Source organism: Parasteatoda tepidariorum, chromosome 2 (genome assembly GCF_043381705.1).
Source record: "Parasteatoda tepidariorum isolate YZ-2023 chromosome 2, CAS_Ptep_4.0, whole genome shotgun sequence".
NCBI classification, from domain to species: Eukaryota; Metazoa; Arthropoda; class Arachnida; order Araneae; family Theridiidae; genus Parasteatoda; species Parasteatoda tepidariorum.
In genome coordinates this window covers 95,613,387-95,674,694 of record NC_092205.1, presented here as the reverse complement: position 1 = coordinate 95,674,694, position 61,308 = coordinate 95,613,387, and the positions used below count along the sequence as shown (strand labels likewise).

The following is a 61,308-nucleotide window of genomic DNA, read 5'->3' as shown; positions in this document are numbered from 1 at the left end:
AGAATAGAGCATTTCAGGAAGGGTTGTAGAAATACATGTTATTGAACCGATGTTTATCATGTTTGTTTGATGGCGGAGTTTATCATTAGATTGTAACCGTAACTGCAAACTAAGATTTTTTAAAAAAAAGCAAGATCATCATCATTGTAATGTAGGAGTAGCATTGTCCACCATTGTACCGTATTGATCATATTAAAGATTTAAATATATTTTTGTTACTTACCCCTTGGTAATTATTGAGTAGTTTTCCTGTGCCATCAAGAAAACGAGAAAAAGGTTATATTCACTAAAAATAGTAATAAATCTTCGGTGTATTTACCCTATTAGAATTGCTTTAAGTTGAAAAGCGAAAAGGGTAGCTTCTCTTCACTCTAGCACAATAGACCAGAGAAAAAAATTCCCTTTCTCTCGCCGACCAGAGCCAAAACCTGTCCTAAACAATAACTCCACACCCCTCCTTGAAATGAAATAGTTATACCTCGTTACTATAGTCACCGCCACTGATCCAGACAAATGGCTTGGGGAGTTCTTACTTTCGACAAACTGTACCACTGGTTTGCCAGTACAGTAGTTGGATAGGAATTAACAACGGATTTTGAGTCCTGAGAGGAAGAGAACACTAAATCACTTATACCTGATGTAGAATATTTATTATTTAGGCTGTAAAGTAGCAAAAGAAAATTTATTACGCAGTTTTATAAATTACGTCAAAATGTTAATTTACTACTCAGCGATCAAAGGAGTTGTCCTGCAGCTCTGCTACTCCTATGGTGTCATCTAACAATGTTGGAGCAAACGGTATATATGATAATATTCATAGCAAATACATAAATAAAATTCAACGTAATAGAATAAGTTCTTATTTTTTCAAGTTCTTTCTTCTTTTTTTTTTTTACATTTTCTCGGCAGGAGGCAAAACTCCCTGGACAAGAGAAAATAAAAACTTGTTTTGTCGTTGTTGTAGGTCATTAAGGAAAGGGGTGCGATTGCTCTTGTTTTCCTGTGGCGCCATATATGATCAAGAATTCGACTGTTTCCTCACCCATACGTCACGTTCGTTTATAGGGCAGACCCATTCATTCTCCCACAGATCGTAATTTTGACCTGAACCAGAGAACGATCAATCTCCAATTCAGTACCCCCAGAGGTGTAATTTGTTATGTGAACATGCGGGATTCTGTGACCCGACAGATTTTATTTGCACCAGTCAACATTTACTACACGGGAAGTCTTCGGCCGGCTGGATTCGAACTCCTGTTCTCACGAAGAGTCCATCACCCTGCAACCAGGCTATCCCGGGCCTAACGTGTTGTGTTAATATTGTTGAATTAAATTCCATTTCTTCAACGATAAAAAGTGATATATATTTCCCTATAAGAATATATATCCTTGATAAGAATAAGTACTACAAGTCTATTTTTGTTTTTTAACTCATACACCTGAGCAATTATAATTTAATTTATTAGTATACATAGATAAATATAATCATTACAACAAATCAAAACAACATTCTCCATTTTTCTTCCAAATAATTTAAAAAAAGACTTAGACTTATATTTTTTAAAAAATCAACGTTTTACATAAAGTTTTATTTTAATATTGCATCACATCTTGCAAACAATCGTAAATTTGAATCTGGAGAAAGTGACCATGCATCACTAACTGTGTGAAATCGATGGAGTAGGAATATCCTTATATATGTATCCCCTGATACTACATCAGGGGTGTTGAATAACTTTCAATATGACACAAATAAAAATACTTGAGAGAATTTTCCGAGAAAAAAATGTCGCAACAGGATGTAGATTGTAAAGTGCGACTAGAAGAGAACATCACCCTGCAACCTCGCCTTTATGTTTTAAAATGCAATTTATACTTTTCATATGATAAAAATAAACTAACATTCTTAAGAATAAAATTGTTTTTTCGGAAGTCAGCTCTTCTCGATGATTTTTTAAGTTCGCTGGAAGGAGACAATTGACCCCCTGTTTCGCACCACCCTTGTCAGAACAAGAAGTGTGGAATGCGCAATGCTGGTGGAGTGTTTCTTCACTACCGCACTTACTTAGAAACGACGAATTTCTCAAAAATTCTGCAACAAAGTCTTTGCTGGGAGGTGTTTAATCACCAACTGGATATTTCCGATCTTGCTGCCAGAGTATTTCAGCACCCACCGATGACCACCTGCATCACATCTGAAGAAATTCCTGTTCGGGATCATTTTTCTACTGACGAAGAACATTCAAAGAGTTGTGATAGTTCTAACGTTGAGAAGTAGCTTAACTCAACATTGCGCATTTCTGGATCTTTTGCGATAAATGTTTCAAGGAAAGTATGTTTTATTTTTTTCTAATAAAACTAACTTTTCCAGATGCCAACATTTTTTAAAAATATTTTATTATTCTCTGAATAAATTGCGTTATCAAGAATTCCTAATCCCAATATAGCTTTTATTTGCATAGCAAGAAGACGCTAAATAAATTCATTTCTTAGGAGGTAAGCAAATGTTTGCACTAAATCAATTAATACATTTGTATATGTGTACTGTTCTAATTGTTTTTTATTAAGGTTCAAATAATAACTTTTTAGTATATTCGTATATCAAATTTATTTAAATAGTACGAGGGTTGCTATTGATATTTCTGGCCTAATAATGAAAAAACAAATATGTAGGATCGAAATTGGTTTTATTGTTTTTCAAAATATTCTCCATGATGATCAATACACTTTTGCATGCGTTTGAACCAATTTTCAAAGCACTTTTTCCAGTCCGATTGAGGTAACTCCAAAACATGCGTTTTGAATGCATCAACCGCTTCTTCGGGGGTCGAAAATCGTTGTCCACGTAATTTATTTTTGATGTGTGGGAATAAGAAGAAGTCATTGGGTGCCAAATCAGGGCTGTACGGCGGATGACCCATCAGTTCGATCTTTCGCTCCGTCAGAAATGCCTTTGTTTGAGTCGATGTGTGAGAGCTCGCATTGTCATGATGAAGAATGATTCGCCTGTTCTTCTGCTTTTTTCGAATTTCTCCGATGACTTCTGGCAAACAAATGGTCGTGTACCATTCAGAATTGACCGTCCTGCGTTGCTCTAACGCCACTGTTGCCACATGACCGTTAATGCCGAAGAAACAGGCAATCATTTGTTTCGATGTGCTTCTTCCTCGAACAACTTTTGTTGGTTTTGCCTCGTCTTGGAAGACCCATACAGTTGATTGCTGTTTTGTTTCCGGCTCATATGCATAGATCCATGATTCGTCACCTGTGTAGATGTTATACACAGCCTTTGATGTACCTTGAACGTATTTTTCCAACATTTCCTTGCACCAATCGACACGAGCCTTTTTTTGAGCGTTTGTCAGATTATGCGGGATCCAACGCGAACAAATTTTTTTTACGCTCAAATGTTCATGCAATATTTTATTGATGCTAGTCATACTAATGTCCAAAGACGCCTCTATCTCACGGTATGTCACATGACGATCTTGCTTTATCAGTTCACGCACAGCATCGATCTTTTCTGGCACAACAACGGATTTTGGACGACCTGCACGGGATTCGTCCTGGATCGAACATCGACCACGATTAAATTCGTTATACCAATTTTTTACAGTGCTGTAGGATGGCGCTTTATCGCTGAATAAAGAATTAAGTTCATCGAAGCACTCTTGTCTTGACAATCCACGTCGAAAGTTATAAATATTATTCCTAGTAAAATTTTCGGAATGGAAGTAGTTGTGTTTTTTTTCATATTATACCCACTTTACTGTCAACAACACAAATGAAGCTATAATGGTAAATCGTCTGCTGAATTTATGTTTAAAAATATCAAACTTTCGATTAAAATCGTCTGCGGTCACCTAGCAACACTTACTGTTGCCAAAGAAATATAAATAGCAACCCTCGTACATAGGTTCATGATTTTACTTTTCACTGTTTGTGCATGAAATCATAGATTATCTTTCTTTATATTTATGAAATTAATAAGACTTTTATACTTTTTAAAATTGTAAGTCGAAGTTTCGAATTCTTTAGAATTTCAAACAACTTTATTTTCTTTCAAAAATAAATTACAACCTAATATATTTATTAAAGAAATAATCGTATTTAATAAAATAAATAATGCATTTAATTTCGAGAAAAAATGGTAGGAATTCTGAAAATAACCTTAGATCAAAATACGCCATCATTTAGGGTATGTTTATTCAAATGAATAATTTGAAATGGCATATAATCTTATATAAAGGTATGAAAAAACATGTAATCCATATTAAACGAATTATAAAAATATTATTAAACAATCTTTTTTTATATCCTGCGAAGAATAAGGAAAAATCTGAAATGTAAATTTTTTTTCTTTCAAATTAAATACTTTTGATAGTTTTTCAAACAAGATGACGATCCCCGTCGGCCGAAGACTCTGCATGTACAAAATGGTGACTGATGCACGCTAAAACTTCTGTGGTTACAAAGTCCTCCAAGTTCCCATAGCAAATCAAAACCTCTGGGGGTACTGGATCGGAGATTGAATGTGCTATGGTTCAACGTTAAAATTACGTTAAGCGGATGGATGGATGGTGGGTCAATGTGTCCATCCTGTAAATAAACGAGATGTGACGTATGTATGCCTCCGAATCATCCTCTGATGTTTCTCAAACCATCGCCAGGTACCCATTATGCAGCTCTAGGGTGGCGTAATTAAAAGTACCGCATAGAGAATACAAAAAAAGCATGCTGAAGGATAAGAATGCGATACTCGTCTTATAATTATTTGAACAAAAATAAACAAATTTCAATAATCATGTACTCGTTCATTTAACATGATTTCAAATGCAGAGTATTACATGAAACTTTAAAACTGCTCAGTAATGAAATCAAGTTTAATGATAATGGTTTTGCGCCAGACACGGAAATATCTCAAGAGTTAGGGGGGGGGAGCTCCCTCTCTAACAGCATATATAGACACACATATATATGTACGTATATATAGCATAATAAAGGCAAAAGGATCAAAAGAAACTATGGAAAAACGAAAAAAATTAAGAAAAACAATAGATTTTATTTACTGCGCCTAAGCTGCAAAATTATATACTTGCAGCTTATTTTATGAGTTCTATAGAACTCATGAAATAAGTTAAAAATATAGAAAATACATGGAAAGTAATGTAATAAGGATTAATGAAAAGAGAAGAAAAAAAATTATTAAAACACTATATTTTTGAATATATAAAATTTTTTTTATGGTGTTTAAAAAAAATGTTAAAAAGCCAGAAAACAAAAAACTGAGAGAATATAATTTAATCATCAACTCATACTATTATATCTACAAAAAAAGGAGTGCTTTCTAATATTATTTTAATATAGTCAAAGCAAAATATATCAATATAATAGTTAGAGGAGCACCCAAAAAAACTGAAACGAAAATAGAACATATCAAGAAAAAGTATACGAAATAAAACATATCAAGCAGAAAATAGTAAATAAAATGCAAGAAAAATACAGAATATACATTTTATCATTATTATTTACCATTATTTTTATCATTATTATTTTATAATTCTTATTTATAGGTTACGTTTTGTATTTTTTTACTGTATTTTTCTTGCATTTCATTTTCTGTACATTATGTCATTATTATTTATCATTAATATTTTATCATTCGTATTTATTGATTAAATTTTGTATTTTATTCTGTATTTTTTAAGAATTTTTTATTTTTATTTTTCGCTTAATATGTTTTATTTCGTATATTTTTTACTTAATATATTCTGTTTTCGTTTCAGTCTTTTTGGCTGCTCCCAACACTATTGATAGATTTTGCTTTGGATAATATTAATATAATATTAGAAAGCACTCCTTTTTTGTGGATATAATCGCGTGAGCTGATGACGAAATTATATCTTTTCCTTATTTTGTTTTCCGGCTTTTAATAATTTTTTTTAAATAAAATATCTTTTTAAATATTTTTAAAAATATTTTATTTCAAAATTTTTTTCCTTCTTTTCTTTATTAATCTTTATTACATTATTTTCATGCTTTCTCTGTATTTTTGAGAATAAAGAATATATTTTAGAAATCAAAAATTGGTGATCAAAATGCGCAACAACTGGCGTGGAGCAGAGTTTTGCATGTTTTCACTATTAGCGTGTGGACAGTCACAGAAGAAGAAAGTACGTTGGTTTCTTTCTTGATTTTCAAATCGATTAAAACTTTTAAGTTAGGAAACTATATGGAACTGAAGATTACATTGAACATAGTTCTAAAGGAAAGCATCATGGGAATTTAAAAAAAATATTTTTGACAGTTAAATAAGAAAAATATTAAGAAGGGGGAAAATAACGTAATACATTCCTATACAACTGAGAAGTGGAGGAGAGAGAAAGGTCAAGACGGAGCTCAAACCTCGCAGACTTCGAACGAGCTAGGAAGAGAAAAATGACGTCACTTTGACGTCACGTTTCTACTCCTAGGGAAAACCTGAAACCTCGCGCTTTCGAACGGATTTTGCTAACGGGCTGCGATCTTCATTTTTCCTCCNCTACGGGGGTGAGGGGAGGGATGTATAATTGTTGCAGTTTTAACCTAAAGATCTTTTGTTTAAAATTCCGAAACAAATAAATGTTCTATTTTTTAATTGCAAATTCAATGACACAAATATTGAGTAAGAAATTGTAATTTTAGAAGGTTCTGAGTGCCTTTATTTATTAAATGCAACCCGGCTTAATAAGCCCCTAGACCCCCACCAGTTCCGAGGTTTTTGGCTATCAATCTAAAAAAAGTCTTTGTTGCACAATAAATTAATTTATATTTATTATAAATATATCGTTGTCTTCCACTCCGCTGTATACCAGACGTTTCACATGGTTTGTCCTTAAATAGCTTCTGACGATTAAGCATGTGCAGGCAAATCAAAGTTGAACTTGTTTGCTTATAGCTTTCTTATTCTGTTATCTAATTGATCAAGCCTCCTTGTACTTTCTTCAGTTTGGCAGGTCTACTTTTTTGACAACTAAACTTCTCTGCAAGCAAATTATCCGTTCTTTCTTTCGAAATTATTAATTTAACAATATTATTCTCACTCGATGAGGTTATGATTTGCGCTCCGTGTATTAAATAAGTGAAAATAAATAAGATGTCCACCAAGTAAACTGCTGGTTTTAATAGTATTGTAGATGCTGTTTAGATTTATGTTATTTTACAAAAGTTCACTTTTTGTGTACTATTGATTTTATTGAATCGTTACCTGTTCTCATATTTTAAAATGAAGTTATTGAAACCTAACTGGATCTCTCACGATGGTAATTGGGAATCTTCAGTTGCTTACAATTGTTCCGATAGTTTTTAATATTTTTTATTGTTGTCATTTGTACCTTCAATTAGATAGCCTGACATTTAGTATTATGGGAATTGCTTTGTTTACATTGCCTATCACGAATAATGTTGTCAGTATGCCGTCCCGGCTTTTTTTGTTCTGGTGGTTGTATCTGTAATATTAGCTCTTCTCTTATGCTCTATTTATAAAATCTTTTGCTTTATTTGTATTTTTGTTACTTATGATTTTTAAAAACAAACATTTGAGGTATGTTTATTAAATGGATCATTTCTTTACACTTTAGCTTGTTAGTTTTAATAATGGAATACATTATGTTATCAAAAAAATACAGAATGGAAATTCTCCGTAGATATAAATTTAATTTTCCTTGCAGAGGGATAGAAATGTCTTATACTTATAAAAAACGTTATTTTTATCTATATGCTCATCTATGATGATAACAATGGAAAACTGTTAGAAGATCAATATGTTTATATGCTGTACAGTGATTAGTTTTAAACTGAAAAAAAAGGAAAATTCGTTCAATAGTATATTTTTAAAGTGTATTTATGAAGTAGTTAATAATATATTTATAAAGTAATTATGAATTCAGCTTAACATAAATTATATTTTATGATTAAAAGATACACTTATCTTCTTTTCTTGCCATTAGGAATAAATTTTAAGTTTTTTAGAGCTGTGACGGTTTTAAAGTAATTTAAAGTAGAGTAGAGGGTTGACCTGTCATGTCAAAAACTTTTCTTTTAGTTAGCTCTTATAATAGCTGACAGTAATTAATTACACCTCTCCCAAATTTTTCCTTTTAAGCATGCTTTTAGTGTCTTGTACTAATTTAGAACCTTAAATGCATAGTGGTTGTATTTGTGGTTAATATCCATTGGTCTGTCCAGGCCGAACTTGCTACCGTTTAGCGGAACCTTCACAATTTCAACTTAAAGAAAAACGGTAGTTTACAAAATACTTTTTCTGAAAATTTTATTTTTGTATCTCATAAGAAACGATAAATCCATATTTTTACCGCATTTTTGTGTTGATTTTTTAATATAATTTTTAATTTTCACAAATTATGTCTAAATTTTCACAAAATAGATACCTATCAGAAAAACCTAGACAGACCCCTGATATCTTGTCCAGAGCCACCCATAAAAATTTTTTCAGAGGGGGGGATATAACAAGGGAAAATATTCATTAAAATAAGTTAAAATTTTATGAAAAAATTTTAAAGGTAGGTATCAGATATTTTCTCAGTAATTTAAATAAAATCTTACTTAACAAGCACAAATTTTGACAAGAAAAAAAAGTACATTTTCAACAGCTTTTAAATTTTATAACAAGAAAATCTTGCTATATTTATATATGTTATGTTAATTAAATCTATACATAAGCACAAAAGCAGAAACTGTGAGCATTAGTGTTTTTTAATTAACACATTATGTATATTTTTTATATCTTCTAATTAACAAAAAAATATTAATTATAGCATAGAATTGAAAAATACAACTTTTGCATCTTTTTTATGAGAATCAGAATAGATTCAATGGATGGTTAGCTGTATAAAGAAAAAAATTTAAAAAGTGATCTTTATATGATTAACTATATTGGTTAAAATTTGTTTGTAACAAAACTTTTGCTGGTAACTAATTTTTATTTATTTTGATATCTTAGCTTAAAAAGTTTGTTATCCTATATTGTAATTGTACTATTTGTAATAGGACTTGTGCTATGGGCCGTTCAATTTGTAAGTCTTTTTAATTTTATGTTAAATATAAAAAAACAAAAAAGCTCTGAAAATATAGCAACCACTACACTTTATTAATGTTATTTCTTTTAATCAATTAATGGCTCACTACCTCTTAGAATTTAAAAAAATACAGAAGAATCTTATAAATGATAAAATTACAACTTAATTTAAATACAATCTCAATCTTAAAACTTCCTAAAATATAAAGCTTGTTCACACAACAACATATTACAACATTAAGGGATTCACCGGAAGTTTTCAATATTCCTTTTTATGGCTCTAGTATAATTTTATTGTTTATATTTAGTTAATCATAATTATTTACTCTTGATTAAGACATTAAAAATGTGATTTATAATTATTTAAAATGAAAGAAAAATTAATAACTGTTATAGCCAACTAAGATTTTTTATCAAATTGATTTCCAGAGGATACAAATGATCCCCTTGTTTCATATCCCTTTGTGTTGACAATACATAAATAGTACTTTAATATGTGATATTTTTCAGGTCATCCAATTTTTTCTGTAGATATACATCCAGATGGGTCACGGTTTGCTACAGGTGGACAAGGTATTTTGTTTTGTTTAAATTATTTTAAATCTACTTGATTTGTGTAATGAAGTGAAAAATTTTAACTTGCATAAAAATATTAATGATATTTCAATTCAATAAATGTAAAGTTTTCAGTGTTATTTAAGAATAGAATTAAAAAATATTTTATTAATTTTAAAGAATCTTATATGAATGTTAATATACATGACCAACAGCCGAAAAGCAATAGGAAAACCGTGTGAATTTGCTACTAAAGGGGTGTGAATCGAATATCCGTGTAAAAAAGTTATTCAGATGTGTAATTCAAAGTACATCAGTGACTTAATAATGTCCAATTCAGGATTTTGGGGATTTCAAAAAACCATGTAATAATCTGTAGTTGTTGAGAAACTACAAGAATTTCTGATGACACCTGCGCAAATTCTAACAAACATGATAAAAAGTCGATTGGTGATAGCTTGCATCAGCTTTTCTAGATTCATGAATCATAATTTTGTACTAAATTAAATTTAAATATGTAAAAATTTATTCCTATAAATACAGAAAAGATGATCGATAAACCATGTGAATTTACTACAAAAGCAGCACAAATCGAACATTATGTGTGAAAGTGTCATTAATCAAATGTGCGATTCATAATTCACCTGCTGTAATAATAATCTATGTAAAAAAAAAAAAAAAGCTATGCAATCAGCAAAAAACCATGTGAAAGTTTGTAATTGTTACAATAACTATTTAGAAAATTAACAACAATTTAGATGATTTAACAATAACTATTTAGAAAATGAAAAACAATTTAGATTTATAACAAAATCTATGCAAAATTGAGCCCTTCATAAGGCGATAGTTTCAAGGTGCCATGCAAAACTTACGAGACAAAATAATAATTTCTTATTTCCCAAAAATAGAAAATTATTTCAAAAATTTTATCTCAGCAAAATAATAATAAAATTTGTTCTTATCCATTGCAATCCCTGTAAATATTGAGTGAAATTGTGTACATTTTGGAATTTTACTTCAAAATTTTTCAGGTGGCGCGGATTCAAAGTTTTGCCAAAGGTGCAATCCAGTTAATAAATTTTTGAGTAATAAAATAGACTATAGCACATTTTCCCAATTATTAGAACTCTGACAATAGCCTATGTTTTATAATTTTTCTAAAGGTACAAGGCTCTCTTGAATAAGCATAAACAATATCAGGATAATTAGAAAATATTCAAATTTTATCCGATTGCCCTGGTAAAATGCTTGATGCTAACTTGGCAATTAGCATCATGCCAGACTTTTTCAATTAGCATTTTACTATTTTATCAGTTTATAAATTTGTTCCGAATAAAATGCAGTTTCTAATTCTATTACACAACATTCATAGACAGCTGCCCACACCTCAGCTAATCATGAATCCTTTCATCACTTAGACAAGGCTTTCTCTGTATTTATAAATTATATTGTTTGCTCTAAATCACTTGATTTTTATTTAAAAAAGGAATCACCAGTATTTATCACCCTTTTTTTAAAAAAATAATCTTATATTTAAATCTAAAATAATTATTTTGGAATGTATTTAAATTCTTAAGGGTATGATTTTCATTAGTCAAATTTCATTGATATTGAAGGTGTAATGCAGAAATGTTATTAGAAAGGGATGTATGTAAATTAGTATTTAAAGTAGACTGTATGAAGTTTCTTCAAAGTAGAGTGATAGATGAAATAAATCAGAAACTAAATGTGGATAAAATTGATATGAAACTTTTAAGTTATAATTTTTCATTAGTAGCACACAAAATAATTTTCTGTTTAATAAGTATATTAAAATTAAGCCTGTTTAGTTTCACATTTATTTAAAAACTAGTATATTTAAAAGTGATTAAATATGTAGTTTACGTATAGACATAATGAAGGAAGCCTTGTTCCGCCATGAGTTATTTAGAGTAATTTTTTTTGGTGTTTCCTGATTTGAATTAACTTATTTTTTATCTGATATCTGACTGACTAATTAGGACTCCATATTCAAAAATTTATTTGGATGTTAAGCTTGAGTATAGACAACTAACATGTTCTCTAGAAAAAAATTATTATTTTTTTTTTTTTTAAATTCTATTTTGAAGAAACTGTTTACCATGTTTAATATTACATAATAATTACTTTCTTTTAGTTTTGTAATATTAAACACATTGCCTCTTTTAAACTTGCAAACTTACTCAGTGCAACATTTAAATTCCTGAGATATGTTACTTTGAGCTCTGAAGATGAAAATTAGAATTTTTCCATTGTGTTACTGATTGATACAAAAGTTTCTATTGAATTTATTATTTATTTTCATAATTTTTTTTCTAATTTTTTTTTTTCATTCATGCTAAAATTTCCACAGAAATAAGAAAATATGTTTTCATTATAATTTCTAAACTGTCTTTGAAAATTGTAGGTATGGACACTGGTCGAATTGTTATATGGAACATGTCTCCTGTGGTCGAAGAAGCAGATGAAAAAGATGAAAACGTTCCAAAGGTTTTGTGTCAAATGGATAATCATTTAGGTAATTATGATTTATATATACCAGTATAGTATAGCACAAAATTAACAATCTCCACTTGCCACAGAGTGGTGACTAACTGTAAAAAATGGGCAATAAAAATTTGTTAATTGCTAACTGATTGTATCTTTTTGCTAAATCATGTGCTACAATACACATGTTTTCAAATCCTCGCGTTATTTATTCAGGGAAACTGTAATCCTAGGCATGTTCAGACAAAATTTCCGAGGAACTCAATTATCAAAGGTTTATCAACTATTTCAGAATAACAAATAAATTTCTACTTCAAGAAAGTAGGAAATTTTTCTTCATTTTAGAAATAATTTGAATTAATTAGTCTTTTAATGGTTTGCAATTTTCAGTTCTTGAAAAAGTGGTGACTGTTAAAAATGCTGTTTTAATTGAATAGTATGTGTTTTTTAATTTTTTTTCTGTTTAAAATAGAAATGGTAAAATACATACATACTTTTATACTAAAATATTTTTGTTGAATTCAAAGTTTTTAAATTAAATCCTTTTATTGAAAATTGTGTCCTGTGGTCTGGTAGTGAAAAATATTTAGATTTTTGTGACAATGACAAGGTTCAAATGATATTGGTTCTAATGATATTATTGATTCTAATGATATTATTGATTCTAATGATGTTATTGATTCTAATGATATAATGGATGAGGTTCTAATAGTATAATTGAATTAATTACAATTTTCTTTTAATGGTTTACAATTTTCAGTTTTTGAAAAAGTGGTGACTGTTAAAAATGCTGTTATAACTGAATAGTATGTGTTTTTTAATTTTTTTTTCTGTTAAAAATAGAAATAGTAAAATTCATGCACACTTTTATACTAAAATGTTTTTGTTGAATTTAAAGTTTTTAAATTAAATCCTTTTATTGAAGCTTGTGTAAATTGTGTCCTGTGATCTGGTAGTGATAAATATTTAGATTCTTGTGACGATGACAAGGTTCAAATGATATTGGTTCTAATGATATTATTGATTCTAATGATGTTAGTGATTCTAATGATATAATGTATGAGGTTTTAATAGTATAATTGAATTAATTACAATCTTCTTTTAATGGTTTACAATTTTCAGTTTTTGAAAAAGTGGTGACTGCTAAAAATGCTGTTATAACTGAATAGTATGTGTTTTTAAAATTTTTTTTCTGCATAAAAGAGAAATAGTAAAATACTTGCACACTTTTATACTAAAATGTTTTTGTTGAATTTAACGTTTTTAAATTAAATCCTTTTATTGAAGCTTGTGTAAATTGTGTCCTGTGGTCTGGTAGTGAAAAATATTTAGATTCTTGTGACGATGACAAGGTTCAAATGATATTATTGGTTCTAATGATATTATTGGTTCAAATGATATTATTGATTCTAATGATGTTATTGATTCGAATGATATAATGGATGAGGTTCTAATAGTATAATTGAATTAATTACAATCTTCTTTTAATGGTTTACAATTTTCAGTTTTTGAAAAAGTGGTGACTGCTAAAAATGCTGTTATAACTGATTAGTATGTGTTTTTAAAATATTTTTTCTGCATAAAAGAGAAATAGTAAAATACTTGCACACTTTTATACTAAAATGTTTTTGTTGAATTTAACGTTTTTAAATTAAATCCTTTTATTGAAGCTTGTGTAAATTGTGTCCTGTGGTCTGGTAGTGAAAAATATTTAGATTCTTGTGACGATGACAAGGTTCAAATGATATTATTGGTTCTAATGATATTATTGGTTCAAATGATATTATTGATTCTAATGATGTTATTGATTCGAATGATATAATGGATGAGGTTCTAATTTTATAATTGAATTAATTACAATCTTCTTTTAATGGTTTACAATTTTCAGTTTTTGAAAAAGTGGTGACTGCTAAAAATGCTGTTATGACTGAATAGTATGTGTTTTTAAAAATTTTTTTCTGCATAAAAGAGAAATAGTAAAATACTTGCACACTTTTATACTAAAATGTTTTTGTTGAATTTAACGTTTTTAAATTAAATCCTTTTATTGAAGCTTGTGTAAATTGTGTCCTGGTAGTGAAAAATTGTTAGATTCCTGTGATGATGACAAGGTTCAAATGATATTGGTTCCATGATATTATTGATTCTAATGATATTATTGATTCTAATGATGTTATTGATTCTAATGATATAATGGATGAGGTTCTAATAGTATAATTGAATTAATTACAATTTTCTTTTTATGGTTTACAATTTTCAGTTTTTGAAATAGTGGTGACTGTTAAAAATGCTGTTATAACTGAATAGTAAGTGTTTTTTAATTTTTTTTTCTGTTTAAAGTTGAAATAGTAAAATACATGCACACTTTTATACCAAAATGTTTTTGTTGAATTTAAAGTTTTTAAATTAAATCCTTTTATTGAAGCTTGTGTAAATTGTGTCCTGTGGTCTGGTAGTGAAAAATATTTAGATTCTTGTGACGATGACAAGGTTCAAATGATATTATTGGTTCTAATGATATTATTGGTTCTAATGATATTATTGGTTCTAATGATATTATTGATTCTAATGATATAATGGATGAGATTCTGATGGTATAATTGAATTAATTAAAATTTTTTTTTAATGGTTTACAATTTTCCATTTTTGAAAAACTGGTGACTGTTAAAAATGCTGTTATAACTGAATAGTATGTGTTTTTAAATTTTTTTTTCTGCTTAAAATAGAAGTATTAAATTTACATTCACGCTTTGATACTAAAATATTTTTGTTGAAATTAAAGTTGTGAATCTTTTTATTTAAGCTTGTGTAAATTGTGTCCGGTGGTCTGGTAGTGGAAAATATTTAGCTTCTTGTGGCGATGACAAGGTTCTAATGATATGGCAAATCGGAAGGTAAGTTGATATTTATTTATTTTTATTGTATTTTGGTTTTTGAATTAAACTTATCAAAGTTTTCTTTTGCCTTGTTGGTCAGTGGTACGATTTTTGTTTTAATAGTTTCAAAACTATTATAACACCGACTGTTTTGCTATGAATTGTTCTACATGTGCTTTTTTTCTAAATAATTTGGCTCCAAATCGTTCTTAAAGTAGGTTAAACTTTTTAGAAAGCAGTAATTTTATGAGTTTGGATTATTGATAAATTTATGTGCAACATCGATAAATTTATCTGAATGAAATAAGAAACTTGACCTTTAATTATATGTGCAGCTTAATCAAAGTTATTGCTTGAAATAGCTCTAAAAATATCTTTTTCCAAAGTGTGGAATTTCTACTCTGTAATTTAAAGGATTGTGCTCTAAACAGTTTCTAAACTTCTACCACACCATTGATGTTTTTCTTAATATATTGTGTTAGCAAAATTTTTTTTCTTATCTAAAATACTAACCCAAAAAATAGGCTTCTTCCTGTTTGGAAGTAATCAACTATTCTCAATATGAAAAATGACATATTTTATTAAATGAGACTATAGAAAGTTTGTATTTGAATTATTAATTTTAAATATTACATCCAGGGTTCTTTCTAGGCAGGGCTTTTGCAGGGCGGGCCTCTCTGTTTGCCTTTTTGAATGAAAGATGAATTTCAATTTTGAGCTATCACTTTTTGAAGTGTTGTTTGATAATTTGATGATTCCTGAAATTATTATTTTGCAACCCTTTTCACACAGTTTTTTTGTTTCAAATTCTGATGTATTTAATGCTATGATGTATTTTTTACTATATGCTATTATTACTATATACTATAATTATATATAATATTATAATTAATTTTATGATAACATTCAAAGTTTGAATTTGAGTTTTCACTATTAAATGTGTTTGAAATATTAAATGTGTTTATGACGATTCTGTCACAATTTCTCATTGTTGACTGATATTTTTTTTTGGAAGTTATTGCTTGGGAAGTTACCTTTTATACTCCGTTTTTCAAATTCCGATATTTTTAATACAGTGTTATTATGTCATGCAAATTACGAATTTTTCTTAGCATTATGACATGTTCGATTTGTGACAATTCTATCACAGTTTTAATGGTGTTTATCATTTTACTATCACCATTTCACAAGGTTTTTCGAATTATGATATTTTTAATGCATTGTTCTTATGATGTGCAAATTTCAAGTTTGCATTATCATTTTTTTACATATTTAACTCGTTGCGATTCCATAGATAAGATGACTGAAATAATAGATAAGATAATAGAAAGCTAAGGAATGTAATTCATTTATAACTGACAGTTGTTAACTAACTGCCACTTGCTTAATTGTGAGATTATGAAATGATAATACATTATCTTGAATTCTGAAGATTTCACAATGTTTTTGTTCATAGTTTGAAAAGTTATAGTACATATAAAATTTTACTATTTAATGTTTCTTCCTTCTTTTTTTTTTGAAAAATAATTTTTAAAATTTCTTAAATGTGGAAAGGCTTATGTAAACAAAATATTTACTGTTTTATAATTAACTCTATTGTGGGAGACTGAAAAAGTTTTATTGTTTAAAAATGCCTTATTTAAAATAGAAATTGAATTTAAAATTTAAGAGTATTGTAAAAGTTGTATTAAATTTTTTAGCTCTTTCGGATTATCCTGTCGACCTGACAACCCTCTCGAAACTGCGCAAATGATTTGGCGCCATCATAATGAAAAGCAATTTCTGAAATAAACATTCTAAACACATCAAATTTACCAAATAATAATAATATTAAAAAATTGTAACTGTAAAAATATGTAATAAAGTGTAATGAAAAGAATCAAAACAAAGTAAAAACCTCTATTTTTTTTTAATAATTACACATTGAATTATTCTTAAATCTTAACTATATATAATATTATAAATCATTTCGCCAACCAAAATTCCTTGATAACTACAAAAGCGCAAACAACTGCTCTTCAGTGCTAGGCAAACCCCAAATTTGAATGATTTTGCAGCGAAGTAAAAAATATAGTATATTGCAATACGCTTAAGAAAACTAACTTACTCAAGGATTACAGAGTAAATATTATAAAACTTGCAGTTATTGGGGCAGAAGCTACCTATTAGCGATAATATCTGGTTTGATAATAATGGTCGACAGAATAATCCCAAATTACAAAAATAGTTGATGCGATAATCCCAAAGTACCCTTTTTTTAAAAATACAACTGGGGTTCAGGCTGATTCCTCTTGCCCTCTTACCAGAAAAATGAGGTATGTAGGATCATTTTCCTCTTATCTAATTGTAGGTGAGTGGTTGTTTTGGTGCAAAAAATTCTGAGACTTTTTCTAAGTCCAGGATAGTTTTTAAGGAACTAAAGAAAAAGGTTTTTATGCGTTCCCATTTAGGGAGATAGTAAAAATTACAACCTTTTAAGCGCAAAATATCCTGTGGGTTCCATTTACGGTATTTATAACCAGTGTTATTTATTTATTTATTTATTTTTTTTTTTGCATAAAGAATACAACTATATTTTGAGATTGACTATATTTACAATTATATTTTGATTAGTTCTATGTCATCCATTTTGTCAATTTTTTGTTGTTGCATTTCCCCCCTCTGTCTTAGACAAAGTAGGTTTCTTTTAAAATAATGTCTATTCCTATCATTGATCCAATTTTGTGATATTGTAATTTTAGTTACTTTTAGTTTTAATTTATTAAACTTTTAATGAAAATGAAGTAAACCACTTTTTGTATGCAATAGATATGGTCTTGGCTCTACAGCATTTGGAAGTAATGGGAAAATGGGAAACGTGGAACATTGGAGATGTGTTAGTACATTAAGGGGACACTCTGGAGGTATGTATTTTTTAAATGTTTTTATTTTATATTTTTACTAGAGAATATTTTTTTCCTTTTAGAATGCTTGTTATTTCAGTTAGTGTGTATTTCTATATCTTTTGTAATGATTTTTTTTATGAGGGCTATGTCTATTAAATAACTCTAAATAATAATTAGTCTTTTTAAATAAATAAAGGATTCAAATATTTTAAAATTTTAGTCCATTTACTTAAACAGAGCGCTATAATTAAATTTTTTTTTTTTTAAAGTATTTTTAATCATATGCAATTTTATGTTAAGAGAAATACTAAAGAATCAGCTGGTGATGTTTCAGGAAAACTTCAGACTTACTGTTTAATTCTATTTAATACTCTAATGCACAATTTTATCAGCATGTTTGGTTTTAGTTCTGTCTTGAATGACACACTTGAATTAAGTTCACAGTTCGAGTACCGTTCTCTCATGTCATCAAATTCTACTGTTTACTCAATTTGTCAGAAATAAAGCATTGTTACAAGTTTGCTACAGCACTCATATTTGTTTATTTGTAACATATTCAATTTAATTATTTTTGTTTGATATGTTGTAGGCTAATTAAAAAAAACTACGAACTTTGGACTTAATTGATTTAATGTTTATTATCCATTTTAGTAATAACATGCCAATCAAGAATATTTTATTAAAATATTGTTCGTCTTTATTTAGATGTCCTTGATTTATCTTGGTCTCCCAGAGATACTTGGCTGGCATCTTGTAGTGTTGATAATACTATAGTCATATGGAACACATTAAAATGGCAAGGTATTGTTTCTTATTTTTATTCTGTTAAAGGCACATTTGTTTCTTTTCGTTAATCAATAATGATTAACATAATATCTTTGCTCATGATGTTAATTGATTGAAATCCAAAATAATGCTCTATATTCTATTGATATTTACACTTTTGATATTAATCAACATAAATAAAATGTGTGGTAGTTGTTTCTTATTAGGTAATAGAATGTTAATACATTTTTATCTATTTAGGTGCTCCTGTTATTAATTATTAGTACGTATCTTTTATTAAGTTGTTTCAAAACTTAATTAAAACTTTGTGATAAGCCTTTGAAAAGGCTATTACAATAAGCTTTCATTAATCAGGGCTTATTGCAAACAGCCGGAAATTAATCAAGCTCATTGTTTAATGAATGATATGTTTCTAAGTAATCTAAACGTATGTGTAAAATGTTAAGTATGGTTTCTTGAATGAGCTTAAAAAATTGTCAGGCTGATTAGGTTGAATGTTGCTTTTCATATTAGCTTTTAAGTTTTCTTTATTTCAGAATAAAACAGGCATAATATTTTTGTTATTTAAACCAAAAAATTTTTGAAAAGAAATAATTACAGTGGCATCTTTATAGAAGCAGTTTTACAGAATGGAAATATGTTGTGGCATTTTAAATTATTATTTTTTTTTTGGTATTCAAATTATACTTATTTATTAGTTACATAGTATATCATGGTGCATAGTGTTTTTAGAAAGTGCTTAAAGGTGCTTATTTTCGATATTCGTTTTTTAAAAGCCCTTAAAGGTACTTTTTTTCTTTAGGTATTTTTAAATAGTGCTTAATTTTCCTTTTTCCAAAGTGAGATTTTTTTCTTTACCATGTTGATTTTCGTAACGTATTATGCAAAAGCGTTTCACATTGTTCTATTCAACGTTTTCACAATTCATTCAATAATCTATTTTGACCTAACTTCGGTCCATAGTGTATGAAAGCGCCAATCATTTTACATGTTTGATGAAATACTTGTAAGTGTGTCTACTGAGCTGGGTTCGGTGAGATTATTGTACTCTCATGTGCAACTGCTGCATTTTGAACGATATTCTCTTTTTCAGGCTTCATTTTCCACCCTCTGATATCAAACCTAAAGATCTCTTGATCATTTTATAATGATTTATATGATGAGAGCTCATAATATACTTCAAGTGAAGACCAAATTTTGTAGTTTTGCCACTCGGATGTCTGAACAAAGAAAATTGAAATCTTTATCTAAATAAAAGTTACTTGAAAATTGTATAAGCCTTACAAAGCAAAAGTACCGAACAGAAGTAACAGATTTTTATAAATTTTTTTATGCTTAGTAACTGAACTAAATTTTTTATTACTTGTATGAAAGTAATAAAAAAGTTTATGAAAATTTAATCATGAGACCAAGCCCAGTTAAAACCTTTTTTCAGTTCAAATTATAAAACAACAATCATTTCAATTTCTTAAGAAATTTATTCAATTTACTTTTCATTGTTGCCTTTCATTTATTCGAGAATGATATATTAAATGGCTTTATTTAAACTAGCTTGCAATTCTAAACTGTTTAAAAAAAATTGTTTTAATAACCATTATTTGCATTTGAAAAAGTGAATTGGAAGAAACCTGTTTCCTTCTTGATAGCCATGGAAAGAAACTTATATTTTTCATTTTTGTAGAAATCATTGCTGTTCTCAAAGGTCACAGTGGTCTCGTTAAAGGCGTTTCTTGGGATCCTGTTGGAAAGTATATTGCATCTCAGGTAAGTATTTTGTGTATTCAAGTCATATTTTGTATGAGATAAGGTACTAAATTATTTTTTCATTGCAGTCTGATGACAAAACATTGAGGGTGTGGCGTACACACGATTGGCAGCAAGAAGCTGTCATTACTGAACCATTCCTTGAAGTAAGAATTCTTATCTGCTTTCTAATCCTTTATCTGATTGTGTAGAACATGTACAGTGGGCCAAAGGGGAAAAAAAAGGATCACCCTTAATAACTTTTGACCTAATGATCAGAACATCACATTCTGGGACTAAATTTTGATGGCTCGAGGTGGTGACCTCAAATACTCTAATTAATAAGTGTAGACAATATTTTAAGCTACATAATCAGGCGTTAAAATGTACTTTCTCAGAATAAACATGTCATTTTTTTGACGGATTCAAATTTCTGACCCACAAAATATAGGGGTAGCGGCAATCTGGGAATCAAAGGGCAAGCAGAATGGCTGCCCTTCTAAAAACACTTAGGGATGTTTATTCAGAGAAGGTACATTTTGTGTCTGATTTCGTAACTTAAAATATTGTCTGTAAATAGTATTGTAAATAAGTTAGTGTATTTTAAAGTGTAGTGTAAGTAGTTAAGCATATTTAAGGTCATACTCTCGAATCATTAAGAATGAGCCCTAAAATGTGAAAATCTGATCATTGGATCAAAAGTTATTCAGGGTGGACTTTTTTTTTTGTTACAGTGTGCATCTTTAAGTTTTTTAAAAACCCTTTGTTTTTAATGTTTTGTTTAAAAAAAAAAGGCTATTTAAAATTTTTGTAAGAGTAAGAGGTTTAAATCTTTTGACACTTTGAATTAATAATTCTACATTTTGAAATTTTCATGTTATAATAATGATTTTTTCCCCATTAAGCATTTTTAAATTAACTTAAAAGACTGTTATAAAATTTTATAGTTTTTTCAGCAAATTTTCGTTTGTAAGGCAGGAATTGCAGATAGTCTTTCTAATCTGCAGAATCTTTCTTTCTGTATGCATCTTTCTTTCTTTCTTTCTTTTTTTTTTTGAAGTAATGTATCTAGTTTAATTTCTTCATTTATTCACCTTTAATGCTAAAAAAAAAAAAAGGCTCCTCCACTCCTTGGCTCCTTGGAATATTTTCAGATCATTCTATATATCAATTGTTATGGAATGAAACCCCTCTATCCTCACAATATTTGCATTTGTTCTTCTTTTTTGTAAACAAAATAGCATATTTTATCAAAATTGTGTTCATACGTTCTCTGTATTGTAATTTTATTAACTTTTTTTTGTAAAAAAAGGTTAATAGATAATGTAAACAGACCAGTGAAATAGTGTAAGGACTACTTACTGTTGGTCTAAGATAGGTACTCTGCCAGACATTCGTCTGGAGCTGTGGCGGTGACTATGGTAACGAGGTATGATTATTTTGAGTAGGGGTGTGGGGTCCCTCTTAAGGACTGGTTTCGGCTAGAGAAAAGGAGACCTCTTCATCGAAGCTACCCTCCCTAAAATGCTCTCTTGTTTCCATAGCACCAGACTGCCGCATACTTAGTGGCGATCAGAGTACTTATCTTAGACAAACAGTATATCTTTTAGTTTCTAGTCCTGTGGACTAGTGATTTATGCATAATTCATTTTATTAACCTTTTTTTTGTAAAAAAAGTTTTATAGATAACAAAAACAGACCAATGAAATAGTATAAGGACTGGTTATATCTTTGTTTCTAGTCCTGTTGACTAGTTACTAAATTTCTTTTCATTCTACTCCTGTCGCATATCTTTCGCTTCTGAAGTGCTAATATATACTTATGAAATATAGTGTGGATAAATGTTAAGAAGAGTACAAGGAAGTGTGACACTTTGTGATAAAGGTCAAAAATATTGTGAACTAGTGATATTATTTATAGACCACTCCTCATCACATAATTAATAAAAAATCCTGCATTGCCCATGAGAGATGGAGTTACTTGTGTAATTATTAATAGATGGTGTTTTTTTTTCTTTCTTTTCAGTGTGGTGGGACTACCCATGTTTTGCGGTTGAGCTGGTCTCCCGATGGCCGCTATTTGGTTTCTGCCCATGCCATGAATAACTCTGGGCCTACAGCTCAGATTATTGAGAGAGATGGATGGAAAGCCAACCGGGACTTTGTAGGTCATAGGAAAGCTATAACTTGTGTTGTAAGTTATTTTAATCTTGTTTGACTGCTATTCATGGAATAAAAAAATTCCTTTAATGATTTTTTTTTAGTGTAATATGGAAAATTTATTTCATTATAATACTAAAATAACTGCCCACTCTACTGGATTTGGCCAGATTCTCCTGGTCGACTGGTTTAATAAAAATTCTCCTAATTTTTGTACATTTTAGAAAATTTCCTAAAAAAAATCCCTATTATAAATAGAATTTTTGGACAGATTTTTATTGCTTGCTTGAGTATTTAAATAAATATTACTAAAACATAATGAAGCGAGCCTCATTTATAAAAATCAGTTTAAAAATTTTCTTTTGTTCTGAAATGTTCAGTTTATTTTTAAAGTATTTAACTCTCTTTTTAAATTATTTATGAAATCTTTTTACTATTTTTGATGAGTTAAATGCCTATTCAAAATTATGAGTAAATGTATTACATAAGATTTCAAGTTCATTTCATGTTAATCATATGTGGGAAATATTGCCATCTTTTTTATTTTGAAGATTAAAAAAAACCCTAAAATTCCCTATGTATAAAATATTTAGTACATTATGAAACAATTATAAAATTGATTTTATATTGTGAAATCTACTGCATTTTTTTCTTATCCATGCTCCATCCTAAAAGTGTTCTAGTCAATATCTGCTTTCAGGAATTTAAATTTAAGTAAGGGAGGAAATAATGTTAAACTCATTTGTTATGAGTCGTGATTTATGGAGGTTTCATATTTAGCATGGAAATTTTTAATAGAGTATAAGACATTGTTATTTTAAATATCATTAATTAAGTAGCTATGAAAGTACTCTTAAGTATCATTAAGTACCTAGTTATTTTATGTAACAGTGTGGTTAAGGCAGTGATCGGCAAAGTGCGGCTCCAGAGCCGCATGTGGCTCTTTGGCTCCTTAAGTGTGGCTCTGGCACAAATATCCACGGAAGGCGCAATAATATTTTAATTTAAGAAAAACTTGGTAAGAAAACAGCAGAGCAACTTCAGCATTTGTCAAAAATCCTCTTAATGCTACGATAACCGAGTTGAAATTTTCTCTTTTTGAAATTGACATTGGTAGCTTTAAATACAATTGCTGGATTTAAAAAACAAGGAGACATGGCGCTCTAAATTCGAACGTCTTTGTGTTGAATTGGAGAAGAAAAATTTTGATCTTAGTTCACAACACAAGTTGTCTGCTTTGAATGACCAGGAGAAAGAAGACATGATCATTTTCAACGCTTGGAATAGTATTCCTGACTCTTACGATCAGCTGAAAAAGCTAGCGTTTGCTGTTCTTTCCCTTTTTGGTTCTACGATATATGAGAACAATCTTTTTCAAGCATGAACATTATCAAGAGTAAACTGAGAAGTCGTCTTATTGATGAGAACTTGGATTCATGCCTAAAATTAAAAGCAACAACATACAAACCTGACTTACTCAAACTTTCCAAGGAGATGCAAGCACATTGTTCGCATTAATAAATATTTATTGAGTATGAAATTTAGTTTCATTTAGTGTACTACTTATTTAGTGTAATAAAAGTTGCAGAATAAAATAATCAGATTTGGCTCCCAATTTCTTTTAAAATTGTTGTAATGTTCATATTTGGCTCCTTGGCTGATAAGTTTGCCGACCACTGGGTTAAGGTAATGTGAGCAGTGTGGCTACCGCCTGCTGATGTTGCAATTATTGCTAGATGGGGCTGTTAGATTTTTCTTGTAATGTTATTGCCTTTGTTATTGAAAATAGAAACAAAAGATTCTCAATTTTTTCAGAAAATTGGCAAATTTAATTTACTGTTACTGGTATATTTTTTATTTATTTATTTATTTTTTTTTAAATTTTTTTTTTCAAAGTATTCACTGACTTATAAAAGTTATTGGCAAAGTTTCAGTCTGAATTTGCCAAAAGAAAAGATAGAAACCATGCTAAAGAATTTTAAATATATTGTCTCAATAACCAATGAAACTCATTGAGCCTCAGTAACTGAATGTCTTTATGAGATGAGATATAAAAGTGTCTTGCAAATGGAATGTGGTTTAAAATTATTATAGAAATCTCTAAATTATTTGCCCAAGAGTTTATTTTTGTTTTATCTTTTATTTTATGAACTTCTGTTTATCAAATTTTCTTTTAAAGTTGTTTTTTTTTTCTTTCTTTGTTCTAGCGTTTTAATCCTAATATACTTTGCACTCAAATATCCAAAGACTCTGAGAAGGTAAGAAAATAATTTTTTTCAAATAAGATTGATTAATGGTATTTGTTACTACCAAGGTGCTCCCCCTCCTACTCCATACGCTCAGCAATCTCTATGATTCCTTAGCAATAATTTTTTGTTGTTTTTTGTTGTAACAACTTGTTTTTATCAAAAATAAAAAGTATGCAATTGAAAGATACTAAAATGTTTTATTATGTTAACACAAATTTAGTTTCACAGATTTTGTGCCCGATGTTTGCTTTTTTAAAAAATAAAAAGTATTCAATTGAAATTTTTCTCAGTGTTTTATCATCTTAACACACATTTGGTTGTGTAGAATTAGTTCTCAATTTAAATAGGATAAAATTTAAATCTTAATTATTTTGCTGGATTACCGTTGAAACTTTATCCTTAATTTTATTTGTTAAATTCTTGTTTAATTTTGATCACTATAAAAACTCAGCAAATACTTTTCTTTTAAGAAATCATTTAGATTAGTGCAAAGAATCTTACAAAAATAATCCATTATTTTAATGGTGTCTGTTGACTAAACAGTTTTACATAAAACTTTTTAAAAAAAAAAACAAAACAATCCCACCCTGAATTACTTTTGAACTAAAGATCGGATTTCCATATATTGAAAATCAATTCTTAATGGTTCAAGGGTGTCACCACGAATATGCTAATTAATTAGTGCAAACAATATTTTCAATTTTAATGTTGGATTCAAAAATGTACTTTCTTTAAATAAAGAGGCCTTTTTATCTACAGATTATGATTTCTGACCCCCAAAATTTAGTTCATTATCTGAGAAATATGTTTCAATAGTTTTGTGGGGAAAGCGGTTCAAAATTTGGATCGCTTAAAGTTAATTTTATTTTTTTTTGCATATTTCGAAATTTCTCAAAATCTTTCTAAGTGAATTGAAAAATTTTTGCTCATAATTTTAAAGTACTTTATCTAAAAGAAAAATTTATCACAAAAATGATGTTTAATAATTCTTATTTTTTATTATTTTGTTTAATATTACTCAGAAAAACTTTGAATTGCAAAGTATACAAATTTTAATATCATTTTAAAGAATGTAACTTTATATGACAATATAAAATTTGAATGAAATTGGTCAAATAATTCCTGAAAAAAAATGTAAAGAAAATTGATTTTCAGAAACTATTCTACTGATTTTGTTCAAATTTTGTATTTTGTCGTATAAAATTACATTTTTTAAACTGATTTAAAACTTTGTATTCCTTGCGATTCAGAATTTTTACGATTGTTATTTAATAAAAAAAAATAAAAAATGGATTATTATTAACAATAATTTTTTGTGTGGAATTATTTTTGGATAAATGAATTATATAAATGTGCTCAAAATGTTTTCAATTCGCTTAAAAATTATGTGATAATTTATAATTGAAATAAGCAAAAAATAAAATTAACATTTAGGGATTCAAACTTTGGTCCATTCTTCTGACCAATTTATTGGATCTATACTTCTGAGATTGGGCTATCCACCCCCCTTGTACGATGGGGGCAGCTTGATTATTCAGAAAAAGTACATTTTTGTGTCTGATTTTGCAACTTAAAATATGTTCTGCACTAATTAATTAGCTTATTTGACATGACGTCCTCGAACCATTAAGATTTAGTCGTAGTACTTGAAAATCCAATCATTAGATCAAAAGTTATTCAGGGTGTTTTGTTTATTTTTTTATGCACTGTACTTAGTGTTTAATAATTGGGAAATGTTCACCATTATTAATTTTTTCATTGTGAAATGTTACAAAATAAGGTAATATTAAAGGATTACTTTATAATAAAGTAACACCGGTTTTTGTTTTAAGACTGAATAATAATCAGAGTCACAAAACAGTTATAGCCGAGAAATATATTGTGGTCTAATGATAAACAAATATTACTTTAAATAAAGGATAAATTAATATTTTTTAGGTAAAATATCTTTGAGAATTTAAAAATACAGTACAGAACCCGTTATCCGGAAATCAGAAAACCGGAAAACCAAAAAACCGGAACGAAATTCGATAAATTTTCCTGCCATTTTTTTTTAAAAATGTTTTTTTCCTCATAAGATTTTTGGACTTTTCTTTCTATTTTGAAAGATGTTTACCTTACCATCATTTTGGAAATTATCATTAGTATATNGGGTGTTTTGTTTATTTTTTTATGCACTGTACTTAGTGTTTAATAATTGGGAAATGTTCACCATTATAAATTTTTTCATTGTGAAATGTTACAAAATAAGGTAATATTAAAGGATTACTTTATAATAAAGTAACACCGGTTTTTGTTTTAAGACTGAATAATAATCAGAGTCACAAAACAGTTATAGCCGAGAAATATATTGTGGTCTAATGATAAACAAATATTACTTTATATAAAGGATAAATAAATATTTTTTAGGTAAAATATAAATTTATTACTTTTACCAATTTTATATTGATGACAGCCTAAGAAATCTTTGAGAATTTAAAAATACAGTACAGAACCCGTTATCCGGAAATCAGAAAACCGGAAAACCAAAAAACCGGAACGAAATTCGATAAATTTTTCTGCCATTTTTTTTTAAAAATGTTTTTTTCCTCATAAGATTTTAGGACTTTTCTTTCTATTTTGAAAGATGTTTACCTTACCATCATTTTGGAAATAATCATTAGTATATTACTTCATCGATTTTTCCTCTTTTTAAGATTATTTCCAAATATTTTTTTCTTTTTAGTTAGGTTTAACAATAAAAAAACTGCCTTTTGTAGCGATTCAGAAAACCGGAAAAATCAGTTATCCGGAATAGCGAGAGTCCCGAACGTTCCGGATAATCGGTTCCCTACTGTACAATAATTTTGATCTATAAGAATGCACCAACAATAATAAGAAACAGTTTTAAACCAATAATAGATTTTTTTTCTTAATTATTAAATAATGTATTTTTGAACAGGTTGAACATTTCTGTTGCTGTGCTATTGGTAGCAGAGACCGTTCTCTTTCTGTTTGGGTGAGATATATTTTTTTTAAAATTTATCCTTTGATTTAATTTGAAAGTTACAACATTTATCATACTTATTTCTAATTAATATAAATAGCAAGTAATATAAAAATAACTAAATGAAAATGTTGAGTAATTTTAGTTAAAATGTATTTCATTTTTTTTCTAGGTTACATCAATGAAAAGGCCACTTGTAGTTATTCATGACTTATTTTCTAACTCTGTTCTTGATATATCATGGTAGTGTGAAGTTTCATTAGCTACATTAACTTCTTTTTGAAAATCACAATAGAGTCTCGATTATCTAAATAAATGTGAACCTAGACTAACCAATAAACTTGGTTCGAGAGAAAATTACAGATAAAATAAAATATTTAGGTTTAAATGTATATTTTAAAATACAAAATTATTTAAGTTTATATTTGAAAACAAAATTAATTAGGCTTAAATGTTTATTTTAAAATACAAAAATTATACATACACATGCACTACATCCAATTCATACTTTTATTTAGGAGTTCTTGCTTAAAATCCTTATTTGTTTCTTGTTGTATTTTGTTTAGGCATTTTTTGCTGCAATGTTTTGCCATTTTTTCAGAGATAACAGGATTGCTGGTGTCACTTCTTGTTGTTCTATATATTCAGTAGCACTTTCGATTTCTTTTACCCCAACTGTATGAAAAGTTTGCACATGATAATGGATTTCGTATTGCTGAGTGTTTAGGAGATCAAGTTCAGACTTTTTTTTTCAGTGGTTTTAAAAATAGAGAATTTAAAAAAATAAAATAAAAATATAAGTAAATCCTTGGAATATTTGATAGTTTGGTTAAAGTTGAAAATTGAAGTTCAGATAATCGAGGTTTTATTGTACTTGTACTTTTTTGTTTCATAGTTTGGTTGAAGTTATTTGATCCTCTTATATTTTTTTTTCTAATGTAAGAAATTTAAAGCAAACTATATAGTTCATATTTCCTATAATTCACAAAGTAAATGGAATTTTTTTTTAATTTTGTGACTTCTCTCAGAATTCTGTACAAATTATCTTGATTTTTTTTAATACATTTTAATTAGATTATTATTTATTTTCTAGGAAAGAAACCTTAATTTTATTTAACTCTCAATTTATTATAAAAATGCTACTTGAAAATAATTAAGTGTTGAAAATTGAATCAAAGTCTTTTAAGGTGTTAATCAGAGTAAGGTGTATTTAAAATTTAGGAATCTCCATAAATTATCCATGCAGGGCATGCATGTGTGCGTCTGTATTATCAAGTTAAGGGGTTGATCTAAAATTATTGTATTTTATAACTTATGTAGTTTATGGCTCTGAAGGGAAAATTTGATGTAAGAGTTAACATAGTTGCAAACTCACTGGTTTTAGAAATTTTTTTTGGTTAATTAGAAATTCCTAGATATTGTATATTTAAAAAAATTTCCTGAAATCAGTTATCTTTTTAAACGTATCCTACATAAATATGTTGGTACATAAATATGTATAAATATATGGTTAATTGCTTACTTATGAATTCGAATATGTATTACTTTTAAATAGTAAAGTGACTCAAACAGAATGTTATTAAAGTTAATGCTATTCCATTTGCATTAAAACAGTCAAAAGAAACATTAACATTAAAAAATCAAAAGAAAGGGGGAAAAAATTAAAATCCGGAAAATAAAAGGTATAATCTTTTTATCAGCTCACACGATTAAATCCGAAAAAAGAGTGCTTTCTAATATTGTATCAATAAAGCCAAAGCAAAATATATCAATACGGATATATTTTTGCGGATATAATAGTGTGAGCTGATGAAAAGATTAAATCTTTATTTCCGTATTTTTATAAATTTTTTTTCTGGATTTTTATTATTTTTAATATTTTTTCTTTTTCCCATTTTTCATTGTTCTGTAATTTTTTCCATGTTTTCTCTACATTTTAAACTTATTTCATGAGTTCTATTTACTTGCAGCTTATGCGCAGTAAATAAAACTTATTGTTTTTCTTAATTTTCTTTGTTTTTTTCTTTTTGTCTTTTTTGTATTTATTTATTATGATATATATGTATATAATATTTCAATAAACATAAAAAGTTTGATAATTTTTATTTAAGTAACATTTATTTAACAACTAAAATGCTTTATAATAATAAACAATATTTTTTTTAAAAATGAAAATAGGAGCCAAAATGGAAAAGAATTAATTGTTTGCTCTTGGGATGGAACAGTTGCTTACATTGGCCTCAGTGACGAAGAAATTGGAAAACCAGCTACTGAAGAAGAAAAAGTATGTTTCCTTCACTGTTCATATATTTTTTAAAAATTTATTTAAATTCTGTGATTTTATAGGTAGAAAATAATTTTTAGTAATTTTGAGTTTATTGAAAATATTTATAAGCAGTTAACTCAATCTAACACATCGTCTGATAAGTTCCAGGTCTAATGAAGCAAACACAACTTTTTTAGTAAAATTCAAATTTATTCATCAACATAGTCTCCTTTAAGAGATATACAATCACTCCATCGCCTCTCTAACATCTCTATACCTTTCTTAAAAAAAGAACAATCTTTGGCCTCAAAATAGGCGTTTGTTTCGGCAATCACTTTCTCATTCGTGCTGAATCTCTTACCCGCGAGCATTTTTTTCAAGTCTGCAAACAAGTAGAAGTCACTAAGAGCCAAATCTGGTGAATAGGGTGGATGTGGAAGTCAATTTGCGGTTTTCTATAACAATTTTGTAGACTTGTATGTTTTTTGGATTAACCACATCTTTAGGGCATCCAGAGCGTGGCTCATTTTCAAAATTTTTACCACCATGTTTAAAATCAGCAAAGCAGTCAATAATGTTCGATTTTCCTGGTGAAGAACTCGGATAACACTTATCCAGCTAAACTTTAGTTTCTATCGTGTTTTTTCCCATTAAATAACAATGTTTAATAAGAGCACGAAATTCTTTTTTATCCATTGTTTCAATAATATAAATTGGTGTTCGATTAAAATCACTGTAACTTTAAAATCAATCGGCAGATCGTTATAAAATTTTGACACCTTTTATTTGAAGGGTAGGACTTGCTAAACAAAATACTAATTCTGCATTTAGAGCGCCATCTGCATGTCAGACCGGAAACTTATCAGCCGATGTGTTAAGTCTGAGTTTTTATATCTGCTTTAAGGCGTCTTTTACTGCTTGTTATTCAATGTGAGAGTTATGTGTTGAAGAGAAAGGGGATGTTTACAAACTGTCTAAACAATCATTAACTTAGTCTTCATAAGAAAAATTTTTGAAATTTTCTTATCAAACCATAATAGGATGTGCAATATATGTTTCTTCGTGAACATATTTTAATTTAAAGGTAAAAAAAAAAAAGTATTGTGCTTGTTAGTTAAAATTTCAAATAATATTTTTACTGATACCTTTTGATTTCTTGAGTTAGTATTTAGAAAAGAGTCAAATGTATTAACATTTAATTCTAGTGATCCATATAAAATGCAAATTGTCAGATTTTTATTTCCTGAGTTGCACTTCTTCATGAAATATTTATACTTTAGTTATTCAGATTTTAATTAAACTAAAAGCTATTTTTAAATGAAATTGAAGTTTTGCTCAAACTATTGCTTTTATTATTTTCTAGCTTTTCTGAGATTTTGAAGTACATTAAAATCACATGTTCATTAAGTGAGATATTTTCTTTTAGAATCATTTACACCAGAGCTTATATGGCAAGAGTTTAGCTATGACAAACCATGCTGTATCATCAGCTTTAAGCGTTATTGAAAATCCAGAAATACTGAAGTTGCAAGAAGAAATTAAAATTAAGAAAGAGGAAGAAGATTCCAAAGAAGCTTCTATGAATTGCAGTTCCCCAAAGTCCTATTCAAACGATAACATTAGTAAGATAGATTTACAAGCATCAAACTCGCAGAGTAGTAGACCATTACCTCATATAAAAGTAAGTTACATCCCTTTTAGTAGGCTATTAAGATTGTTGTCAGTTCTTGCGATTGTATTTGAAGCATAATATATTGTGCTTTTAAGACATTAATGCAGTTTTTGCAAGTATTGTTGTGTTCTAAATTTTTAACTTATATGTTTTTCAAAGAATCAATGATCTGCTGTATAGATTTTAATTCTAAATAAACATTTGCAGTAATCCATATTAACCCATTTTAGGCCAAGCATAGAAATTTTATTAAATGTGGTATTAATTTCATTGTAATATGCTTTGTGAAAAATTATATTTTATATAAGAAATAAAATGCTGCATATAGGCACCATTCACTAAATTAATGGGCGGACCATTTTTTAAATTTTTTTTTAATTTATTGACTATCAACTTTAATCCATCTTAAAAACATATGATAAATCTCAAAAGGAATAATTATACATTTTCCAAAAATTTCATTTGTCAATAACTGTTTTATGTTAAAGAACTTGAATAGTTTTAAGATTACTCAAAAGAAAGTGTTCATTCCAATTGAATTACTAATAATTTATGGATTGTCTCAGAACCTTTGTCAACAGCAGAAAAATAAAATTAGTAAAAAATATACGTCACACTGTTAATAAAAAAATATTTATTCAAATGATACGATTGCGCACCCTTAGCCGAAAATTTGTTAAGCCTATTAAACTGTTAAAATAAGACAAACTCATGAAAGAAAAAAAAAATATAAGCAACTGTAATTTATTGGTTTCTTAACATAAGAGAGTTACACAAGAACTCAGTTTAGTGAATAAACAAATGCCAGTACAATTATTAAAAATAATTTGTTACCCGACAAGACGGAGCTTTGATGAAGTAGTAGGCAAAACCCACTGGTAAGTATCTAGAACTCCACAGTCACAGATTTGTTAAAGATTATAGCAAACCATCTATCAGACTCAAAAGTTAGCAACGTACTAACCTGTCATCTCTGGATTGGTACTTGAATCCACTATCTTAAACTCTTATATTACACGAAAAAACCAATCAAGATATATATTTTTTATTATCATAGATTGTTGTATCTTTTTTAACTTTATTTTGATGGCTTTCAGACAATAAAAAACTGTTTTTTCCTCCCATGTTATTCTAGTAAGTGTTCCCTGTTATTCTGTGGTAATGTAACAAACAGGGGAAATTCTTTGCAATTGTGTTCTTAGTTTAAACCTTTTGTAATTTTACCTTTAGATTTTTAATTCCTATTAGTTCACACTCTCTTGGTTCAAGTTTTCAATCGGCAAATAAATTCTTTTTGTACCTGTTGTAGATGACACTTCATGTCAATATAGTTTTTTCAAATATTAATTCACTAATTAAATTTAATTAATTTTAGTTTTTATATGGGAGAAAAAATTTTAATTATTTATTAAAAAGTAACTAAAATTTTTCTTTTCTTTGTTAACCTAAATAAGAATTGACTTAAATTTTTTTATATCACTTATTATGTGTTCATTTTGGCTTCCTTCAGTGATTTACTATGTGTGTCGTTAAATACTGTTGCTATGTCCGAAATCAAAGAATATGTATGGACGTAATGCATTTTCTGATATTATCTTGTGTTATGATTTACTTTAAAGTTTTTTCGTTTGTTATTATTTCATTTTTTTAATAATTGTTTATTATCTTTCTTAAGGGTCCCACTGATAAACAAATAGAAACCAGATTAGCAGATGGACGAAGAAGAATAACACCACTTTTTATCCCACCACCTCCAGATATCGGGTTTGTATATTCATGCTTTGATTTGTCCTTTCAGCTGTCCAGAGGGTTTAGATATTTGTTTGCATAATTCTAAAAATTTATTGCATAATTATTAATTTTTTAGTTATGACATACTGCATTTTAATTGTATTAATAATTTTTTTTAGAAAAATTTCAGACCATACATTTTTAACATAAAGTGTGTTTTTGAATTTTGTTTTTTAAGGTAAATATATTGCAGATAAACCACTTAAGAATTAAAATTAAGAACTAGATTATTTGTATATTATTTTTATTAATTAATTTTTTTAAATGAATTTTTTAGAATGATTAAGTTGTTGAAAAGTTCTTTTATTTTATGGATAAGTTTTCCCTTTTCTTGCAGTTTCGTTTCCTATTTTAGGATAATTTATTTATTTATTTTGTATAAGGATTAAAAATATTACGTTTTCATTATTTATTTATTTTTGCTTGTTGATAAAAAGCATTATTTTTTAGTTATTTATTCTATATAATTTAACTTAATAAGTGTGGATTGTTTATGTATGTGCCAGTTTCTTTTTAGGATTGTTTGATATTTAGTGTCAAATTTTTTTTATATATGATATGATGTTTAGTGTTTTTTTTAAAAGTTATTTTCTTTTTAAATTAGTATGGTTCAATTGAGTTTTACAATCTTATTGGTACTTATCTTTTTATCTTAGTTTTTTTTTCTATGCTAATATATTGGATTTAAGTGTTTATTCCATTTTTATTTTCAAAAATGTTCTTATAGAAATAAATTACAATTTAGCTTCACTTAAACGCAGATTTTATATATGTTTTGATAACTATTTTTTCTGCTACAACTTGTTTACGGTTCTGACAATTTATTATTTTCAATCAGTGTTAGCCTAATTTAAATCACCTGATTTTTTAAAATGTGAATAATTTATAAGTACTTTTTTTGAGTTTTGCATTTTTATTAAACGTAAATTTGTTGAATTTTTTTTTTTTTAGTTTTTGAATTTTATTTAAATTTACCTGAAAAGGGCAGGGAAAAAAATTTCTTCTTTTTGAGTATGTACCTGTTAATAATAAGTCTATAAAGTGAATTTAAATGAAAAATTACAATATGAAGGAACTGTAACAGGGTGCATGGAATTTTAAAAAGTGCTTAAAGGTGCTAATTTTTGATTTACGTTTTTTAAATGCTCTTAAAAGGGTGCTTTTTTATTTGAGGTTTGTAATAATTGCTTAATTTTCAATCTTTTATTAAGAGATTTTTTCATTGCCATGTCGATTGTCATTCTAAATTACGAAAAATGCATGAATTTTACAATTTTCTCTACAATATTTATCAGAAACTAGTTACTTTATTATGATTATGAAAATTTTTTTGAAATGTTTTTGAATTTTAATGATTTTATGTTTTTAAATTAAGAACTTTCAACGATAATTTTTTTTAATTACTGCACAGATCCTAATAATGATTTTTTTTGTTTGGAAAATGATTAAAAAATATTTTTCAAGTGCTTAAAAAGTACCTAATAGGTGCTTATTTTTTGTTGAAAAACTTGGCTACGCACTCTGTGTAATGATCACAATTATTATGAATTTTCCTATTTTGTGCCAGTAACATAGATCAAAACATGAAACTGTAAATCAAAAACTGAAATAGCATACCATCCTCTTAAATTAATTGTTGGTCCAACGGACCACTGTTAATTATAAACTCCGATTAAGTTGTAGTATAAATAGTTATTGTAAAAATATTATGGTTATAGTAAAAATAGTGTAATTCAGACTCCGCCAATTATAATACAGTAGAGAACCGATTATCCGGAACGATTGGGACCATCGCTATTCCAGATAACTGATTTTACCGGTTTTCTGAATCGTTACAAAAAGCCGTTTTTTTATTGTCAAACTCAGCTAAAATATATATATATATATTTAGAATAATTTTAAAAAACTCTTTCTCCTTTTGACAGTGTAAGGAACTAATGATTATTTCTAAAATGATGGTAAGCATCTTTAAAAAAAAAAAAAGAATTCTGAAATCTTTTAAGGAAAAAAAATATTTAAAAAAAATGGCGGGAAAATATATCGAATTTCGTTCCGTTTTTCCGGTATTCTGATTTCGGGATAAGAGGTTCTCTGTATTGTATTGTAATTTTCCTGACATCCTGATGTTCTCTTAATTCTTTTCATAAATGCTTATTTAGTTCTTATGTGATATACTAATTTCAATTTATTTATATTTAGTGAAGTTCCTCAACCCTTCAACAGTCGTGCTCCACCTACTTTCAGCTCATCATCGGAGAGTAAGAGTAAGATCATTATTGAAAAACGAGATGAATCTAACAGTCAGTCGTCTAGTCAAAATGTTGTGCACAAATCAGAAAATGGTTTACCTCTCGTTAATTCATTTGCATCAGCAACTTCATCACCAGCTTTCACATCTATTGCATCTACAACAACTGTGACAAATACTACTGTGACCTCAAGTGCCACATCTATTAAAACTTCTGTTATATCTAGTGTTGCAAATTGTGTGCCAAATACATCTAGCGTCGTGTCGAGCACGAACCAGCTTCCGACGTCAAAAGTAAGATATTTAACATGGTTTAAAACTTTTGAATTTTTCGTTTATTGGATCTGTCATCCTGAATTTTTTTTTCCAAATCAAATGTTTTAGAGAAAACCCTTCTATTACATCTTTAGAATTTTTTTTAATTTTTAAGCTTAGTATCTCAAAGTCTAACACTAACGTTGGATTTCTGGTTGCAAGGGGAAAGCTTGTTTTTTGTAAATAAAAATATTTAATTTTTTGGCAATTTTTAAAAAAAAAAAAAATTTTTTTTTTTGGTTGTAAAGAAAATATAATGCCTTTTTAGGATAATGCCATATGAATTAACAACGTAACTCACCCCTAAACAAATTATTCTTTCAAAAAATATTCAATTAAAAGATAGTGTTTTTTTAAATTTACTTTTTCTAAATAGAATTAACTTTTTTGCCCTAGTTTAAAGTAGGAAAATCATTTGCAAAGTTTCTTTTTCATATTAAGGGATATCTTAGTGAGATTTGATTGTATATGATTATATATAGTAGAATTAGGTAAATAAATTTATAAAATAATTTATAAACTTAAACTTCAAAATTGCCAAGTATATTGTATGTTAGAAATCAGTTCCTATGAGTACCTATTTGATGCCAAGACCGGAGGCAAAAGGTGCCAGTACTTTATGATACTTTTTAATAATTTCTTTTTTAATTCTTATTTGAAGGTACTATGTGCACCAAATTGAATGAAGAGTCTGAAAATATTTTGGAAAATAATTGATATTAATTTAATAAAAGCTGTGTTCAGTTTTAAATGGGGATAACTTTCAGTTTTAAGCATTCTGTGTAATAAAATTTAATCCATTGTTGTTCTCTGTCATTAATCTTATTCATAAATATACAGGGTAGCATTTTTAAAAAGTGCTTAAAGGTGCTCATTTTTGATTTACGATTTTAAAAGCCCTTAAAGGTGCTCTTTTTGTTTGGGATTTGTAAAAAGTGCTTAAATTTCTATCGATTAAAACAGGGCGTGTAGCGTTAGTAAAAAGTACATAAAGGTGCTTTTTTGGGGATTTCGTTTTCAAAAGCTTTTAAAGGTGCATTTTTCAGCTGGCGTTATTAAAAAGTGCTTTTTTTCCCGAATAATTTTTTTTTCTTCCTTCAGTGATATCTGGTGGATCCCATGCATTTCACGAAAAATGGGGTGTTTGCTACGTAATCATTCATGCGGACTTCATGTCGTACCCACGTTATGACTTGCGCATGCACACACACTTGAAACCGAAGCCCGAGTGCTCCAATTCGGATGAAGAATATCAGATCCTTATGAAATGTTTTTCTTTTTAATTTATTTTAATTTTATTATTGTTTATTTTATTTTACTTCTAACACTTTTTTGACGTAGGGGGTACGGGTACTTTTGTTCTGAGTTCAGGGTCAAGTTGAATTCACTCGATGATGTGGAAAAGTATTGATTGTTTCGTTTTACGTCTGTTTCTTTTTGGGTTTTTTTAAACGATAAAACTGTTTATAAAAAGTTTTTGTTTTTTAATGATATCACTGATGGAATACGAATTTTTTGAGTGAATTACAAAAAATGCGTGACTTTCACAATTTTCTCTGCAATATTTATCAGAAACAAGTTATTTTATCATGATTATGTAAAGTTTTAGAAAATGTTTTTGAATTTTATTGATTTTATGTTTATAAATCATGAACTTTAAAAAATAGGAAGAAGCTAATTTTTATTACTGCACAGATTCTAATTATGATTTTTTTTGGAAAGTGATTAAAAATATTTTTTGAGTTCTTAAAAAGTACTTAAAATTTGCTTATTTTTTGTTGAAAAATCTGACTAAGCACCCTGATATATCAATGTGTTTAATAAATATTGCTCATGAATACCTAAAACATTTTCTCTCATCTTGTTCTTTATTAAAAAAAACTGTTTTCCCCCCAAAACTTATTAAAATTCTGTTTACGTGGTACATTATTATTGCACACACTTGTTTTTTTGTGTAGTTGAACAATTTAAATCTTACAATTTTGTGTATCATTTTCTAAGGAAGTGTTTTTGCAGCTGTTAAAGAAGTTTTCTCTTTTTAGGAAGAGTTGTCTCCAAAACCAGATTCTACAGTTGTGCTTGACCAAACGTAAGTTTGATTTTTTACTCATTCATTAGGTTGTCAAGTTTTAAATTTGCAGAATAAATAAGACAAAATTAGTTGACAGATATAAGGAACTATTTCATTCATTAAAGTGTACAACCATATTTTCTCTACCCATTTGCCATGCAGGTTGTTCAGGCTAGTGGGGTAAAATACTGGTGGGCCAATGAATTCCTGGTAGAACAAGTTTACACCATTTTCAGAATAAAATTGTTTTCTTATATAAAAACTGTCCAAATTTCGAAAAAAGTTGCAGCTAGGTCTAGTGGGTATTTTTTCAAAATTTTTATTATTTTTATTTTCATAACTGTTGTTGAACAGCCGACCCAATTTTTTTGGTTTACGACTACTAATGTTCAACTCGGTAGCCTTGTTATTTTGAACCCAATCCAGAAGACGAGGGAACTCCTGGATCAAGTACTGTGAGAAATTTGCCTTCAAGGAGGTCTTTTTTATGGAACTAACCCGCATTTGCATTATATGGAGAGGAAAACCACAGAAACCTCCCATGTTTAGTCTGATGGCAAGGGGACTCTAACCCATGATCCATCTACCACTGTGGTCGGTGCAACCAAGTGCAGAATTTAAATCGACCAGCCATTGCTAGGATTCGAACCTTGTTAACCTCATTGGGAGGCTAGTGCTCTATCCCCTGTGACACCAAACAGTACATCGACCTGTGCATTAAAGTCTAATGCTATTTCTTCTTAAAAAATCAGCTTTGTAATTTTTTTTCGAAACTGGTTACTTTCAACTTTAATGGCAAATATAAGTAATGAGCAAGTATAAGTATAGTGACAAGTATTTTATGTATAAGAATAAGGCATAACTAAAAAATTAATAATAAAATTTATACCTCCAGATAAGAAATAAGGCAAATTTAATAATATCTGTCTGGAAAAGTTGCAGAAATTTTTTTTTCCTGCACATTTGTGTTCAGCCTGTTTTTTTATTATAGATACATACTTTATATGTAACTTCATTGTGTTCAGTTTTTTACTTGAAATTTTTCAGAAATTTTCCTCCTTTGGATAATATTTCTTATGGCTTTTTTTTCTCTTAAAAGCAACATCTAGTTTTTTAGTAAGAAGTCCTTGTAAAAATGTTTTTATTATTTTAGGGAAGAAAAACAGAGAGAAGTGGTGTCATCTACTCCAGTTTCTAAGACAAAAGAATCGTCTAAGGGCGCTATTGTAGACGCATCTCCTGTAAACTCATCTACTTCCTTGAAAAGGAAGTCAGAGGCTCCTTTACCGAGTCGACCAGAAAAGAAAAGGCCTGGTCGACCACCACTTTCTCAGTCACAGTCACAAGCTCCTAAGCCTGTAAGTTGCTTCTACTTTTTAAACTCATAGGTAGAACTATCAAGTTTTTTTTTCTGTGGAAAAACCTGTCTCGAAAGAAGTAGGGTTCTTCTTACTGAAAGGGAAGAAATTGACGAAAGCTATATATGTAACTAGCTGAAAGTATTATGAATGGAATTTAATATTTAAAATTTCTAAAACATGCATTGATGTTATAATTTTTTTATTTAAAAAAAAAAAGAAAACTCTTTTGAAATTAGAATCACTTTTATGAATACAGAGATAATTGTGCTCCAGAAAAAATCCGGATTTCCGGATTTTTCGCTAACTGCGATTCAGAAGTTTCAAGAAATCATCGCTCACCTTTATGCATAAAAATTCTTGTATATTTTATTTAAAAATATTAGAACTAGAATTTATAATTGGCATCTCTCCCATTTATCAATATTTTTTGGTAGAATAGTAAATGTGATTAAAGATATAAGTAAACTTATACATAATTATTCATTTAAATTATGTTGCATATTATTTATTTAGAATTTCAAGTTTTGAAAATATCAATGATTTAAATTTATAAAGACATTAATTTTTCGTAATGGGTCATTAATGATTTTACTCGACATTTTCAAGATTTTTGAGGTGAGCTCACAATCACCCCTGTGAATACATAATTTATTTTTGAAGTTTCCCAGTTAATTTTATGGTTTCTTAATTAAAAATAAAGACATTAATTCTGAAATATGTTGTTACATTGAGCTGCAGATATTTAGCTTGTAGCTTAAGGTTTTTTCTTATCGAAAGGGAAGAAATTGACAAAAGCTATTTATTTAATTTTCTAAGAGTATTTTAAATGGAATTTGATATTTAAAATTTCTAAAAAATGCATTAATGTCGTCATTATAATTTAAAAAAAAGAAAGAAAATGATTGAAATTTGAATTAGTTTTATGAATGCATAATTTATTTAAGTTTCCCAATTAATTTTGTAGTTTCTTAAGCGAAAATAAGGACATATTAATTGTGAAATATGTTGTTACATTAAGCTGCAAATATTTGGCTTGTAGCTTAATGTAGCTTAAGGTTTCTTGTTATCAAAAGGGAAGAAATTGACGAAAGCTATTTATTTAATTGTCTAAGAGTATTATAAATAGAATTTGATATTTAAAATTTCTAAAAAATGCATTGATGTCAGTATTATTTTTTTAAAAAAAAAAGAAAACTGTTGAAATTTGAGCTAGTTTAATGAATAAATAATTTATTTTTGAACTTTCCCTGTTTTGTGGTTTCTCAATTAAAAATAAGGATATATTAACTGTGAAATATTTTGTTACATTAAGCTACAAGTTTGTAGCTTAAGGTTTCTTCTTATTAAAAGGGAAGAAATTGACGTAAGCTATTTATTTAACTATCTGAAAGTATTAGAAATGGAATTTGATATTTGAAATTTCGAAAAAATGCATTGATGTTATTTATTATTATTTTTTAAAAGAAAACTCTATTGAAATTTGAACTACTTTATGAATACATAATTTATTTTTGAAGTTTCCCAATTTATTTTGTAGTTTATTAATTAAAAGTAAAGACATATTGATAGTGAAATATGTTGTTACATTAAGCTACAAATATTTATGTAACGTTTTGCAGGTGCCTGAAAAAGTTATAGTTCAAGAAAAAGTTTCAACTCCCGAAAAGTCAACACATTTGACTTCTGCCATACACTTACCACCATTAAAGGCAGATAAAACCCCCAATGTGTTGGTAAGCAAATGTAAAATTTTTTAATGAATCTGAGAAGTTGCTTTATAATCTAATAAAATTTTTTATTTGCTGCAGGTTTATCATGATAAAGCAAGTGGAGAACCTGTTTATTTGGAAATTGAGAACAATATTTCAGTGGGATCTGGAGCAGTGATACATAGGCTGAAGTGTTTATGTGGGAAGACCGTAAAGTGGGAAATCGCCTTAAACAGCAAGGGAACATCTGTAGCAGGAAGCGCGTAAGAATGTTCTTCTTATTAAAAAATTGGCCTCTTTTTTTTTGTTCTGCTTGGCTAGCTTTTAAAACCTGAGGGAAAAAAAATCCTATCATAAATACAGGGTCATTAGCTTGTATCTGCGCACCTGGAAAGTCATGAAAAATCATGGGAAGTCATGGATTTTGGTATTGAACAAAATTTGTCATGATTTTTACTATTTTTAAAAAAGAAAAAAAAACAAAACATGGAAATTCATGGAATTAGGTTGCTGAAAAATCTAATTTTTGAAATACAATTTACCTCCTCCTCTCCCAATTTCGTGGTGTTCCGAATATCTGAATTTGTAGCAAAATCCCCACTCACAGTCATATTTTATTAAAATATAAAATGTTTTATCTTGTTCTTTAAAAATTCTTGAAGTTCTTTAAAAAAAAAATGAAAGAAACAACATCATTTCTAGAGCGAATTATCTTTTAAACTTCTGTGATTTCAGAATTTTTTTTATCTATTTATTATTTTTATTTTATTAATTTAAAATTCTAGTTTAGACTTTTTATATTATGCTTTTAGGAAGAAATAAAACAGGTTTAAATAGCTACATATATCTGACTGTGTTTAGTTATTTGCTTGTATAATTTTTTTTTAGCTATTTTATTATTTCAACTCTTTCTTTAATCTTTTAAGTTTAAAATCAATAAATATTAAGATGCAGAACATAACAGTTTTGGTTATGCCTGTTATTTCAATTAATGTTATAATAATGCTTTTTTTTAAAAATTTATTGTTGTGTTTTTGTTGGGGAAAATAGTAACTTCGGTGAGTCATGAAAATTCTTGGAATTATTCATGAAAAGTCATGGATTTAAAAATCTAAAATGTAGCAGATGTCTTGTAAATATTTGTTCTTAAAATGGCAGTTATTCTATTTTATTCTTTCAATGTGTGTAAAAAAGTAACTATTTTTCTTCAGAATTTTGTGTAAAAAAGTTTTTTTTTTAAAGAACAAATTGTGCTATCTAATATTTTTTCTGTACCGATTCTCTAGCTTTTAAAATTTTAAAAAAGCTTCTTTAATAGCAAAAAGCTAAGGAATAATAGCTAAAGAATTTTCTTTTCAGAGTTATGCATAAGAATGTACTTTTTTTCAAACTGCTTTTCTAGCTTCTAATGCCTTAAAAAATTATGCCATGAACTTTTACATTCTTTAAATAGCAGTTAAGCATGTATGCACAAAAATTTCTTCTCAGAATTTTCCATAAGAATGTTCATTTTAGTGACATTGTGCTCTTTTTTAAACTGCCTGTATATCTTTTATGGTATAAAAAATTCTATAATTATTCGATACCGATATATGGTATATAAATATCTTTCATGAAATTTTATATTCTTAAAATAGTAGTTATAGATATTTCTTTTCTTTTGTAAACAAAGGAGAAAAAAAATTGCGTTTTTGTATTTTGTGTAAGAATATTCTTTTTTATGGATATAGCATAATCCAATAGAGTTGCCAGAGCCTCAGAAAGGTTGGACTTCTGCCTGTTGGTCCTCGGGAGGTATTTTATTTCCCTCCTACCACCCAACAGAGATCTGATGGAGGCATTCCCGTATCCGCTGCCTGGGGATGCGCCCTGTAGGGGCATTATCATTAAAAGAATATTCTTTTTAATGACATTTTGCTCTTTTTTTTGTACTGTATTGAGACTGTACTAAAGTTGTTTGCTTGCATTATATTTTTCTATCCCTGTTGAATTAACATTTTAAGTTAATGCCTTAATATTATTTAGTTGTTTATGCCTTGCAGAAAAATTATGACTGACCTATAGTTCTTTTTTAAATTTGATTTTCTTGCATAAGTTATTAATTAAAAATCAAAGAATTTCTTTATTTTTGTTTCCTAGGTCAATCTGTTGTGTTGTATGTGAAGATAAAACATTGTCTATATTTTCTCAGAATGGCAGAAGACTTTATCCTCCAATTGTGTTAACATCATTTGTCACCAGGTTATCTTGTAGCGATCAATATGTTATGGTCATTACATCAAAAGGCTATGTCTCAGTTTGGTAAGGAAATGTATATAATCGATCTTTTCTCATTAAAATATTGCCGAACAAAAATTGATTCAACTTATTTATATCATATTTGGATACTTTCATTCAAGTTTCTGATGTGTAAAATTGGTTAATATTGTCTAAAACTTAGATTGACATTGTAATGCATGTGTAGCTTTTTATAGTTTCTTTAAACATTAAATTGCTATAAATGCTGTACTAGGACATAAACACTAAAATGTAATGAACAATAATTATATTCAAGTGGAAATAATAGTTTTGATCAGAAGTCTTACATTTTTATTTTACATTCCTTTTTTTAAAATTTTCCTCTTTTAGAGCAATCTCATCTTCTCAAGAAATTTTTTCACTAAATAAAATAGAAAGTGCAATTATTTTTTTAGTTACATACATTTGAAATGTTTTACACATCTAATAGTTTTAAACTTGAAGCTTCATTATTATCTTGCCTTTTTACCTAAAGGATTGTTGGAACAAACAGATCATAATGACACAAACTTTGAAACAAGAGGTTTTGTGTTTGAATTTTGTATTCTATAGATCATTTCACATATTTGTATACTTATGAAGATGGCAGCAACATTAGCCTGGAAAAGATCAATCATAAAATGCTTTAAAGTAATTTTTATATACAAATACTTAAAATCACAAAAATCTGCGCTTAAATACATATTATTTACTGAAGAAAATGGACAAAAAGATTAAACAAATAATATAAAAATGTTAATTTTTCTTGACTAGGTAATGAAATTCCTTAGCTGCAATTGTTTACTATTAACGTGGTTTGGAGAATTGTGGTTCATAAAAACTGCGCTGTTGTATAATTATTAAGCCCATTTCCTACTATTTAGCTACTTGAAAGCAACTTTGCAATTGCCTAGATTAATGCAGGGTACGTAGCATTTTTAAAAAGTACATAAAGGTGCTTATTTTTGAATTTTGTTTTTTGAAAGCCCTTAATGCTGCTGTTTTTATTGGGTGTTTTTATAAAGTTCTGAATTTTCCCTTTTTGAAAATGAGATATTTTCTTTGCTACGTTGATTTTTGCCCACGTATTATGCAAAAGCGTGCTTTTCACATTGTACTATTGAACATTTTCACAATTCATTCAACGACAATCCATCTTGGCATACCGTTGGTCCATAGCGCATGAAAGTGTCAATCATTTTACATGTTTGATGAAATACTTGCAAGTCTGCATGTGCAACTCTGCTGCATTTTGCAAGATGGTCTGAACTTCAGGATTCATTTTTCCACCCTCTGATATCTAATCGAAAAATCTCTTGATCATTTTATAATGGTTAATATAGTTAGAAAAAGAGTTCTTTGTCAGAAACTAGTTATTTTATCATGATTATGTAAAGTCTTCGAAAATTATTTTGCATTTTGTTAGCTCTTAAAAATATTTTTTGAGTGCTTAAAAAATACTTAAAAGGTGCTTTTTTTTGTTGAAAGATTTGGCAAATGCATTCTGTTAATGTGTCCCATAATTAAAGTATGTGTAATGAAAGGCTCAACACATTTTCTTTTTAATACAGTCAATTCGCTATAACTCGAAGTACGATAACTCGAATATTACTATAACTCGATTTTTTTATGAGGNATATGCGAACAAAACCCCAATGAAAGGCTCAACACATTTTCTTTTTAATATATGTAAAATAGTCCTACAGCAAAAAGCACTCTTAAGCTGCAATAGCATAGATTATTGGAAGTTTTTGCAAAAGAATTTAGGTCCAATGCAATGGTTATTATTTATGTTGTTAATAATTTTGTTTTGATCTGTGAGCATTTTTAAAAAATTTTTTTTTGCCGTTTTAGTTGGCAAAATAAAATAATTGATTATGATTTATTTACTATGAGTCATTTGTTTATTTTTGTAAACACCCTCATGATATTTGTACTCAAAGACCTGCTGTTGAGCATTAGGCATAAATATTTGCCTGAGGTAAATAGTGCAACAAAAATTAGTGTTTAATATTTAACCTTAAACACTATGCTATGTGCTATTTAAAATAAGAACAGCAATATTTATTCATAACCGCCAATGGAATTCTCTTAATGTTTTGAAATGGCGGTTTTATTTCTGGTTGAAACCCTCAACAACTGACAGGTCAAAATTTGACAACCATTATTTTTTCTTAATCAAAAACTTGCTAATTCAAATTCTTTCTTATCACTTTGAAGCTTCAAAATTTAAAGACACAACAAAATAAGTTCATTTTGTATGGTTCAGTAAGATATTTCTAGGGAAATCTCAATATTTGCTGAAATGTTAACTCAAACTGTCTTCCTCTAAGGTTTTAAATTTCTCTTAGAGTTTTTAAAGGAAATGTCCTCAAACAACCAATTCATTATGTTTGCTTGTTCGAGCTTCCCTATCTTTTAAAGAATAAAAAAAAAGTAATTGTTAATTGTTGTCTCTTTTGAAAGGGATTGCCTGAAACTGAGTTGCTTGGTACAGAATGAATCATTGTATCCCATTATGCAAGGTATGTTTATAAAAGTATTTTCTCATTCATTTAATGTATTTTTTTTGGTGTAAAATTAATTTGTTTTCTTCAACTTTTTCAGAAGATACATCTGGTGACCTGTCTGTTAGAGGTACTGGACTTAGTGATGCTGGTGTTCCTATGGTTAGCTTGTCAAATGGAAAATCATATGTATTCAGTACAGACATGAAATCTTGGTAACAATTCACTTTTCTCTAAGTATTTTTCACTTATATCAGGGATTCTCAACCACTTTTGTGTGCCGCCAAATTTTAGAAATGATATAGTAAAATGAAGAATATAATGAATTTACCTTTATAAACTTAAGTAGAGCAAATAATACTTCTTTTAGTTGATTGCTTGCCCTTTTTATAAACAGTATAATAAGTGTATACTGTTACAAAAAATGTCCTATTTTTTTTCTTCTTTTTAATATTTATTTAGCTTACTATGAAACATTTATGTTTTCTTTTTCTGTTCTTGTCAAAACTTTGCCTTGTAGCTCTTATTAAATATTCTAAACTAACTTATATTATTTTAATCTTTTATATTATTCTTCATTTTGGCTTATATATTGTTAAAAATATTAAAGTGTCTGTTGCTTTTTAAATAAAAAATATATTGCATTTAATGGAATGAAAAAAAAAATAACTGTCTTTTTGTTTAAGATATTTACATTCACTTTCAAGCTAGTAATATTATTTTTACTGTCTAAAATAGCCACATTTTTAACCATTTTCTATTTTTTTTAGTTGCTTAAAATTATATTTATAATTGAAAATTTTCCTTTTTTTTTAATACTTATTGTTTATTTGAATTAAAATTAAATTTTTTTTTTTTTGATTCTCTAGTGCCTTAAGTAGTCTCGTAGTCCCTCAATTGTCGTGTTTGAAGAATTACTCCTCATTCTTTCATTTGGGGGAATAAATTGAAAATGGTGACAAAATTCACTAATAAAAATAAATTCTAGTTATACTTATTCAAAAACTTTTAAGTTTGGTATTTTAATAAATCGGCATTAAATGGCTGAAAAAACTTAAAATGGGTATTATAAACACTTATGACAAATATTTTTTAGTGAAAGTTTACACTAATACCTGAGTTTGCCTAAGTAAAGCATGAGATTACATTTGGCACAATTTCCAACTTTCTATACTACTGAAGAAATTAAATTTCTAAACTTTTAAGTATTTAAATTATAAAAAAAGTTCTATTTTTGTTCTAAATAGTTTCAAACACTTTTTTTATTCATGATTTTTGTAGATAGGTATTTTTAGTCTGATTGTTCTACTTTCATGCCTGCTAAACACATTTGAACAATAAAAAACTTTTAATGTAGGAAATTTTCAATTCAGTGCTTTTTGACACGAAGCTTTAAAGTCAACAAAATCCAAAATAAATAAGTAAATAATTAAAATAAAATAATTTTTCTCTTTTATTTGCATAGGTTACTTGTAAGTAGTTCAAATAACATGATTCAACTTTGTTCTGAACACCAGCTGAGGTTTTCTCCTCAAGAATTGTCTAATGGTCGAATATTACCCTTAGCTGCTCTTCAAGGACAGAATCAGAGGTATTTTATATTTTATTATAAATTAAAATAATAGCTAATTTTGCATGCTCATTTATTTGCTTTTAAATTATCTTACAATATATAAAAATCTAATGGTGGTGTCGCAGTTTTCCATTGTCGTGCGTGCAATGTTATTGGTTGGAAAATCACGCGGCAGGATCTGGTTTTTTCTCATTCATTTCCATATTGTTTTGGTTGTCATCAGCATAATTTAATAAAAGTCATAAAGGTATTCTATAAATATTTTTGTATCCCTCATTTAGAGTTATTTTCCTGTACTGCTATTATTATGCTTTTAGTTCAAGAGTTTAAAACTAAGAAGATTATTGTTTTTTTTATTATTATTATTATACTGTAATTCTGCACTACATTTTAAGATAGTTATTCAGAAAGGTGGTCTAATCTTATTAACCGTTTTACGATTATTAATTTTGTGCAATTAACATTAATTAACCGTTATAAATTACAGTTAAAGAAATTTATTAAATGATTTAGAACTTAACGACCAGCTTCATGCACTCTGAGATGCAAGCAAAAATAGTATTTAATATATCCGCCCGTTTGGTAAGCGATTATATTAAATTCAGACTGTGAACTCATCAAATTTGTTTGAACAATATTGTTGTTAATATGCGAACAAAACCCCATTTTCCCTCTCTCTCTCTCTCAGATAAGTTGCGCGAGCTGCGTAGGTTAGTGTAACGACTCCCTGATAGGGGATCCGTATATAGTAGTTGAAGTAGCTGCTTGAGAGGTGGTTCGCTCATTCGGTCGCATCGCCAAACGAACGAAATATTAAAAAACGGTTACATTAACCGTGTATTTTTATTGGCCAGAAAATTACAGGGTAGGATCTAGTTTTTCCTCATTCATTTCTATATTTTGGTTGTCATCAGCATAAAATTTATAAAAGTCATAAAGGTATTCACGAATGCAACGGCCTATAGGGGCGTTGTTATTTGAGGAGAGTGACTGCTAGCAGAACATGATCATCAGTTGCACTGGAGATTTCTTCAGAGTAACATGGTAACACTCTTTCTTTATTGTGGCTTATTAGATTTAAAAAAGAAAACTGTTTGATATTCTTTCTTATGCAAGTGAAAATAAATTGGAATCTCTCTTGCTCTCTCTTTTCTTTCTTTTTCTTCTTTTTTTTATTAAAATGCCTTTGAAATCGCTCTACTAAATTTAATGATCTAATATGAAGATCTATTTAAACTTTGTATTCCGTACGTTTCTGAATCATAGAAAAGTATACACAGACACACAATATTATGTCATTTAATTTTGCAAAAAAAAGTTTTTTGACAAAAATTTTTATCAAAAAATTTAAAGTTTTAATAAAAAATAATTATTTATAAACTAAAAAACATAAGATAAAGAATTTACAATAAAAGAAAAAAAATCAATTCTAAAAATTCCTCACATTGAAATAAGAAGTTTTCATATTGTTTTTTTTTATACTTAAAGTTATAAATCAGACGTAGAAAATCATTCTGTCAAAAACTACCGTCAAATTACAAAAGAAATTTTTAGAATTAAATTTTTTATTATAAAAATCGTAACACTTACCTGATTTATCAATCTGGATAATTCCAAAATGAAATGTTTTTTGTTTGAAAATTTTATTTTCAAATAATATATACATAGATTATCCCTTCTTTAATTTAAGATGACATACCACACAATAAAATTTTGTAATTGTCTTGATATGAATTTCAATATGTAACTTAAAAACAGAATAGCTGAATTCCAGTTAAAATCAATCATCTATAATTATTTCAATTTTACTGTCTTAAAAATGTCTGCTTTAAATGATTGATTTGTGTTGTTTAATAGCAAAGCAATGCACCTGGCACGGGGCATTATGAGCAGTGATCCAAATATGAGGCAACTTGGAACAATCAGTCACTTAGACAGTCAACTAGCTGCTTCACTCAGTTTAAAGTCCAGCAAAGAGTACAAGTTCTGGTTGCTTTCTCTAGTCCGATATCTAGTACAAGAAGGTAATACTCATGTTTGTTTATGCTATCACATGTCATATTTGTCTTAAAGTGTGTAATCTAAGTAAATGTAATAAAAAATAGATTTTGATTTAAATTGGCTCTTAAACAAAATATTAGTGGTCTAAGAATTGGACTTATTCCCCGTGGCAGAATTTGATTTTTCTATTTTCATTTGAGAATAATCAAAAACAAAGAGTAATGAAGTAAAAAAATTTTTTTTCCTTATGTGCAGAAATTTCCACTCTACATGCAGTTATTACTATCGATTTCCACATAGTTTTTGAAATCCTATATTTTTAATACCATGTTATTTATTACAACAACTGAATATCGAAATGAAATTTTGTGTAATTTTATACAAAATGCGAAAAAAGGAAATAATTAGTGTGTTTCCCCCCACAAAATTTCGAGAATATCGGCTATAATATTAGAATTGCATATTATATTGCATATTCAATTTAAAAAAAATTTCTTTTTTTTTATCCTGAATATTTTTTTTTATTTTGACGCTTTAGTTACTTTAAATTAGTAACTTTTATGTTTGTTATTATTAAAAGTATTGTGCAGAAAGATGTTGGTACTAGAGAGGTATGTCGCAAAAAGCCCGAAAACATTCTACCACAGGGTACTTATTATGCTATGGTCAATTATCACATTATTTTCAAATTAATTTTTTAAAGCTGTCACACGTTAATGTGAAAGGGTACACTGTATGAAATTTTTAAATATTGCCACAGTTTAAAAAGTTATATAAAATAATTTTTAAACTGAAGAATAATATAATTTTGATAAGCCTTACATAACTGCCAACAGTTTTAATTTTTATAAAAATGTTTCTACTTGTTGTAGTAAAATAACAAATGCATTCATCATCAGGCCATATTTTATTTTTTTTTAACTTAAAGTTGGCACTTAAAACAATATAAAAAAAAAATCAGATCTTGAATGTATTTGTTTTAATTAATAAATGTAATGGTGTTGAATAAATTTAAACGACATTAATTAAATCATATATAAAATATCAAAGCATACATTTTACTACCATTAAAAGCATGTAAATAAAATATCCTAAGGAAATGGAAAGAATTGGCTGCTATAGTTTTAATTTAAATAATAATTTGTAAAATCAAAAATGGAAGAGAGTTTTTTGAGCAAAATGATTGAACAGTTGGCACTGTTCACTGAACTGTTTTTTGCTAGAAATTTTTGATTTTTAATAAAATAAAATGAAGTATGATACTTTTTAGATAATAAATCAAATATTTAGCGAATATAAATAAAAACTAAATTTTTATTCGAGCTTAATTTTGATGATTTCTATAATTACTGCTGTCTTACCGTCCAATAGTGTCCTTTATCGCCAAAGGGAAATTTCACTCTTATATTATTTAGTTCATCTCAAAGGAATTTAAATGTGGAATTAAAAATAAATTTACTATTTTCTGAAAATGTTTTTGCTGTTTCACTCATTTTTCCTATTGTTTTTGTCACTAGTTATAATTTGTACAGATGGAATTTCGCATTCAATATTTCATTCATTCATTAAGCTACTTACCTATTAAAATTTTATACAGTTATTTGTTTTAATGACAGTGCATTATCAAACCATTCATAGAAATTAAAGTTTTTAAAAATATTTCCTGATTATAGTAAAGTGTTTAAAAAAATCGAGTTAAATTTTTCTAAAGTTATATGAAATAGATGATGAAATAGAAGGGTACCTCATTTCTTTACTTTATTTACTTCAACATGCAATGTAAACCTCAAATAGAGTTAGCATTGTGGTTAGTATAAGAGCAATGTAAAACATCTCTGTTATTATTATTCTGTTTTTGTAGAAAAAAGGGGAAATTGTACTACATTTTAACAATAGGGAAAATAAACTTATTTACACATTTTTTTCCATCATGTTATACTATCTGCGTAAGATTGTAATATTTTGATTGATTAAAGCAAAAACTTGTTTAAATACAAATTGTTAGAGTTAATAAGTTTGCTTTTCATTCATATAACAACTTACTTAAGTTATACTTTTCAATAATTATTTTGTATTGGTGCATTGACGTTATGATAATAAATAGAGAATGCTAAGAAAATAAAATACGTGTCGTTTGAATGAAACATTATTTTATTAAATTTGAGATTTAAATATCAATCTGTGATTTAAACATTGTTATATATTTTTTTCTTGTGCATTAATAAAATATTAATTTTATTAATGCACAAGGTATCTAGATTACAAAGGTATCTAGAATATATTTACTTAAAAATTAAACAAATCTGAAAAAAAGAGTTAATTTAAAAGCGTATGCAACTAAATTTGTAATTAAAAATTTTTTTTTTTCCTCCTGTAGGCTTGGAAGCCCGACTGAGAGATGTTTGTGATGGTCTTTTAGGCCCAGTCATAAAAACAGCCAAAAATTCTGATTGGAAACCTAATATTTTGGTATGTCCTTCTTGAGCATTAATTCAACCTATCATTTAAGCATAAATTAAAAAAGTGTATTTGCATTCATTGTTAAAGCTACAGGGTATCTGCTCACCTGGAAAGTCATGAATTTCGGTATTGAACAAAATTGGTCATGAAATGTCATGATTTTAATTATTTTTTAAAAAAAATCATAGAAAGTCATGGATTTAGGTCGCCGAAAAATTTTATTTTTAAAATGGAATCCCCCCCCCCCCAATTATTTCATGGTGTTCCCAATATCTAAATTTGTAAAAAAATCCCCTCTCAGAGTCATATTTTATTAAAATATAAAAAGTTTTTTTTATGTTCTTTATTAATTATGGTGTTCTTTCAAGAAATGAAAGAATAAACATTTCTAAAGCAAAGTATCTTTTAAACTTCTGTGATTTCAGAATTATTATTATTATTTATAAATTTTTATTTTATCAATTTGAAATTCTAACTGAAGCAAGCCAGTAAATTTTTTTAAATTCCGAAATGAGAACAGAAAAATCAGGAGTATTTCTTTCCTTTCCTATGAACAAGAAAAGTATCTTTAGAATATAACTCTGCAGAAAAAAATTTATTTGCTTTTGTATTTTTTTCAGCATTATTTGCTTTTGTAATTTTGTATTTTTATTGGTTCAACTCTTTCTTTACTCTGCTTTTTAAATTTGAAATCAGTAAATGTGAAGATGCAGAGTATAACAGTTTTGTTTATACCTATCATTTTAATTAGTGTTATTATAATGCTTTTTAAATTTCTTGTTCTGTTTGTGTCGGAGAAAATAGTAACTTCGTCAAGTCCTGAAAAGTTCTTGAAATTAGTCATGGAAAGTCATGAATTTGAAAATCTAAAACATAGCAGAGACCCTGAAACTACTTAATCTACTGAGTCAGTCATCGATAACAGACTGGGTAAAATATGATATGAAATTAAAAAAGGAAAAAAATGCAATGTTTTAATTAAGTTAAAAAAATTATTTAAAATTTACTTAATTTTTATTTATTGCAAATTAAATTTTTATGTATTTCCATCTGTTAGTAGTGCTCATCACATTGCTATAGTACCATCCAAGTGCTTCTTTACAGCATAGGTGCAGGGTGCATAGCTTTATTAAAAAGTGCTTAAAGGTGCTTATTTTTGATTTACGTTTTTTTAAAAGCCGTTAAAGGTACTTTTTTTATTCGGGGTTTGTAAAAAGTGTTTAATTTTCTTTCTTTTAAAGAGATTTTTTTTCCGCCGTGTCGATGGTCGTTCTAAATTACAAAAAATGCCTGATTTTCGCAATTTTCTTCTGCAATATTTATTAGAAACTAGTTATTTTATCATGATTATGTAAAGTTTTTTGATAATGTTTTTGAATTTTATTGTTTTTATTTTTATAAATTAGGAACTTTAAACTATAGAAAAAAATAATTTTTATTACTACACAGATCCTAATTATGATTTTTTTTGGAAAGAGATTAAAAATATTTTTTGAGTTCTTAAAAAGTACTTAAAAGGTGCTTATTTTTTTGTGGAAAAATCTGGCTACGCACCTTGAGGTGGCTTGATGGAGATTTCTTTAAAAATACACGTGGCGTTCGTCATGTTAACTATGAATTATAACTGTTCTTTTAGTTTGCAAAACTTTCTTCGAGTGAGAAAACTAACATTTTAGCAAACAATTAATTGTTAATTTGACTTGGCAGAGATGACAAGTATAGTTATCATAGTTAAGTTCTAATTAATTAAAAAAATATTTAAACATTTGAGGTAAATTCTTAAAGAAAATTACAAAAAAGAAAAAAAACCCCAATACTATTTAGATTTTGCTAGATAAAGATACCATTCGGATAACTCCATGTTAAGTTTAGGAGGAATTTTTTGTTTTCTTTCTTTTCGGTAAGTTCCGACTCTCAGACAAACTCAGATAAAAATGTCATTAGTTAGATGCAGGGACTCTATAGTTTGTCTACGGTAAGAACCCCCCCCCTTGCCACAAAGTCTGAGGCCGTCTGCTGCTATGGAAACAAGAATAGCTCTTTTCAGGGAGGGTAGCGTCTCTTCACTCTAGGGCAAACACAATGGACCGTAGGAAAAGATTCCCTTTCTCTCGCTAACTGGAACCAAAACCTGTCCTAAAGAGTGACCCCACCCCCCTACTTGAAATAATTATTTCTCGTTACCATAATCACCGCCACAGGTCCAGACAAATGGCCAGGGGAGTTCTTACTTTAGACAAACTAAACCTGGCTGCACTAAATATCAGTGCAATGACCTTGATGCGAGGGAATGGTACCACATGCTTTTTAATACTTATTATTGTTCATTTAATTTTAAATTATATATAAAAAAATTGTTTTTGATTTTTTTTTTTTTAAAATGACATTCTATTTAATGCAATATATTTTTAGCCGGGATTCATTTAGTAGCTAGAGTTTTCTGTAGTTGTTTTAATTTATATGTTTTATCTCTTAGGAACTACAAAAGAGGGATCTTCTGAAGGAAGTGTTGCTGATTATGGGTTCAAATCTAAGATTTCAAAGGCTATTTATTGAGTATAGAGATCAGCTAGAAGGCTTAAAAACATAAATGAAACCTACACATATGAAATGAAAATATAAACATTCCTTCAGTCATGATTCCTGTGGTATCCTTGTACTGCCATCTAAATTCAGACCACAGCGAAGAAGCTCAATTATTCTTGATCGTAGATTAAAACGTGTCTATGTGATGTTTTTATGAATATGTATTTAACCAAAACTTGACTCCAATATGAGTAATCCATGAGCTAATTAGTTAGATACTGGTAACACATTAATAATTAAAATTCTGCCTGAATATTGAATTACTTTGCAATTCAGTAAAACCCTAAAAATTCAGAAATGTTAAAAAAAATATTTTGTTCAACTCACGAGGAGAATAAAATGAGCAAAACCAATTTTATACCAGAGACAGGATGTGAAAATTTGGATGCAGTAAAAATGTAGTATTAAAAAAATCTATTGGAAATACTAAGCGATTACTCGACCATGTGGTTTTATGATGAAATCTCGGCGAATGGAAGGTTGCTTTAAAAAGCAAAAACTGAAATGCATGATTCAAATTGGGCGTACTGTATTATCGTATTAAAATGTACAGATTTAAAAACAAACCACGTGGAAATTTGTAAAATACTGCCAGGAATTGGGATGAAATTGCGCATATTTCTCTTTAAAATTGTGCCACTGATATCTCCTTTGGCGTAAGAGGACACAATACCACGGAAGAAACCTTTCATCGCAAATTCTCTTTTACTTTCATTACTAATTCAAAATTAAAAGTATAAACAAAGTGAGTTCAGACACACCTGGAGTAAGTAATGAATTTTCATTTGCTGAAAAAAAAAATTCAAATCATCATAATGTGGACAAAGTATTGGAAGAAAACTTCCTCATTGCGTAATCCTAAGTTATCGTAATTTATATTCGTTTCAATATTTTAAAAATTTCTTTTCAATATTGTAAACTTCATGGCTTACTCTACGTTTGTCCGCACTCACTTTTTTAAACTTTTAATTCTAAATTAGTTATAGAGGCGAAAGAGAATTTGCAATGAAATATTTCTCCCATGGTATGGCGTCCTCATAAGTTAAGTATCAAACAGCTAGGATTTTCCAAAGTCTGAACAAACCTCTGGCAGTCTTCAGTTTTCATCATTACGCTGTATCAAAGTAAAATTATTTCAGGTGGATCTATTAATTAGTGCCATATAAAACTTCCTTTAATAATTTAAATCATTTTCGTAGCTCATGAGATTTACTACAGTGTCAGTGAGATATAAAGATATCAGCTTTCATTTGTAATATATGTGTATTGTTCATGTAAATAATTCCATTTTAATTTTATAGATTTTTTTTTTTACAATGTGTTTTTAGACTTGCAAAAATCTTTCCTGTAGTAAATTGTTTTTCAATGAATTGTGATGAGTTTTATTTGAATGAAATGAAATGAAACAAAAAAAGGTGATATTTTGTACATAATCTAAAAATAATAAAAAAAAATGTATTTGGAAGTGCATTATCATTGTTTTGTCAATAGAATTTTTAACCCTTAAAAAGTGTCTGCCAAACTGCTTTTTATTACTTTGATTCATATTTTTCTGACTGCATTCAGATCAATTTTTTTTTCAAGTCTTTTTGTTGCTTAGGTTCTCTAATGTCATAATGTAGTTTTTTTGTTTTTGTTTTTATTAAAAGTGAAAATTTTTAGTATTTTTACAAATTCCCTTTTTAAAAAAGGTCTAAAACTGGTGCCTTGACTGGATAATTGTTTTTCTTATCTTTAACGACAATAAGAAAGTAATAATCTAATAATAATAATAATCTAATAATTAAAAATAAAATAATAATAATAAATAAAATAATAATAATAATCTAATAATAAGTAATAATCAAATAATAGTAGTAATGATACCTGCTCTATTTGTTTCATGTGCTGTACTCCTGTCTTAGAATGACTATATTGTTGCAGGTTATTGAAAATCACAATTTGCATCTTATGAATTGGTTCCTTGCTCATTCTAATTCTTTTAGAGTAACAATTTGTCAGGTTTTTTTAATTTGATTATTATCATTTCCTTTAAAATCAGGAAGAAAAAAAATTATACCATCAGAATTTCTGCGACAATTCTCTTAAATTACTCAAATTTTTGTACATGACTGATATTTGCACCTATCAGTAAAATTATTTTAAATATAAATTTTTATTTCATAACATTTATAATTGTTTTTATCACAATTTTGTATTATATTTTTGTTATTATAGATTTCTTTATCTCAATATTTAGTTTTTTTCTGCCTTAATGTGTTGTTTATCTTGGATATTAATAGAATTGTTATTGCAAATCTTTTATGTAGTATAACTTCATTAATATGATAAACCAAAATTATGGAAACAGAATGAAAAACACCTTTATGTATAAAATTATTTTTTTAATGTAGTTGTAAATTTTCTTTTATATTTGTTTGTTGCTGTTACGTACTTCTTTAGTCAGTACTTAATTAAACGAATATGTAAAAAAAAAAAAGTCTGAATGCTACTGTCAGAATTTCTATGAAACAAAGTAAAAATTAATCTATGCAATTATTTGGTTACACTATTCGTGTAGTCAGTATTACAGAATATGTATGTAAACGACAGAGATGAAACTACATAAGGTTCCTATATATATATATCTATATATCTATGCATATTAAATTCCATATGAAAATTTATTGCAGAAAAAATTAAACTATGAATTACACTAATAATTTTTTTGTTGTTGTTCATTTGGTTAGCTTTAATAGATTTTATTTAAAGTATTATTAGTAATTATAAGGAAATAAATCTTTGACTCATTATTTTGGTGTACTTAATCACAATTTATCTAAATTCAAATTAATGAAAAAGTTTTTTTTAAAAATTTATTTTTTAAGTGCTATTACAGCAACTTAAAAAAATCCTTGATAACTAGAAATTTTTTTGCAAAAATGTATCCTGATTTATTAATTTTCTTAAAGTTTATTATTTTTTTTAGAATGTTGATTTTGGTTTTAGTAATTAAACTTCATTTCCTAATTAAATTTTTTTAAAGTTCTAAATAATTCTATTTTATTCCAGATTTTTTTTTTTGTTTTAATTCACATAATAATCTGTTTGTCATTTCTTATTGTAAATAACTTGTTTGGTAAATTGTAATAGTTTTATAATAATCTTTTTTTAAAGTACTGAACCAAATGTATGAGTTCGATTTGCATTTCTGCTGGCAAATTGACTCGACTTAGAACAGTTTAATACCTATGTATTTCCAATGACAAAATCACTTTCATGCTCATTTTGACGGAAGTTTTGCTTAAACTATTGTGTTAATAAAATAACTGTGTTGTATTAATATTTATAACTTTCTATGTCAATTGTTTTGTTAATATTGTTATTAATATTTTTAAAAATAGGAAGTCTCACTGCATGTTTTTATGTTGGAGTTATGCTAATTTTAAGAATAGTGTGGTGTTCTTTTATTTATTATAAAAATAGTGATGAAAATTTATTGTAGAAATGGTTAAATTACATAAAAAATAATAATAAAATAATAATAATTTAAAATAATAATAAAATAATAATTTAAATTAATAATGAAATAAGCATTTAAAATTTTTTTTTGGAAGGCTGTTGTCCTTTAATGTTTAAGTAAACCCATATTTGTGTTTAAGTTAGCATTAATATTGTTAACAGAATTTTAAAATTAAAAAATAATATTAAAACTGCATCATTTATAAACTTGTATTTTAATTCTGACTTAAAAGTAAATTATAGTTTTGTAGTAAAATAAAACAGTTCAAAACACCTTTTGAGTAACAAATTCTTTTATAATAATTACTGTAGAATGTGATTTGTGTAGAAAGCAAAAGCTATTTTTACCACGAAATTAAAAAAAAAAAAAGTTTTCATGTGCTTTAGTATCAAGTATAGCTCTCAACCCTAGTGCATTATGCTAGTTGAAGAAGTACAAAGAAGTTATTAGAAAACTTAATTTTTGCAAGAGTAATGAGTTTTTTCCTTTCTTGAAAAATCCATGAATTTCTTAACTAAATTGCCAGTAAAAATGAATTTGCAATGAAAAGCAATACAATAAAATGAAATATGTATAACTAGTTTACTTCTAGTTGTACTCAAGAGTTCTCCCTAGAAATGAAAAGGGCGAGGCACTTCCACTCTGTGCACTTAACACCATAAAAATTTATGGAAATATTATGTAATAACTGAATTTTATATGCAATAATTTTTAAATTACGCTCTTATACTATTTTATGTGTATATTTCAAAAAGCAATTATCTCATTATCAAAAGAAGAAAAAAATTTGTAGTTTATATAGTTATTTGTAGTAAAATAATTAAAAGGCAATCTCTGTGCATATTTTTTATTTTTTAAAAGTAAGCTAATAAAAAATGATAATTGATAAATAATGTATAGTTTGAACTGAAAATTATGAGAAAATGAACACAAGGTGCATTGTTTTTTTTTTAATTTTTAAAAAGGTATTTATTTAAATAGTTTTAAAATTTAAAATCACTTTAAAATTTATTTATATTCTCCCGTAAAAAGATACTAAATAATCCTAACAAGGTAAATATTTGTAATAGTATTTAGAATTAAACCTATAAGCTCAGATAATTTTACCAGTGTGTAAAATTATTATTAAACAATTGCTGGGAGAAGGGCAGAATGGGGAAGGCCCAGGCTCACAAAGGGCTGTCGTGCCAATGCTGATGAAAATTATTATTTTAACAGTGAATAAATTTTTTTTCAAAATAGTATGATTTATGAAAATTCTTTTCATGTTCGTATCTATGATATTAATTGATAGTGTGTTTTTGGCTTGTTTAAGTATCCTAGTTATTTGTTAAACTGCGCAGATGATTTTTTATTTACAACTTAGTTTGTTTTTATAAATGTGTATAATGATAACTTCAAAGTTAGGACGTTTTATCTGCTTTTTTGCAAGTTCGACAGCATGCTTGTATATTGCATTTTAAGTATGACTAAGTTACTAGCTATTTAATGAATTAAATTTTAAAATGTTTTTTTCAAATTTTTTTTTCTTATTTAAGGCAAATTTCATTTGGCCTTTTTTTTAAAATGAGGATCCATTTTCAGGAATGCAATTGTACTAAATAATTTCTGTAATTTCTATGAATTTTGGCTGTATAAAGCTTTTGTTAACTGCACCAATGTTCCAATTCTCTTTATTTTCCAACAATTAAAATGAAATTCCTTCCCCAATTTTAGATACTTTTTTCAAATTTAAGCACAAAAGTTGTGTGAACAACCTTAATTGTTTTTAAATTTAATATCAATTGTTTTCATATTTAAAATGAACTCTTTCTGTTAAATTTAATACAACTCAATGTATTCAAAGTTTTTTTTTTATCTTTTTGAAAATATTTAATGTTTGGAATATCAATTTTATTTTAGCGTTAATAGAGAAGTGTGAACTGAATGTATTTTGCTTTTTAATATCATTACAAAACTTTCTTTAAAAATTTATCTGCATTTTGACAACTTTGTGGGTGCCGAAAGATTTTGTTAGTTTTCAGCATTTTTATTTTTGCTGTTAAAAAGTTTCTTTTTGTGAACTAATTTTAATTTGAATGCTAAAATTTTTTTTCACATTTAACCATTTATAATAAGCAATAAATTATTTGATTAAAATCCTTTACTGTGTGGTGTAAAAAAAACTATTAGTAATAATTTTGATTAAATGCAATATTGTCTTTGAAATTATCTTTTATTTTTTATTAAAATTGTTTTTGTTTTTTTAAAAGGTGACTTATGATGACTTTATTTGACTTTAGTAGCCTAATGTATTTATTACTGACATCTTCAGTATGCAGCATGGGAATTTTTTTTTGTTGTGATATCGAATTCCTCATTGTAATATAGTCAATTTATGTTTGTGCTATGTTTTAAAATTTTTTTTTAATTTAAAATAAAATTCACTTTTTTTTGTGTGTCAATTATCTTGAAATTGAAGGGCCAAATCATTGTAAATTATTACATTCATGTTTGCATTTTATAAATATTTTATAAATTTTGAATCATAATCATATGTGTTACCCTGTAATTTAAACACTTCTCTCTAAGAGGTACAATAATCTGTACAATAAAGTACTCTTCAGCAATGGTGTGATTTCTTGAATTTTTTTTTTGATATTCATATTGAAATTAAATGTACGGAATGGTTTTAGTTTAGGTAACCCTGCATAGACAAACATGGTGTCCTTAACTCGGCCAGGCGATATATTATAATATACTGTACTATCATACCAAAGGAAATAACTATAGACAAATTCGGGTCCCACAATATGGTACAATATGTAAGTATGTATGTTTATAATTCTAAATGTGCATAATAGCGTTATAAGTAAAAAATTGTTTCTTATATACTGTATATATAAATGGCCCCATATCTCTACTTAATATTAACATATTATTTTCAAATTCGTTCAGATATTATATTATAATATGTTATGCTACCATACCAAAGGAAATAATTATAAACAAATGACGAGAACTCACAATGTTGCATAATATGTAAGTATGCATGTATATATTCTTAAGTGTGTTTAATAGCGTTAAAATTAACAAATTGTTGCTTATATATTCGTTTTTGGAAAAGAAGAAACTATATGACGTAGCAAAAGCTTTGGATTTGGTTGGAC

General features: G+C 27.6%; 1 protein-coding gene across 1 annotated transcript; it reads left to right on the top strand.

Moving 5' to 3' along the window:
* Positions 1–6,974: 6,974 nt before the first annotated feature.
* LOC107450423 (histone cell cycle regulator-like protein) lies at positions 6,975–54,947 on the top strand. The gene is made up of 27 exons (XM_043051599.2): positions 6,975–7,301; positions 9,587–9,649; positions 12,057–12,167; positions 14,940–15,030; positions 17,821–17,915; positions 18,603–18,698; positions 20,365–20,447; positions 20,516–20,593; positions 22,452–22,619; positions 24,793–24,843; positions 27,776–27,832; positions 27,993–28,063; positions 29,999–30,104; positions 31,513–31,767; positions 33,434–33,522; positions 35,749–36,091; positions 38,155–38,201; positions 39,337–39,541; positions 41,164–41,277; positions 41,353–41,516; positions 43,393–43,554; positions 45,997–46,055; positions 46,138–46,252; positions 47,503–47,628; positions 49,468–49,634; positions 51,989–52,080; positions 54,548–54,947. Exons 1-27 carry the CDS (start codon positions 7,265–7,267, stop codon positions 54,659–54,661), a joined length of 3,159 nt encoding a protein of 1,052 aa, XP_042907533.1. The 5' UTR covers positions 6,975–7,264; the 3' UTR covers positions 54,662–54,947.
* Positions 54,948–61,308: the final 6,361 nt, after the last annotated feature.

Excerpts from the sequence above, each read along its gene's own strand:
- LOC107450423 (XM_043051599.2), top strand. The coding sequence starts at position 7,265 with ATGAAGTTATTGAAACCTAACTGGATCTCTCACGATG. Across the intron at positions 15,031-17,820 it reads ATGATATGGCAAATCGGAAG|ATATGGTCTTGGCTCTACAG; the intron begins GTAAGTTGATAT and ends TGTATGCAATAG. Across the intron at positions 33,523-35,748 it reads CCACCACCTCCAGATATCGG|TGAAGTTCCTCAACCCTTCA; the intron begins GTTTGTATATTC and ends ATTTATATTTAG.